This window comes from Aethalodelphis obliquidens, unplaced genomic scaffold (assembly GCF_003676395.1).
Source record: "Aethalodelphis obliquidens isolate GAN/ISIS:26980383/991018 unplaced genomic scaffold, ASM367639v1 scaffold48, whole genome shotgun sequence".
NCBI classification, from domain to species: Eukaryota; Metazoa; Chordata; class Mammalia; order Artiodactyla; family Delphinidae; genus Aethalodelphis; species Aethalodelphis obliquidens.
The window spans coordinates 10,172,723-10,244,811 of record NW_020837992.1 but is presented as its reverse complement, the minus strand read 5'-3'; the positions used below and the strand labels follow the sequence as shown (position 1 = coordinate 10,244,811).

Here is a 72,089-nt window from a genome sequence, read left to right as displayed (position 1 = left end):
GCATCTTATCACATTTTTTTAAAGTAAAATTTCTTCTTTTAAAAATTGTTTTAAAATTATAAAGGCAATTAAGCTTGTAAACATTCAAATAATAAAAAGATTATTTAATGAAAAATTAAAGATACTCAATTTTTCTCTCTAATCCCAAGTATCTCTCTTTTATCTATCATTTATCTATATCTATTGTATCTATCTATCTAATCATCTATCTATGTATCTATCTATCATCTATATCTATCTGTCTGTCTGTCTGTCTATCTATCTATCCACCTATCTATCTATATAATCTGTCTTTCTCTGGTGCAAATTGGTCCAGAACATTCAGAATGAAGCAGTAAGTAAGACATTTTCTTTTATAATGTGCCCCAGCGCCCATGCAGCAGAGCTGGCTGGGCATCTAAACTTGATTACCTGAGGGAACTCTGTCTCCCTTGAGGTTGATCAAAGGCTTATCCAGTAAGATTGAGGATGGGCCTTGGGTCTTCAATCAATTATGTTTCTGTACCCAGTGCTTCCTGCTTATAACGCTAAAGGCTACTAAGGCAAGTGGGTCTGATGGGGCATCTCTGCCACTATGACAAGCTTGGTTGCAGACATCTTTGCTTCTGCCATCGGCACTGTACGCTTAGCACTCTGTTCTCCACAGGCACCTCTGTAGCAATTCCACCCATCCTTTCACTTCAGGGAAGTGACTTTCTCACCTCTTCACCCAAACCCTAATTTCCCATCTCCTCCACGTCACCAGGGCATGGAGTTGGTCTACATCCCTCTCTTCCCCTCGAGGCACAAACACCTCCATCCTTTTTTTCTCAAAGATAGTGCTATCAACCCATAGATCTGTTGGTTAAAGGCACGTAAAGTCCCCTGGAATGAGTGAGCCAAATTCAAGAACATAAAGACCAGATGACGCTTAAAGGGAAAGGAAGAAAATTCTATTCCTCCCTCTTCTCCTCCTCCCACCTCTTCATTTCCGTTAAAGCCGGGTACACAAGAAAGGCATCAATTAAGTTCTCAATTACTCATTCTATTAAATACATAAATAAATATAATTTTAAATATAAGTGGGATCATATGATTTACTGTATTTCATCAAGTCTAAGCTGCATCAATTGTAAAGCATGCCATAATTTTATGTTTTACTAAGAAGAGAAAAATGCCACCTATTACAATTATTAGACACTGTTGATTGCATGATGCCTCACAATGTCAGAAGTGTTGAAATGTGAATGAAATGATTTTTAGAATCAACAGAATATAGTACTACATTATTCTGCGCCTAGACATTTTTAGTTAGTAATTTGTCTTGGATATTTTTCTGTGTTGATATATAAAGATCTACATCATTAAAAAAAAAATCACTCTATAGTATCCCATATAAAGATATAAAATAGGGGCTTCCCTGGTGGCACAGTGGTTAGGAGTCTGCCTGCCGATGCAGGGGACGCGGGTTTGTGCCCCGGTCCGGGAGGATCCGGCATGCCGCGGAGCGGCCGGGCCCGTGAGCCATGGCCGCTGGGCTTGTGCGTCCGGAGCCTGTGCTCCGCGGCGGGAGAGGCCATGGCAGTGAGAGGCCCGCGTACTGCAAAAAAAAAAAAAAAAAAAAAAAGATATAAAATAATTTATTTAAAAAAATTAAAATAATTTATTCAATCATTCATCTACCGAGAGATTTTATTTTTTGCAGTTGAAAACAATGCTTTAATGAAGATTCTTGTACTTTCAATGTATTTTGTGAACATTTCCAGTTCTTAGATGTAGAATTACTAGATCATATTAAATTTTGACAATTACTGTCAATTTGTCCCTTAAAAAGGCTATTTATAATGCTGCAATAATGTCTGAGAGTGCCCATTTCCCCATGCACTTGTCCAAACTGGATGATATCAATATTTTTCATTTTTTCTAATCAAATTGACAAAAATGGTATTATTTTCTAATTTGTATTTCTCTGATTGCTGGAGAAGTTAATCATATTTTCAGATATTCATTAGCCTCTTTCATTTCTTCTCTGGTATTCTGACAATTCGTGTCCTTTGACCATTTTACCATTGAGTGGCACAATTTTTTGATTGATTTATAGATGCTTTTATAGTAAGGCTAATAGTTTATATGTATCTACTATGTATTTTCTCCATGTTTACTTTCTCTTTTTCCATGATTTTTTGGTTATTATTCCTGAGATGTAATTTTTAATTTTTTTTAATTGAATGAAAGAGTCTTTAAATTCTACAATTTTCAAAAGTTTCACATACATGATTTCATATAAACCCATAATAACCCCTTTTTTTAATCCCCTGTCCCTTTATTGCCCCTCCCCCTTCTCTCTCACTGCTGGTAACCACTAGTTTGTTCTCCGTATCTGTGAGTCTGCTTCTTTTTTTGTTATATTCACTAGTTTGTTGTATTTTTTAGATTCTACATATGATATCATACAGTATTTGTCTTTCTCTGTCTGACTTATTTCACTTCACATAATGCCCTCCAAGTCCTTCCATGTTGCTGCAAATGGCAAAATTTTATTCTTTTTTATGGCTGAGTGATATATATATATACATACATACATATATATGTACGTATATATATATGTGCTTTTTATGTAGCCATATCTTTTATTTTACTTCTTTATGGCTTCTGGGTTTTGTGTTGCTTAAAATACCTTCCAAACTGTAAGATGGTAAAATTAGTTTTCCAGGATGTTCATGCATGTGTTATGTGTGTGTGTACATGTGCTTGTGCACATGCCTGTGTGTGTGAATATATATTTTCAAACTTTTGTCTATCAATAATTTATTTTTACATATGTTGTGAGATGGGAATCTAACTTTGTTTTATCCATATCATTAGCAAATTATCCCAATGCTATTTGTTGAATAGTTTATTTTTTCCTCCTGATTGAAAGTAATCTTTACTAGAGACCAAATTCCTATGTTTCCTATATATCTGTTTCAGGATTTTCTAATCTGCTTTCTTAAACCATTGTTTTCAATCCTGGTGTTAATAACATAGTATTTAATTACAGTAACTTTAAATTTTGTTTCTTTATCTATTGGGGCAAGCCATAGAAAAGATAGGTAGAAATATGCATTACTTTTCGAAATATTTTTGACTGTCCTCTATGTCCTTGGCCCTGTGGTAAGTCCTTGAGTGTATCTAACAACCGTACTAAACCTTAATATAATTTTAATAGTTTTTAAAATTGATTTTTTTAAAATTATTTTTCAACACTTTCTTGGCTTTCTGTTTTGCTAGCATTTCCTTTTTTAGGTGAACTTTAAAATTGTTTATCAAGTTCCATTAACAGTCCTCTAAATTTAATTGGGACTGCATTAGCTTATAGAGTAAATTGATTGCATTAATTTATAAAGTTATTGAGCAAATTAGACAAAATAAAAATTTATGAATTTGGATCTTTCTATTCAAAAAGTTACCTTACCTTTATGTGCCCCAGTTTCCTTTTTTTATAAATGAGGATAATAGTATAAATACCTCATAAAATTTCTGAGATTAAAGAAATCATGTAGATAATTCCTGCCACATTATAAGAACATAATAAATGTTAGTTACCGTTATCATCATTATTACTGCTATCATTATTGTCTGACTGAATTTTTTTAGGTCTTCTTTATGTCTTTACAGTACCATTTTTAGCCTTATTCCTAATATTTTATAGGTTTAGTGTTACTTTATTTCCATTTTTTTGTTCTAGCTGTTCATTGTTTAACATATAGAAAAATAAATTGAAATATATGCTAATTGGCCACATATTTATTGAGTGTCCTCTATGGTCTCTTCCCATTCCTTCCTCCAGTCTAGCTCTGGTGATACTGGGAATTACCAAAAGTGGAGAAACAGAAGCCAGATTCAGGGGTTACTGTGTGACTTCCTCTCAAGGCTGATGGGTTATCACTCCAGAATCAAACATAAATACGTTTTCAATGCTCAGTTGTTCGTATCAATCTTCCCTCTGGCCAGATTGTGTACATTGGAGAATTGATTGTATTGCTTATGGAAGTCATTATTGCTGTCAGAACCTTTGAAGACGGGCTTATACAAAATACACATTTGACCATCTACTTTGCATATAGCTATTTATCTAAAGGGTAGGAGGCAAGTTTGCTTTGAGACACCTGGGGGAACTCGGGAGGCCCAAAAAGAGGATATAGTTTGGTGGATTCCAGCCATTCCAAGAATGCTAGGAGAGGAAGTGGCCAAGGGTTACATAATCTACTACAATTTTTACATGTGATAACTTCAAACAAGAGATAGTGTTGGAACTCTAGGTAGAACATAGCAGCTAAGGCTGTATGAGTCTGAAAGAATATTACCTCTCCTTGGAACAAACTATCCAGGAGATTTATCATTTCATTTACTCGGTAACCAAGTTACATCATTAATAATATCAACAGAATACAATGGCCTCTATGGTGTGTAGATTAAAAATCTCCCCAAAGGTCTCCACATGGAGATTTTTTTGTTGGCAGTGTCCAGGTCTAGAAAGCACAACTACAAGTTTACTTATATATTTGCATTCTTTCAAAATGTCAGTGGAACTCACTCAGTTTACACTCAGATCATTTAAAAGTGAACATTGCTGTTCTGAACATTGTTTAACCTTTCCTTTTCTCTATTCATTCTTATCAGGATGGTATCCCCTCAAGTGTCATTGGCCTGATTCCACTATGTCAAATGTATGCAGCAGAGAAAGGGGATACACCAGCAGCTGGAGGAGCTGAGCGGAAGGAAGGAGACTAAAATGTATTAATCCCATTTTAAGCAACAGGCACTGTGTTAAATGCTTTCAGATATAATACCACATTTAATCCTCATGGCTATCTTGCAGGGAGAGCACTGTTACGATTATTTTCACATAGGAAGAAACTGAGGCTCAGAGAAATTAAGATTTGAGCCAGGGTCTATTTAACTCCAAAACCCATGGGTCAGAAGTGCCAGTTCATTCTCAGTTCCAGTTAGAACTACTAGACTTAGGCCACGTCTCCAGGAATTCTTAAGACAAGATTTGTGTAATATTGAAGCCAAAGAGGAGTTTAAATGAGTTGGAGCTTTCCATTTAGCAGTGTGTTTCTTTACTGGCAGAATATTCTATCAAGCTGTCCCCATGGGCAAATCAAAAATTTTCCAACAGAATGAGGACCTAAAGTCATCATGGGAATGCTGCTCTCTTGCTCTTTCAGCTTCAAAATCTACTTCTTAGGGCTTCCCTGGTGGCGCAGTGGTTGAGAGTCTGCCTGCCAATGCAGGGGACACGGGTTCGTGCCCTGGTCCGGGAAGATCCCACATGCCGCGGAGCGGCTGGGCCCGTGAGCCATGGCCACTGAGCCTGCACGTCCGGAGCCTGTGCTCCGCAACGGGAGAGGCCGCAACAGTGAGAGGCCCGCATACCGCAAAAAAAAAAAAAAAAAGTCTACTTCTTGGAACCAGGTCATGGACTTGTAGGACTTTCCATCTACAAGTTTGCTTAGTGTGTTAAGATCAGATGAACAGGGCTGAGGAAGCTGTAGGCAGACAGAATTAGTGATAATTCTTTCCCACAATACTGCACTCCATTCTTCTAACATACCTCAAGTGCATGCCCTCGGCCAAAACAGATCTGGCAAGAGGGAGATTAACAATGATGACAAAAATAGTCTCTGACTTGATAAAACAAATATCAACTGGGGCAGGGGACAAGAACTGTCCATAACCAAACTTGGGATCTGATATGCTCTGCATTAGGACAGGATTGCACCATCTTAAGTATTTCACCTCATGCTAACTCTGAAGTTAGACCTTCTACCACTGCCCTTGAACTTAGTCAATATTTGCAAACTGTGGGGGGAAAAAGAGGATACAGATCAGCAAGAAGGGTGACAGTAAAATACTCTGGAATCACTTTTTTGGTTTTCTGTAAGCTCATAGTTCCCTATTTGTTGATCTTCCAGAACTGAACTTCAGAAATGAGGTTACTAGGGTAGATGTCTTGTGTGATATTGTGTACATTGTGGGGTAAGAGGTGGTGGCGGCAGTGGTGCTGGTGGTGTTAAATTTTCATTGAATAAAATGTGGCTTTGTCTGGGTCTGGGCTCCCTAATTTCTTCTCAAGATAAAGATGAGCTCATTTGAACCTATCCGTCTTTAGATCAGTAAACACTCTGCATGGGTCAGATTCCAGCCCTAGACCCCGGGCTCCTGCACTTCGGGAGCCTATTGATTTTCCCTTTCCTGAGGCTTTAGGGTGAGAGGTCAGGGCAGGTGGGGATGTGGGTGGCCTGTATTTCCTCTGCCTTCCAGCTCTGCCTCCATACACGCTCTGCCCTAGTCTCCATTTCCTGGAAGTGTAAGCGTCACATCTCACTAAGTCCAGAGCAAGTTTTGACGTCTGAATGGGCATTGTTTACCATCCTCTCTGTTGCCCTACCTTACCCTGTACCCAGACTTATAGTATGATTTTGTGCCGTCTGTTTCATAAGTTAATATCTTTTCTTTTTTTTTTTTTTGCGGTACGCGGGCCTCTCACTGTTGTGGCCTCTGCCGTTGCGGAGCATAGGCTCCGGACGCGCAGGCTCAGCGCCCATGGCTCACGGGCCCAGCCGCTCCGCGTTCCCGGACCGGGGCACGAACCCGTATCCCCTGCATCGGCAGGTGGACTCTCAACCACTGCGCCACCAGGGAAGCCCCAGTTAATATCTTTTCTGATCACTCACCCTAAACTCTGGTCTTCCTAAATAAAGTTCCCCTGTCTCTTTCCTTACTTCTTCCTCATACGTGGTAGGGAACTGCAAACCCATTATCACAGGGTTAGCAGTACGTCTTCCTACCTGAATTTCTCCTCCTCCTACTGTTTAGGAGCACCTTCTATACCAGGCACTTCACACAACACGTCCCATTTACTCCTCAGTTTGAGAGGTAGGTGTTATTTTGTGAAAGAAAGAATGGTGATTCAAAAAGACTAAAAGCCTAACAAGTCATGGATTAAGCTTCCGAGGCAGGTCCATCAGGCTCTGTGCTTCCTACTTTCTTCAGGAGTCCGTGACACCTGAGGCCAGCTGGGTAGTGCAGACTGCCCACTGGAGAGCAAGACAAGACAGGGGATGCATCCATCCAGGGCAGGACCTTGATTCCCCTCTGAAGTGAAGGGCGCACTTTCCCTCTTTGCTTTTGTCTTGGTATGTAGGCCCCTTACAAACAAAAGTTGTGCTTGCTCACTAAAAAGAAACTCCAACATTACAGAAATCTATAAAGTAAATGTGACAATTACCCCCTCACCTAAACGCTTCCTTGCCCATTTCTACTCCTCAAAAGTAGCATTTACTATGGTGGTGGTGTGTGTATGTATGTGTGTGCACACACGTGTGTGTGTGTGCCTGTACACAAGCGTGCGTGAACTTTGTAGATATAGATAGATATATCAGCTGAAAAACACCACCAAAGTGGAGTCATGTTATATGACATATTCTTACATTTACTTGTAAAACTCAAGAACGTATTGTGGAAACTTTCCATTTCACTACATAGCTATCGCTCATCCTCAGATTTTTCGTGGCTGCATAATATTCCATAGGCCATGGAATCAAAATACAAATCTTACCACTGAAAGCACAAATAAAGGAGAAGCCAGATACAATTTTTGTGTGGCTGTGATGACATATTAGGGAAATGGTTATTCTTGGGGTCAGTTCTACCCAAGTTAAATTCAGCTGAAAGAGGCATAAAGTAACACAATTCACTTTAACAATTCAGCTTGTGATGGATATTTAGTTTGTCTACCATTTTCTATTATTACATACAATCCTGCAATGCATATTTCTGAACCTGTCACATAAAATTTAGACATATTAACTGAGGTCCTCCCAGCTGCAAACCAGTATCTGTGACTTGTCCTCATTCAGTCACGGGCAAGCACTGCTTCTAGAAGGGACTCATGGAGCAAATGCAGAGAACAAAGAATCAAGGTTTTGACTTTTGAATTTTAAAATAGAGTCTTAAAACTCAGTGTTGAGACAATAGTCTGGACAGTAAAGGCTTTTAATTTGCCAGAGCCTAACTTTTTTGTGATAGAAAAGAGTGCTTTTAGTCTCAAAAATTAAGTCGAAGGAATCAAGGCGTAAAGCCTCATCCTCAACAAAGAACAGAGTGATAACAGATGAGGAGCCAGCCTGGCCCACCTTCACTGGTTGGAAGAAGTTTTCCTAGTCTAGGGGACAAAATGGCTAAGACAAGAGGCACTTAATCAGACCCTTTCCCTACAAAGGGGCCCTGCACCTTCTGTCCTGGGCTGAGCCTGGGGTTTGGGTGGAGGTGACAGAGCAGCCAAGTACGTTTGGAGTAAGAAAGAAGGGATTTGTATCTATGTGCTGCCTGGCACCTAGAATATAGTAGCCACGCAGAAATGCCATGGGCCAACGTAGTGTGGCTCCATAGGGTACCTACAGACTTTATGAGTGCCAGGGGCAGAGAGCATAGACCTCAGAGTGACTTGAGAAAAGAGTCCAACATCCCTGTGTCCAGAGCCCTGACGGAAATATAATGGGGAAGAAAGTGAGCCAGTGAAGGCCTGAAGATGCCTTCGTGGAAAGTGGTAGGAACCCTGCAGGCCGGAAGCTCAATGCAGTAATAGCCATGTTAGCAAACAAAGACTGGTGGCCTGATGACACCTTGGAATCAGAAGTGTCAGGGCTCCTTGCTCAAGGATCAGAGGACCTGGCACTATTAAACAGCAGCCAAGAACCAGAAGCCTCCTTCTCCTTGCTAATACCCAAGAGTTTCGATGCCATCCTAAGGGAAAGCAGCAGAAAGGGATGGAACTTCGTCTGAAAAGGTTGAGCACATCTGAAAGTGACTAGATTATTTGCTACCATCAGACAAAAAAGGAGCTTGAGGAAGAGATTAAGTTGAGTTATAGAAAAAAAGAAAATCACACATTTTAACCTAACTGAATATGTGCTTTTGTGATTCCTGTCTGCTTATGCACTCAGTTATTTCCATAAGGTTGATTGCTAGATGTGGAGCTGATGAGGCAAAAACATGCACGTTTAAAAAAATTAAGTATATTGCCACGTCCCTCTCCAAAGTTCTAAGCAATGGAAACTCTCATAAGCTTCACCAGATGGCCTGGGGTCAGTGTTGGCCAAGTCAATACTTCTTTAGAGCCTGGTATCTTATCCTTTCCTCTCATACTATAAACAAATAGGCTCTAATTTTAGGTCAATATTCCAGAAAATGAAAAAGTCATGATTCCTTTTATGTAGAAGAAATAGCCTATCTTTAATTAGCATTACTTTTCTGGATTTCTTTTCCTTTTTTTATTCTTTTTTAAAAAAATTATTGAGGGAAATCCTTAAAGCTCTACTAGATGAATCTGACTCTTTTAAAGACTCGGAGTTCCAAAAAGACATATTAAAATGAGACACGGCCTCTGAATTAGGCAACCTGGCAAACTGAAGTGGCTGAAAGAGCAAAGGCTACTTGGCCCTAATAAAAGAAAAAATTAGCTGACAGCCCCAATAGATATATTTGTCTCCATTGTCATTAGAAGGTAGAAAAAACAAATCAGCATATCAATAAACTTTTTCCTGCTTTTCACCCAGAAAATCAGTAAATCTGGGTCTGCCTTCATCTCAGTTTCATTACAAGCCCTGCTTGTTTATAGTATAGTATAGTATTTTATTTTTACTCTACTGGTGGATTGGAATTTACTTAGGAGTTTTGCAATTGTATTAATAAGTGTGAATTTCATAAAAAATTGGGAGATATATATATATATATATGTATAGATGTAGGTGTCTGAACTGTTTATCCAGTATTTTTAAATATTGAATAAAATTCACCCATAAACCTATGAGGCCGGGTGCCTTTGGAGGAGAGGAGATTATATTTGTTTTTGTATTGTTTTTTGGACAGCTTTTTCAATTTCTTTTAGGATCTCGGTTCTATTAAAACTTTTTACTTCTAGTGTAAATTTTGATACCTTCATTTTGCTTAGAGATGCATCCATTTCACTGAGATTTTTCACATATCTAACCATAATGTTGATTCTACAAATTCTTGGCTATTGAGTGGGGAAAAGATATTAATAATAGTTGGTAATCTATATATTATTCATAATTTTTTCTAGAATGCAGATACCCATACTCAGAGGCACATGCCCACACCATGCTTGGGCGTGTGACCATTAACCTTCCTCTGTGTCAGACTTCAAGACTCTCTTGCTCACTGTCAGTTGCTGAGCAGTGAACAGGGATTTAGAGAAAATGTTTCTTCTGGTTACCAACAATTTTCATGTTGTGAATAATTGGAAATAGGACTATTGATTTTTGAAATTATTTCCCAACAGGTCAAGGGTAACAACAGTGACAAGAAATCCATAGCTCCGATTTTCATGGTCTAGAGCTGCTCACACCAAGGAATTTCCGATACCAGCAAAGCACAGAGTACTGTTTGCACAAGCACTGGGGAAAACCCAGTGCTTTCTCCACCGGCAGATTTATTTGCAGAGACACAGGCATTTTTTCCAGGGTGGCTGCCAAACTATCTCCTGAGCCTGTCTAGCTAGCACCTGGGCCACCCATCAGGGGGCTTTGCAAATAATACCCTCCCCTTTGCCAGGGTAGAGGCAGCCCTTGTGATTGTTTCAGCTTGTTGTGGCACCTTAATCTTTCTAAGCTGCTCCACTCCTATTCCGGGGCCTACCCAAGCATGGCTGGCTGGAGGTAGGGCTACATACAGCAGCTATTGGCCTGAGGCTGAGGGCAAGGGCCCCAGGAAACAGGAGGCATGGGAAGAAACTTTCAGTTCCTGGAGAACGTCTGTGTTCTTCAAAATTTGAATGTCCTGGGAAGCTGCCATGGGTCTGGGTGTAGTTCTTAGATCACAATTGGAAACAATACGGCAAGATGACAAAAGCCACCGGCTGGGGGAGAAGAAAGGGAACTAATGGCGATTCGGCAAAAAAACCCATGTGTCAGGCAGGCTCTGTGCTGTTTCTATAGTATAAAAGTGATCTCTTTTTTTTTGAAGGTTTGCTAGAACTCATAGAAGGTACTATTTTAATTTTCACATTCATCCTTAAAGATCTCTTACTCTACCCAATGAGTATTGTGGTGTTGTTTAGCAGAGCAGTCCTTTTTTTATTTTGTTTTACCTTTTTAAAAAAATGTTTATTGTTATATTGTAAAATATACATGAAATAAAAGTTATGTTTTTAGCCATTCTTAAGTGTACAATTCAGTGGCAATAAGTACATTCACATGGTTCTGCAACCAGCACCATTATCCATCTCTGGAACTTTTTCATCTTCCCCATTTGAAACCCCACACTCCTTAAACAATAGGTCCCCATTCCCTTCTCTTATCCCCTGGCAACCACCATCCTATTTTCTGACTCTTTGAATTTGACTGCTTTTAGAACCTCATATAAGTGGAATCACACAGCATTTGTCTTTTTGTGACTGGCCTATTGCACTTAGCGTGATGTCCTCAAGATGCTTCCATGTTACAACTTCTGTCAGAATTTTCTTCCTTTTTAAGGCTGAATAATATTCCATTGTATGTATATACCACATTTTTTTTAATCAATTCATCTGTAAGTGGAAAATTGGGTTGATCCCACATTTATTATTTTGGTTTTTTGTTTGTTTTTTCATTGATTGACTTTATCAGTAAGCATATATTTTTTAAATCTTTATTTTATATTGGAGTATAGTTGATTAACAATGTTGTGTTAGTTTCATGTGTACAGCGAAGTGATTCAGTTATACACATACATGTATCTATTCTTTTTCAAATTCTTTTCCCATTTAGGTTACTACAGAATACTGAGCAGTGTTCCCTGTGCTATACAGTAGGTCCTTGTTGGTTATCTATTTTAAATACAGCAGTGTGTACATGTCAATCCCAAATTCCCAATCTATCCCTCCTCCCCACCCTTCCCCTCTGGTAACCATAAGTTCGTGGAACTCCTTTCTTTAAATGAAAGTTTGACAGAACTTACTTATTGAATTTAATACTCACATTCATACTTAGAGATTTGTTCTATTATACCTGGTGAGATCATTGTTATTTTAAACAGGGAACACCCTTTTTTAAAAATGAACATTTTATTGCACCCCAATATAAAAATAAAGCTCCTTTGGTTAAAAGAGGTCCCAATTTGGTGGCCCCTGAGATAATACACATTACCCTAGAGATCTCGGGAACAAAAGTCACTGAGTTATATTCTCTTTAAAATTTCTTCAGCACTAGTTATTTTCCTGTCTAACCAGAAAAATAAACCAATGTCCAGTGGTGGAGAAGGGTCCCTCCTTCTGAATGATTTTGGAGACATTCGGAAGGACTCTATGAAAACGGGCAGGAAACAAATCCTGCAGAGAGAGAGGAAGGGTGCCCAGACAGATGACACTGCATTCAGGCAAGGTGTAGCCATGAGTGATACGGCTCAAAGGGCCTGGGCTTGTGTTTGGTGGGGAAGGCCTCCAGCCCCTAATCACTCAGGCGTCCTTGGCCCTAATATGAAAACATAAAATGCACCATGTATTTTTTAATGCCTATACCACTGGAAGAGGAACACACCAAGTCAGTGATTTCTTCATGTTACCTTCAGTAGATGCCTCAGTCCCCATGAACAGAGGAAGGGCTTGGGCCACACGAGAGCATTAAATGCTTGGCAGGGGGCAGAGGCACTTACTGACGGGAGGATAGATCATGAACAGAGAGAAAAAGATCCAAAGTCACACTTGGCCAACTTCAGAATTTTGCCCTTGTCTCGCCCTGCAACTTAAATTCCCTTTCTTATGAGAAGCGAAAACATTTTGACAAACATTTTTTTTTTTCTTTTGGCGTGTAGAAATCCTTCGGAGAAAGTCAATATGGTGGCTGCACTGATTCTAAGAATCCTTTAGCCTTTTATAATTCTTTTGAGTCTCCTGGACACTCAAGGGTTACGTGTCATGCCCTGGGGTCCCAGGGAGGCCACATAAAGGTTTTTAGAAATGAATTGATTGGAGGAAGGTCTTCTGACACCCAAGGCAGTGCTCTCTTTATTTTCCTTTCGTTAGAAAGGTTACCCCTTAGGTTTTTTCCTCCGCAGTATTGACCCTCCCTCCAAAGGGTTATATTGCTTGTGGGGCGTGGGGGACATGTGTGGCACAATTTATCTCTTTAGTAATCTTTCACCATTTTGCTTAGATATCATATCAGCTGTTTTCTAAAATTGTATGAGCTCTTTTCCTTTATAAATACCTCCCTTGTATTTTATGCCTTCGGGAGTGTTCATAGACCCCAGAAGTTGGTAACACACAGTAAATATTTGATGTTTTCCTATGACTTGTATTCAGGGACATCTATCCCTCACCTTAGCATGTGTGAGTAAATTAATTGTAAAAATGTGATGATCTTTAGCTGTTAGTCTTTAAGAAAAACGTGTAAATCATTTATGATGATAAATGGAGGTACCGATGAATAAAATTAACCTTTTCTTTACTATTAGTTGGTGAAACTTATCCCTTCAAGTATAGCAAGGGTACTGCCAGGCATCAAGACAGACATATGTGGAAAAAGTTTTGTGATCAGAGTTCAGATCAATGTTAAGAAGGATGGTATATATTATTCTGGACTAGTACCGTCAGATAATTAGTCACAAAAGCAATGATTTGAAGCTAACATTTTAAATAAACCTCCTCTCAGAAAACATTACCACCTGCTGTAACTTCTTAGTGATTTAGTCTCTCCCTGGATTATCCAATCTGATTTAAAGCAGATTGGTGTTAAATAAGTATCAGAAGATGGGAGTCATTACATTACCACAAATGCCTTCTCCCTTTCAAGAGCAGGTAGAAGGGAGTTGGGGGGAATTCCCTTTTTTCTCCAATCAGGGAATAAATATTTTGGCCTAGAGGGACACAGGCATGCTCTTTTGCACAATTTAGTTAGGAAGACTGGAATTTAAGTTTGTGCCATTGATAGAAAAGAGCTGAAAGTGGAAAAGTACTGTTAGCACTTAATAGTTTCGAGATTGCATTGGTTCTAAGCACCCTCATGACAACAGGGTCAAAATACCAAGTTTTCATCATTGAGGGGAAAAGCAAATGAAGCCATCTGAGAGATGAAGACTCACTGAACAATAATATGGCAGACGGAAAGGGAGGTGCAGCTGTGAATGACATTTAATAGGGTCAATGATTTCTGCTGATTCTTCATGCTCCTGATTGGAAGATAAAGGAGACATGATTTTAAACCAAAGCAAAAGAGATAAAGAAAAATTTCAAAAGCCATACAACCAATGTTCTTAGTATGAAACACACTGCCAGTCATGTTAAAGGAACACTTTAGAAAGGTTTTGAATTTACATTAGGACTTAGTTCTGAGTTCAACCAAGTAGAAACAATACATGCTCTCACTCCCCATATTTCAAATAATATATTTACCATTCTGTGATTTTGGGGAACATCTTTCCTTGTTCTTCAAATCGTGAGACACTAGCAATCGTTGAACTGAATTTAGCTCACAACATTGTTTTGAACCAAAATGTTTGTTGTTTTTAAATTTTGAGGGCTAAAGTTAAATCTGGGAGAAGAGTTTTCAGACAGAAATCTAGCCATTTACTACAAACGTCTGAAATAAAAAAGATCATTTCTAGGAGTTGCATGCATCGATCCTAGGTTTGTATCAACGTAAGTAAGAATTGCAATAAAAAGAAAACTCCAGGGAATTCCCTGGCGGTTCAGTGGTTAGGACTCTGTGCTTTCACTGCCAAGGGCACGGGTTCAATCCCTGCTTGGGGAACTAAGATCCTGCAAGCTGCGTGGCCAAAAGTAAATAAATAAATAAAATAAAGCGCCAAGTGTGGGGAGAGAAAGGAAAACTCCATCACTGATATTACAGTCACAACGAGCCTGCTGTCCTATAACTGGACACAGGTCCAAAAATTAAATGTCACATGTTTAAAAAAAAATCAAACGGCACTGAGCTTGTAATGTATATTTTATTTTGCACAAGCTTGCATATATACTGCACATACATTCAGTTTAAGAGAAGATGGAAGGCACACAAGGCAATTGGACTACTGTATCCTTTAAGTGGTACAAAGCAAAAGGTAAAAGTTTGGAGAGTATACAAAAGCTTAAACACACAAAGAAAAACCCCCTTCCCACCCTTCCCCCCACAACTATTTTTTTTTTCCTGTTTTAAAATTTAGTAGCTGCCAAACTAAACTTTTTACTTTTACTTTAAAATCAATTGTCTACTGCACCTTTTTATTTACTTTTTAATATGGACAGGGAGTCTCATTGTTTTTTTATCATATCAATTAATATTACAGTACATCCTTGGTAATACAAAATTGTACACCTTCATCAAATAAATTAGGATAAATTAAACCAATAAATTATGCAAAGTCTTCAGAACAATAGACAACAACAAAAATCCACAATTGAAATTGCCTCTAGCTAAAAAAAAAAATCAAAAATTGACTTTATCAGTTCAGTTATTGTACTATATTCAAATCAAAGGGTCTTTATTACAAAAAAAAGAGCTTAATAATGCTATTTACAACATATTGCTAAATAATATAAAGGCAGTGTTTTGTCACGGTTTATACTATATACATATGATAAATGGCTGGGACAATATTGGGGGAAGCCAGGACCTTTGATTTTTCTGGGTATTGCTGAGACCAACCCCAAATACATTTGCTTTTCTAATTCTAATTTTGAAGTGGTAATATACAATTTTGAACTGCTTTTCCCACCTATGGAGAATATCTGAATATTTTAAAAATAAAGAATGAAGCCATTTTCACAAAAGCGGGCCAGTCTGTTTGCCTTTTCTGTTCATGTCTGTGCATTTTCGGGGGTGTCAGGTTTGAGAGAGGGCTCAGTTGAAAAGACTCAAAGTCCAGATGCTTCCAGATTCCGTTATATTCTTAGAAGGATGATTATAAGAAGATGCAAAGGTTAAATACCAGTTTTGATCCCAGCTCTGAATATGAGCATTTTAGCTTTAGTCTTATGGATGGTTTACAACCAACAGATCTACAGAAAACAAAACTGCATTTCCTTCAACATCACATGTAAGTGCAATACAGTAACTGCTTTACTCACAGAAACCAGTTACGTTCTTTTAAGGGGAGCTTTTTGAAAACAATGCTTCTTGTAATTTGCAAACACAGAGTTTGTACCAGAACGAAACATTTGTACTATTCACACCAATGAAGATTCTATAATATACATGGCAAAGAGATTCTGCTCTGTCCTCACATGTACACTGCTTCTTTCAGGGGAGTCTGTAAACCACTTTTTCTTTGATGAATTTATGATTGCTTCTGGGGGACATCTTATTTTTAAAGCCCCCAGATCTTTCGCTTTATGACTTAATATTAACCTGTATGTGTATGCATGTATGTGTGTGGGGGGGGGGAGGGAGGTTACGTACTAAATGTCTTCATGTACGTAGAAAAGAAATTTCATAAATTTACAGAAACTGCATTACCCTTGCCCTTGACATCTGATGAAAGAGACTGTTATCTTTTAAAAGTAGAGAGCGGGATTTTCAAGAATGCTTTCAACTGTCTATACAGTCACTGAAGTGTTCCTAATAAATTCAACAGATGTTGTGAGAATGTAGTTATTTATTAAAATCTCACGTCTTACGTAACAACAGCCATGAGGTTAAATATTTACATTGCTTTATAAAAGTTCCCCTCTTTCTTTAGTGTTTTTGTTTTGCTTTTTTTTGTTGTTTTTAAAATTTTTTAAAATGATATTCACCCACATCCCTAGCACAGCAACAAAGATTCTGCAAACATAAAACACTTTAATGAAATAATACTTGGAGGCACAAAGCAAACTTCAGGAATATGTGGGTGAACATTTCCTTAAATAATTACTACATTCTACCATCTTCCACGTTGTTTTACCATTTAAAGTGAAATGTCCTCATTAAACAGCCAGAGATACAGTAAGAATTAAATGTTTTGTTGTTGCAAATAGAACATTCTTTTCACAAAACATAACAAATGCCTAAAATAGGTCCTTAAATCTAGATAGGAAAAGGTAAGCTTTCCACTTCACACGCATATATATATGTATATTTTTACATGTGTGTATATGTGTGTATGTGTTTTTATGTTCACACATCTGCACACACATATATAGCACATGGTATGAAATATTGCTTCTATACTACTTTTCATTAGGCTAAGAAAACACAAGATTTGCACCACAGTTACAAAAAATTGGCTTCTACAAGAATTTTCAAAACTCGAATGCTGCTCAAACAATTGAGGAAAAAATAATTTGCGGTATCAAACTGTTCTAAAAATTCTCTTCTTCAAAAACGTATTCTCCTGCTTTGTTTTAAAAAGACACAAAATATGCATAGCTATCAACGTTATGTCAAACAGCCAGAAAAAAAATCTAGTGTTTATTGCAGCTGTAGTAATTGGAAATAAAGTCAAAAAGATGAAATCGAAAGCCACAGAAGGCACAAGAACAATTGTACTTGTGGGAAAAAACTGGAATTTTGAAGGATTTTTAAAAATCCCCCCGCTGGTGCATTTAGGTCTAGGCACAGACTATAACCTCACGTGTAGATGCAAAAATAATTTAGGGTTAGCAGAAAATAAGTGGAAATGTGGTATTTCAACATGGACTTTAGACTTTGTTTCCCTATGTAAACTGTCCCTAGTCCTTCACCCTCCCACCAGAGAAAGTGAACTTTCTCCCAAGTCGCCAATTTTTACTTGGTGAGAGTTGAGCTAAGATTGGAAAGATGGTGTTTTAAAGAAAACTTGTTAAATAGGAGTTTTGAGAGATAGGCTTTTGTCATTTTCCAATGCACTGGGAGGCACAAGATTTTATGATGGTGAAAGAGAAAAGAATCACCTAAAAGCAAAACGATTGAGTTCTGTTTCCAGGACAATGAGGTGAGTTTCTCCTCACGCTGCAATTTCTACTCTGAAACAATTTCTATGCCTCAGTGAACATTGAGAGGATATTATTGTAGATAAGTGCATCAGCATTTGGTTGTGAACACACGTTTTTGCTTAATTTGTCTATTTCAATTAGAAAGGCAGGGGAGAATAATACTAAAAATTCAAATACCTCAGGAATCAATACTGAATTTGCCCCAGGTCAGGAAGATACTAGCAATCTATCTTTATAGGTGAAGACATTACGGTTTTGCCTTTTAGCTTGCAAATGGCAACACAATGGTGATGTGAATTACACGGGAACAGCAAAGACCCAGTTCTGTGCTGATGTGAACAATGAATGTCATACTCTTGGGCGTGAAGCAAGGCGAAAGAGTGTGACCACAAGTTGAGATTGCTTCCCTACTTTGTGCTGATTGGATTTTTTTGGGGGGGGGGTTCATTTTATTCCAATGTGATGAGTATCCAAACACTTTTTTTTTTTTTCCCAAACAAGCCGGAACAAGAACAAATTGGCTCTCATGGCTCTGTGTAGGAGCCTGCGAGCTGGGCGATGTGTTTGGCTGTGGGTGCAGAGTGAGGCCCAGGGTGTTCCAGCCCGGGCCACTGCACTCTGTCCACACCGCAAGAGGCCACGTCTCCTGAATGACGCAGGCATCATAGGACCGCGCCGTTTAACTTAAAGTCAGCAGGTTTTAAGGCTTTGTGCTGACAATAATTGCCTTCATACATTCCTGTCCATCAGCAGAATTTATAAATGATGTTAAATTACAGCGATTGGGTCACCTAGTTACATGGGTCAACCTGCAGTCTCCAAAGTCAAATGTAATTTTTATAAAAATCAAGGAAAAAACGATATTTATGTTGTATACGATCTAAATACCAGTTTTTTTTTGTTTTTTTTTTTTTACTTTGTCACTTTAGGAGATGTAGATCAAGTTACCAAAGGGGAGGGAGGGTTCTGGAAAACACTATTAGAATAAAAAAGGAATTCTTACTGCATCTGCACACAAAACCCATCTAAGAAAACAAGTGTGAACGCCACACGGCTTTTTAAAAGCAAGTACGGGACTTTGTACACCTTTGAAAAACTGGAAAAAAAAAAAAGAAAAAGAAAAAAGAGGAGAACCATTGAAGAAAGCATGAAATAGCAGCTAGCTTTCTTATGTGTGCTGAAATTGTGTCTTTTGGGTTAACTCCCAAACTCTCCTATTCTATACACTCTTCACGTTTTGGTCAATTACTAGCTTCTGAATTAGAAGAGACTGTATCAATTTCTTTAAAACGCTGTACCTAAAATGAAGAAACACTTAAAAATTAGACCGTCACCACTTTGAATATCCATCAGGGTAGAGTGGAAATGTATAGGAAAATAGGTCATTCTCATATGTACTCCTCTCAGGAGGGGAAGATCGAGTCAGCTAGCAGCTGTTAACAAACTTCTAGTGTAGGCAGGAATTTTATGGTCAAGTTGGGATGTCCTTTATTCCTTACCATAGAAAGGAATTCAGAAAATAGTGTTTTTTGAAAAAAGAAGTGCTAAATATTAAACAGAAATGATAATTCTTTTAAACCACATAAACAAAGTTGAGCAAAGAATAAATTTGAAACTTATGTGCCTTTTAGTATCTGAAGCAAGATAAATAGAAAATGATAACACGTTATAGGGGTTTTTCTGTATGAAGAACGATAGATACTCACTTATTTCCAAGAAGAACCTATTGCAAAATTTCGAGAGGTGACTAGAAATCACATGAATTTCCAGTCTCATTTTGAAAGAGTCAGTTTTGTACAAAACTGCTTTGCCTCCAAAGAAAATGGTACTAGCTTGTGGCGTTTGCCATTTCTCTTAGGAAAGACTTGACGGTTAGTGATTATGTTTCTTTTTAAAATTTGACCTTTTGGGGTACTTGTGAAAAGTGAGTTGTTCATCTGCCACTGGCATTATTTTTAAATGTGTGATAAAAAGCGACTTACTGAGTTCAAACCAAACAAAATATTTAAGTTTATCAAGTGGTTTCATTGAGTTTTCTGACCTTCTCAGCAGTAAAAACAAGAGACACATCACTGACTACAGAGTAGTGCTGTGTCACGGGTCTCCCTCTGCCAACCGCCATGCGCAATAAACCATCAATCCAGCAGAAGCATCTTTTAAAAATGCCCTTCCTTGCTAATATAGACTTTACACACGTCAACATTCTTTTTCCCTGAAAATTAACCCTATTTTAAGTCTCCAAATGTTAAGGGCCTTGGGCAAAAGTAAACTAAAGGCGGAAGGAAAAGAACCATCCCCTTGCAATGGAAAACAGAAGAAAATGAGAGAAAGATGATGAGGAGGGATTACCAGCTGATTTTGTAACACATCCATGCCTCCCATACACATATATATGAAAATCAAAATCTAGACACGGATAACTTGGACATCCAAAGGGGACTGCTACTATTCATACATTCGAAAAGAGTTGTTGAAATTTCTACTCATGAAGCAGCTCTTGTAGGCAGTTTGGGGATTTGAAAATCTCAGGGACTTCACTATCCAGCTTGCAGATGACCTTGTATATAGCCTTCTTCCAGGAAGGATCAACATCTTTGCCTGCGATAATGGCATTGAAAAACTCCCGTAATGTGATCTGCGCAACTTCCAGGAATCTCTCTGGAACCTGCTGATACAAGGAGACAATGGCATTAATAAAGTTTTCAGTTTCAAGTCTCCAGTTCTTCAAAGGAAATTGAGCTAAGTTCTTTCTTTCAGAAAGGGGCTTACATGGCACCTGCATTTTCTAAAAATGGCCGGCCTCTATTCTCTTATGTAAAGTCGTTATATATAGTAGCATTGTAATGTGGGGTTGACAGCTTTATAGAGTTTTAGAAAAAGACTTGTGCAAAGGATACATGCAGAACTACTGAAAAACTGGGATTCCACTGTGAATATCTGAGTAGAAAAAAGGCGACATACTGTTGGGATTCCTCACTTCATTAAATAGGTGTATTCCAGAAGCAAGTCGCCACCTAATCGTTCAGAATTTGAATCATATTTCCATTATGAAAACAAAATGTGTTCTCAAAAGTAGAATAATAATTGGCCTTTGATATAAACTAAACTAAACCCACACTATAGATGAAGATAGCAAAAATCTTAGTTTCCTGCTTGTATCAGAGGATTGTTGACCCAGATGTTAAACTGTATATTAAAATAATCTGCACTATAAAGTACAGGCATACCTTGCTTTATCGCGCTTTGCTTTACTTTATTGTGCTTCCTACATAGTGCGTTTTTTACAAATTGCAGGTTTGTGGCAGCCCTGTGTGCAGCAAGTCTATTGGCGCCATTTTTCTAACAGTATCTGCTCACTTCATGTCTCTGTGTCACGTTTTGGTAATTCTCGAAATATTTCAAACTTTTTCATTAATATTATATTTGTCATGGTGATCTGTGATCAGTGCTCTTTGATGTTACTATTGCGAAAAGATGCAACTCAAGGCTCAGATAACGGTTAGCATTTTTAGCAATTAAGTTTTTGTTTTTTTTTTTGCGGTACGCGGGCCTCTCACTGTTGTGGCCTCTCCCGTTGCGGAGCACAGGCTCCGGACGCGCAGGCTCAGCGGCCATGGCTCACGGGCCCAGCCGCTCCGCGGCACGTGGGATCTTGCCGGACCGGGGCACGAACCCGTGTCCCCTGCGTCGGCAGGCGGACTCTCAACCACTGCGCCACCAGGGAAGCTCAGCAATTAAGTATTTTTAATTAAGGTATGTACTTTTTAAGACATAATGCTATTGCACACTTGATAGACTACAATATAGCATAAACATAACTTTTATATGCACTGGAAAATCAAAATATTTACGTGACTCGCTATTGCGACATTTGCTTTATTGCGGTAGTCTGGAACGGAACCTGCAATATCTCTGAGGTATGCCTGTCCTCTATGTACAAAAAAAGAGTAAGACAATGATACTAACACTGAATCCAAAATACAAAATTTGAACTGAATCTTAAGATCCTACATTGGAAAATACTTTACCTTGAGATTAGAATTGCTCCATGAGAGAGTGACTTATGCAGCTGATAGCAATAATAAAACCCCACATTTTTGGACTGCTTATTATGTGTCAGGCACTGTGTTATGTACTGAATGTGAATTATGTCATTCAATTCCCCCATCTCTGTGATTATTAACCCCATTTTACAGTGAGAAAATGGAGGCTCAGAGAGATTAAGGGAATCGTTCAAAGTCATTGTACTCTAAGATAAACATTCTTCAAATAGTCTTTTCAGAATCCCTATCTGTTAATCCTTTTCTCCCAGAGCAGTGAGTATATATGTGGGTGTTTTTTGTGTTTGTTTATTAATTATTTATTAATAGTGGTTTATTTAATAGTCTAACCTCTTGTCTAGGGAAAGGAATAGCTATTGATGTACTTATTCAGTATTCTTTGTAAGTTACACGGTAAAGCATGGCCTATCTTTCCCCACAACAAGGAAATGGATTCACAGAATCATTCCATGTACTCCTAATTTTCCAAATACACACTGACACTCTGTAGATTTCTTTTAGTGGGGTACTTATACATTAATAATGTTTTATTTTTACAGTAAGTGCAGACATACGAGGAAGTAAAATGCACTGCAGTTATATGTGTAGACAGATCTGTCTACACGTATACAAGAGGTATATATTTTCATCTTCGTTCACACTTGCCCCTCGCCGAAGTAAAAGGGAGGGATTGTCATTTTGAACACATTTGATCCCTTTCTCCATGTCTTTTCTCAATTTGAGCAGTGGACCTTTTTATAATGATAGTAACTGTTAAAGAAAACGAAAAAGATACCAGACATCCCTGTCTTACATATTTGGAGTTGGACAAAGAAGTTCAGTGCATCCCATGGCAAGTCACTTGTCCTTTGAAGGAAACCTAATAACACCCCAGAAAAAAAGGACCCCCATCTGGGGCTGATCAGAATCTAGAACAAGTGAGAAGTTTGAGAAGCCCCTTCCAAAGATATTGGCTAGTTTCTTAGGACACAGTCCCCACCACTGCCTGGAAAATCATGGAAACATCACCTTGTCCCCCATGGATGTGCAAACCCATCTACCCCAAAGGCCATTCCCTGCTGAGAATTCATCTGTATTTTCAACTGAACTTTGATGATTTTCTCCCCAACCTCCTGCACATACATGAGTATTTGTGGGATGGGAAGGGCCTGGAAGAGCAATCACCCCTCCTAGTCACCTTATACTAAATAAAAAGTCAAAAAATAAATAAATAAAAAGAAATTTAAAAAAAGGGCCTTCCCTGGTGGCGCAGTGGTTGAGAGTCCGCCTGCCGATGCAGGGGACACGGGTTCGTGCCCCGGTCCGGGAGGATCCCACATGCCGCGGAGCGGCTGGGCCCGTGAGCCATGGCCGCTGAGTCTGCGCGTCCGGAGCCTGTGCTCCGCAACGGGAGAGGCCACAACGGTGAGAGGCCCCCGTACCGCAAAAAAAAAAAAAAAAAAAAAGTCATTAAGCAGCCCTTTTGAGTACTCCTCCCTCTTCCCCAAAGATGATCCTTCACATTTTATCAAATGGGCATTACTGAGAGAGGGATTCTGGCTGGAGAACAGTTATGCAGTGCAACTACCCACTCTAACTACTAGGTTTGGGAGCTGTTAGCCAAATGCTACAGAAGCATCATCAGTGGTTTTCCTGCCCATTAGCAACAGATCCACGATGAGGATCTATGTTCCTTGCACACTCGGGGATGCGGCCTGGCCTGGCGGAGAGCTGCAGGGACAGAGGGTATGGCAGCGGCTCCAGATGAAGTCCCACCCACTCCAAGGACCCCCCAAGAGATCTGGGGAGCCAGGGACCAAGGGAGCAGGGCTGATGTTTAAGACAGTCAGAGGAGGGAGGTGCGTCCAGAACGGCATCAGCCCTGGAGGAGGGAAGAAGCGTAGTTCTAGGGTTTGCCTGAGAGCAACTCGAAGTAATTTCTTTGGAGGCGCGTGCAGCCTCCACCCTGTTATTCCTTATCATTCGCCATGCTGGTTACTGGATTTTAGTGGGTCTTATCCTGTTTTAAACATTCATTCCTTTTGGCAGTAATCTTGGGCTGTCCTTTAACATCTTTTGTATTTGTGTCTTGATGTTATTTACCTTTTCACCTACTTATTTCTAGATGTAATGAATGTATCATAAGATGTCTTTAGAGAGGAAGTCCTGGCTTCTATTCTGCGTATCCCTCACAATGCTTCACAGAGTTCTTTCGCATCATCTTTGATAAACGGTTCATAATGAGACCCTGCCTTCTGCTTTGTTCTACCCTGCGCTAGAGTCACACTTACCTTCTCCCTAAATACTGAAACAAAAAAGGAATTTTAAAGTAAGGATAGAAAACAGAATTTAAAGACTTGAAATAGATCTCAGAACTCATTTCATAGATGAAGAAACAGATTCTGTGAGATGAAGAAATTACGAGATGAAGAGACTCACGTGAAACAACTTATCCAGGTGTCTTTCCATTAAACCGTGCTGGCTCTTTTTTAATGCAATGTCCTACTTAGAAGAGGCATCAAAACCTTGACAAGCTGTGGATCTGTGGTTTAGAAAAACCACGGAAGAGCTAGTAACTTCAAAATAAGTGCAAATGACACAAAAGATTCCCAAGAGGAGACTACGGTTATTGGTTTATGTTTGGGAAGGGATGAATTCTTTGCAAATGGTTTGCTAATTTCTTGCTTACTTTGAGGCAATACTCATGCAATGGATTGGGCTAGGTAAAAGAAAGTTATAATGAGATCCTCTAGTACTAGAGCAATTAATCTTTCTTTGGTGGCTCCAGAGAGGTAAACTGATGTGTAGCAACTGAGCTGAGTGCCAAGGAATCCCATCCACAGGTAGAACTATCACCCATGAAAAAGAGACCCTTACCTCTCTGCCAGAAAAGTTTCCCCAACTCCATTTAACAGAGTAAGGGGCGGGGGAGTCCTTTCTGATGTTTTTTGGGGGGGTATCTTCGAATTCAGGGTTATGAGAATGGTGTTGCCCATATTTTTTCAGTACCTCTTCACACCTAATGGATTTCCAATCACTAATAAACATCTGCAGAAAATCCCTTAGTGACAAGTAATCCCTTATCTAGGTTTCTTTTAATAGAACCCAACAATCTGCAGAATGAACCCTAGAGTTATCTCCTCAGCATCAGGTGGCAACAGTCAATCAAGTCCCTGGAATGCAAGACAATGCAGGCCGCTGGGAGGGGGAGGGAAGGCCGTGCCTTTGGACATGCCACAGGGGAAAAACAAAAGGCTTCCAAAGTCTCTGGCTGGGACTCTGAGGCTATTGTGGGAGTGCTGAGTGTTCTTCAGGAGAGGAGAGTGGAAACTTTGCTTTGATAAAAGGCATCCCAATATAGGAACCTCACCCCAAATGGTCTTGCCTCTCCTTGCTCTGATATTTGGAGGAGAATATCACTGCGGGGAGGTACTTGAATGCACTCATATATTTCAAGGGGGTTGGCTATCAGCATCCTCCCATTTCACCACAATTGTTTGCACTTGAGTCTCCTCAGAGCACATGAGGGCCCCGTGGGCTTAGATGAACGGGAGAAATGGGAGGATGTTTTCCAGTCTGTCAGCCCGTGCCCATATGTGCGCGCAAGGCACGCGCACGCACAGGCGCGCGCGCGCGCACGCACCGTGTGTTGGGTGAGTGGTTGTTTTGCTGTTCTTTTTTTTTTTTTTTAATCAGAATGAGTGGCAAAGACACGTTTGCCCCCCGTCTTCCTCCTCCTCTTCCCAGTTGCTTTACCTTCAAGGATGATTTGTTTTATTAAACTGACTGTCCCTAGCCTCTGCAGTACATAATAAAAGCCTGACATAGCAGGCTGCCTGCTTTCTGTGTCCTGCAGACACTCATCATAAGTGTCAGGACATACCAAGGTTAGCGGTCACTGGAAGTGTGCTCACTGGCCCAAACCTTGCCAAACGCTCTTGGCAGATGAATGAATGTCACAGAGAATAGAAGGGGAATTACAAAGGTTAAAAAGAAGACAGCCTCTCCTATTTTCTGGAGATAGAGAAGCTGATTTTTCACACCTCGGAAACATCCGTAGGCTCATCCATCAGCCTCTTGCAGGGAACCTAAACCCTGCCCCTTTCGCAGCTCCCCGTGGATACCTTTCCATCCTCCACCCCCTTTAAAAACTGGTCCACTGGCCGAATTTCATCAGTGGAATGATCTTTGCTGAAATGGACAGAAAACAAACCAGGCATTGACCTCTCTCCCTGGCCCCTCCCCAATAACCAATGGCTCAAATGGCTTATCAAGCGAATCAATCAGTAGATTACGATCTTATCAAGAGAGATCATCTTTTAGGTTCACCTTTTAAACTATTTTTCTTTTTCAGACTTCAGTGGGGAAATGGAAAAGGAGACATATATATGGGCAGAAGTGGCTAACTGATGGGAAAGTAAAATCCTGGCTAGTATTTTGGTGAATTAGTTTGCGTGTGGGTTTTCTTTCTTCATCCTCCTCCATTTAAAAAAAAAAATACTATAAAAGGGCAATAAAATGCTGACTGTAAGAAGACCATGTCAAGGAGAAAAGGGTACTGGTATTTTGGATACTCTTCACTGCTCGCCTTGGAGAGAGAGTTATTCTTGTCACAAACCCTTTTGTCTGCATCTGCTGACTGCTTGCCTGTAGCCAGCAGCATACTTTAACTGTTTTGTCACCTCCTAACATCACATGCATCAGCTGTTGGGCTTTTGTTACGGGTATTGTAGAACTAATCCGCTGTGGCTGGTCTACTGTGCAGTAAATAAAACAGAAACGGGCTTCTCAGACAATTCTGCATGAATATTTCAGATGGCTTTTACAACTCCGATTCACAAAATCAAATAAATAAATAACTCCCACAGTCCCCCGCCCCGGCCTCTACCCACACAGAAACAAAACCCCTCAAACTAGACCCAGGTGCCTCCAAGTCAACTGCATTGAAGGCACTGACTTGAGCCTTCAAGCAATTGTTTGAGTGAAGTTGAAAGAAGAGCGATCTCTAAACTTCAATACTGTGGTGTTTGTATTTATTATTAGAGTTAAACACGTCTGATTCCGAAAACTGGGTAAGAGGCTTTGAAAATCTCGAGAGCTACTTTTCTCCTTGGGCTTTCTAAAAAAAGATGTCATGCCATCAGTAGTATATAGTTAGAGTTGCCCTATCAAATCGCTTTTGTTGTTTCCATCTGCATTTTCTTCCCTTCCACTCATCTGAAAGGGGTCAGAGGAAGATGCTTGTGCATCTAATTCATCCTAAGAGCCTTTCCAAAATGTTTAACCTGTACTGGAGCACAAAAGGAAAAGCAAACTTTGGGCCAGGATTTTTGCAACTGAATTGACGTCGTGAGTTCTCTTAAGGGATGGATAATGTACTAACCATAACCATATACAGTGAGGCATTTTTCTAGACAACTTCTAAGTGTCTTTGGAGAAGTTAAAAAGAAAAAGGGCATCTGTACGCGGCTGCGTGCATGTGCTCACACACAAACATCAAGATCCTAGGAAAGGAGACAAAGTTGAAGTACTTTCCCGAGCATTCATTCACCCTAGTGTGCACGTGATTCCTCTAAACAAACTCTCCCATCCCTGATGTTTGTTAAGTAAATATTGATCAAGGAGAGACATATCTCCTGACGGCAGTGGCACAAACTGGGGACTTAGACTGCAGACAGAGTGGACTTAAATGGATAAACTCAGATGCTTTAGTAACTCCTCATTGAGATTATCAGACAAAAAGGGAAGGACAGATACGTTATTGCTGTTCCCCTCCACTGTCTCACTCTCACTGAATTCTCCTGCCAGAGGTGGAAGAGGGGAATCGCGGAGCTATGAAAGATGGTGACAAGATGCTGCGACTAGCGGGTCTCCCTTAGCAGTCACACACGCATTTATCCTGCGTGTACAGCCGGGGACTAGCTGGCCCTTCAGAAGGGCAGACAGGGTGCAGGGGATGGTGAGATTGTGTTCCAATGCCCTCTCATTATGGGGAAGGATTGGATGGGAAAACAGGCATGAATGGGCTTTGTATCCAAATGTATCCAAATAGTATCCAAATGTAAGGTGGTGGTTAGAACCTTAAGGAGGAGTCCACCCACTTCCTAGGAGCCAGTTCACTGTGATTATTAAGTGTATGCAAAGCAGTGTCTTGAGAGATGCTTTGAGGAGGTTCACGTGGCTGATTTTATTGGCCGAGTGAACACACTGAGAAAAGTTGCTTTGTGTTTCCCAAGTTTTATTTCAGTCATTTCATGAGTGTGACCAGAATCCTGTCAGGGGCTGAACGGCCACATAAGCTTCCCTGGAAAGGCCAGTTTTAAAATCAACTCTAGAGACTAGGTTTTGTGTATTAGGCACTGAACACCACAGTCAAAGAGCAAGGTGTTATATTTAAGAGTTCCTACCAAATGGCTACATGGCGTTTAAAATTTAATAGGATGCTCGCACCTCTGTTTCAAAGGACTGGAATTATTCAGGGAGCGCTGGCTACAAAACTTCTTGCAGACGCTACACCGAATGAGGCCGAGGAAGAATCTGCAGCCACAGCCGGGCTTCAGACTAAAGTCTCTCTGACTCCGATGCTCCAGGTGGCTTCAGCTTTCAGGGACCTTACAGGATTAGGTCAGTGTGATGCCCACACAATTTTAGGCCTATGAGTGGGCTCACCTCCTACTTACATGTTTTGCTACTTAAATATGTGAAGGCTAAATGCTTATAGGAAGTGGCTAGAGTTCAAGGCTATCCTTAAAACAAAACAACGAAAAAAGAACCACCCCCCCCCCCGCCATGTTTCCTCCGTCTAAGCAAAGGAACACATGGCAGTAACAGTCTGTATCAATTTTTTGTAAACCTTCAAAAGAACAATGTTCTGTTGAGCAAAATTCAGTAGCATTCTGTAAACATTAATTTAAGGAAATCAATAGACTCAGTGAACTAAAGCCATATTGCAAGATAAACTGGCCAGAGTGCCACTTTGTCAAATAGATTTTCGTTTTCTCGGCCTGATAAAGACAGTTTCAAAACGGGGCAAACGTGTTGCAACCACGGTTTGAAAAGTATGTGGCCTTCAAACAGTCTGCTCATTCTTCCTACAAAGCTGGATAAACATACTTTAAAAGTGATAAGACGGTTTAGAATTGATCTGGCTTTCAAATTTTACATAGGGTAGATTTCTCGGTTGTCTCATAGGAAAAGAGAAAAAACAAAATAATGCGCACATTCAGAATAGAAAATAAATGTACTTGGGAGAAGGGGTTAAATTGTCTTGAGAAAAAGAGCTCTGGGGGCAGTGTCGGTTGATGCTTGATTTTAAAAAAAGAAAGGAAGAAAGAAATCTTTATTCATGCTGACCTGATGGGCAACAGGCTTTCTTGCCAAACTCCAAAAGCCAAACTCTCTAGTGGGTTTGGGATCAGAGGTTTCAGCTGGTGGAAGCTGCCCCTTTCTGTGAGCACCATGCAGTGTCATATTAATATGCAAGGGAGGAGCTGGGGGCGGGGAGGCCAACCTGGGGAAGGGCCGGGGAAGGACCCTGAGTGGGCGAGATCCACGCAACAGCCTCAAGGTTTCTCTCAGCCAGCCTGCAAGAACTGCAGGGATCATTAGGAAAAGTGGCAAAAGGAAAGCCTGTCTCTTGTCTTGTGGCTACAGCAGGGACCTGCACTGAGCTTGTGGGGATACACTTCCAAGTGAAATTGCCCGCCATCCCCTGATGCCACACCAGCTCTTATGAATGCCGGCAAAGTGGCACCCGGCTAGGACATGGTGCAAACAGTCCGTTGGAGGGAATGTAATAAAAAGAACGAAGGGTCACACGGGAACTGCAAGGAGGGAGGTTAAGGATCTACCTTGACTGGACAGTGGAGCGCCATGGCAAAGGATGCCAGGCAGTGGACTCTGGTCTGCGGTGTGGCCGTATGGGCTTGGCCATCACCCCTCACGTGGACTTCTCTCAACAGCGCGAAGGAAGGGCCAAGGCTGCCCTGAGGAGTTTCTTTGTTTCCTCATCTGAATTTGAATCTTTTACCTTTTAAGAGTGGATATTCACAAAATACAGAATTCACAATAAAATTCCTATACGTTTCAGATGTTGATAACATACACATTGATAAAATGTGCCGGGATTGAGCATTTGGAAAAACTGTGACTTTAGGTAATAAAAAAGACTGTCTTCACATCGATGCTACCTGTTAATAATTTGTGTATACATTTTAAACTGTGTAAACATCCCACTGGCAACTTTGCCTATAGATACCAAGATAAATAACCATGTCTCCCACAGCCCCAGAAAAGGAAGTACTAGCTTGCTGGGAATGGAATGACGAATGTCTTTATAATAAACTCTATGAGGCTGTCAAAATTATTTTGTGCCGCTGAAATCTGGTTCACCAAATATGCCTAAAGTGGCTAGTTTGCTTGCTCATGCTTGGAGGTCTTGGTGTTGTATGTATTAGGAAATACAATAGTTGTCATGTTATTCGTTGTCATGAGTTAAATTTTCCTTCTCTCCCAAACACGTCTCAACACATGACTCCAAGTTTAAATGAGCATCAGTCAAAATAAAACAAAAACAAAATCATAGAAAAGGCATCAAACGCTAAAATCTCATATTTTCTCCCATCCCTCCACCCCCAAGAGACTATAAAGATACTCTCCCATCTTAAAAACAAGGGTGAGCTCTCTGCTGGAAGGACACATCTGGTAGGCTGTTCGGATAAGATGGGACCGAGACTACTGCATCAAAGAAGCGTAGTTTTGGAACTTCAGAACTAGAAAGGATCTCAGAGAGTTCACGTTCTACCAAAGAGAGAAAAAGCCTCTGCCAGGGGTCGGCAAACTTTTTCTACAAAGGGCTGGACAGTAAATACATAGGCTTTGTGGACTACATTTGGTCTCTGCTGCATATTCATCTTTTTCACATTGCTTTACAAATATAAAAACCCTTCTTAACAAGGGTCATAGAAAACAGATTCAGTGCCAGAGCTGGCCTGTAGGCCAGAGTGTGCCAAGCCCTGCTCTCAGCCACACTTAAGAACTAACCACTTTTCTGAAGGCCTAATGCTCTTTCATTCTTCTCTAATCCTGTGTCAGCACACTAGTAGTTCTTGCAAGGGTAGCTGGGATCAACATACCCGAATTCAACCTACATTGTCACGCCACTCCTCAGATGCGTGTAAGGCTGGCCGCGTCTACAGGAATAATTAATGGACCACACAGAGAGATGCGAAGAACCAGGTGGACCTCAGTCTTGCCCTGCTTTGACAGCGAGCTTTTCGTTAGGAGCTTTCCTGCCAGCAAATATTCAAACGAACTACATGGAGGAATCTATCCCTCCTTCGTGACACAGGTAATGAATCAGCTTCGAGGGGAAAATAAGCAGTATACCAGTCACTCTGCAGCCTTAAACTAACTTCCCTTCAAGTCAACCCCATGAATTATGTGCCAACCGCGTCTGAGTTCAAGACAGGCTCATAGTGCTTGAAGTTTAACTTTTGCTACCATTACTGGGTGAGGCAGTAGGATAAATAGGGCCAAGCTTGCTGCCCTTCTTGGATGGGAGATTATTCAAAAACAACATGGCATCAACTCCCCAATATTGCACGAAGGAAGCTGGGGCACAGATAAGCCGCAGTTACTCCTGTTTCATTGGAGAATGCATTCCGTGATTGTTTTCTGCAGAGGTTTACCTTCATAATTCCGCTTTGCCCAGGCTAACATCAGAACTAGCGTGTGCCCTTTATTCATGTGGGTGGAGCAATGTGAGAGAGAAGCCTAGGGAGAGATTGCTAGGAAGTGGGGTTGAGGCAGGACAATGAGAATAGCATTGCTCAGAGTAAGCACCAAAGAAGGCACTGGGAGATACGGATGCTAGATGAACAGAGCTTCGGAGAACGCCGGGTCACGGGAGACACCGCCTCTCTGTTGACAACAGCTGATGCAGCCCCAATAATACCTGGGTTGTTTTGGGAAGGGACTGGGATGAAAGGCAAAAAAGCCAGAAAAATTCTGCTTTGTGTTCTAGGGAACTCTATGGGTTTCTCCTCCAGGCTTACCCTTTGCAAAACTAAGCATGAGCTGTATTTCAAAAGCAACCTAAGAGTTTTGTGAAGGGCTTTGACATTCCTTTTTCAAGAAAGGTAAATAGCTCGTAAAGTCAGAGAAACAGATTCCAGAAGGGCCCCGGGAGCCTTTGGAAGTCCTCTAGAACCCTACCGACACCTCATGGGTCTGGAGGTAATGTTTGCGGCGGGAAGACTTAGGTTGCTGTCGAGACCTGGGACTGGCCCTGCTGAAAGGCAGGGTCAGGAGTCTACATACAAATTATTTTGTACACCTTCAGGTCATTTAAGATGATGAATCTCTGGGAATTCCCTGGCAGTCCAGTGGTTAGGACTCCACGCTTTCGCTGCTGAGGGCACGGGTTCAATCCCTGGTTGGGGAACTAAGATCCCGCAAGCTGTGCAGCACAGCCAAAAAAAAAAAAAAAGATGATAAATCTTGGAAAAATACTCTCTGTATTAAAGGAGGTACAGTGGCCTTGAGAGCACAGCCGACTTCTGCTTCTGATCATGCCTCTTCCTTCACCCCTACTCAAACCCCCATATCTGTTCTCAGGGAATATATTACCTTTTACTACAAGTCATTTTTAGTACCAGATTTTATTTTCCACCGTTAAGGTAGCCCTAAAAAAAAACAACAGAGGTTGGGTACAATTACCGTTAAGAAAGATAGAAAAAAACATATCCAAGTGACCTGTGTGAGGATTGGATACCTCCCAAACACAAAGCTGTACATACAAAATCCCAGTGGAAAAGACATTCCTGATTGACTACTATCATTTGAGACATGCTTAAAGGGAAGGATGATGTTGCTTTTACAAAAACTACCAACCAAACCTAGTAGTGACGGTCGTTATAACATCTAAAACAATTAATTCTGTCTTGAAAGAGGGGAGATGTTGTATATTCTACAGAAGTTAATACGTATTACACAGGCCGATTGTCTGGGCTGAGTTGTGGCCTCGGTGGAACGTGTGTGGGGACAGGTATACAGGCTCTCTGTTAGTTTGTTCAGGTCCATATCGTCTCCTAGAAAACCCACAGGCATGAGGGCTTCTCGGATGAATGACCTCACTGTTTGGCTGCCCTAGCCACCACAACAAAGTGAGCGGCAAATATAATGCCAATAAATTGTCTATGAATTTGAAAAATTCGCCTCTATAATCCCAGCAAGGGAGTTGCCACATCTCCAAGGGCACTGTTAAAAGATCTGCAAAGAGGGCCTTGGGAGAACACTAAACTGGGCACCCTGGAGATTTTTACTAAGATAATTAAGACACAGCAGCACCCCAAGGGTGGAAGTGGCCCCACCTGGTTACCATCTGTATTCCCAGGGCCTCCACAGTCACTGCTTAAAGCTTTGCATCCTGCACGGGACTTATGTAGAGAAGGCATAATGTCTTCTGTTCTAGAATCGCAGAATTTCAGAGCTAGAACAAAGCTCTGTTTTGAATCTTATCACTTTACAGGTGAACGAAGCGGAGCCCACAGAGGCAGGTGCTGCCAGGGGCAGACCCTCCCATCTGGGGCTCCTTCCACGCTGCCCTGTCATCTTGTGGCTGCCCTTCTCATCTGGAACCCACGACTCCAGAAGCCTGGAGCTGTTCCGGGCTGCTGTCATCTTTATAGCCAACCTTGGGGCAGGAGGAATCACTTTCTCTTTTCAAAACCAGTTTTGCACTCACTCTTTGTCCCAATTCTAACGGGAACTCCCTGTTTGCTCTTCTGTTTGTTTGTTTTCCTGTTTAGGGTCAGCAGGAAATGATGCAAGAGTTGGGTTACTGACAGTGGCGACAAGGGAACTTCTCTTTGGCTTGACAAATGAATGAAAGCAAATGCTTATATAGCGCTGACTTTGTGCTAACATATGGACATTCATTTAATTCTCACAACAACTCTGTGAGGTAGGCACTATCATTTCCCCCATTTTACAGATGAGGACACTGAGGCAGGCACAGAGAGGGTAAGACACTTGCCAAGGTTTCACTGCTAGAAAGCGTCAGCGCTGGGATTTGATCCCAGGGACTGGTTCCAGAAACCATGCTCTTAAGTTCTACGCTATTATTAGTCCAGGACCACTGACATTGGAAAGACTCCCCCAAAGGAAGTCCCTTTTAAGATCTCAAGGTGATGTTTTTATATAAAATTATACGTACTTGTAAGTGAACATTTTGTTTCCTGCTTGAGAATAATACAGAGATCAGAGCTTTCTTGCCTTAGTTGTCATTTTTATAGACTCAAGCCCAAGGTTAAGGCTGTGTCTTCATGATGTCAAACACTCCAATACGTTACCTACAAAAACACTGAAAACATCTGCACAGCAGGGTGGATCTGTGCAATTTTTATTTGGCTGGATATGTTCCGTAGAACAATCAGATTTGCAAGAATACTTGCCAAGGGTCTCATAAATTGGTCTCATAGGATCATTTGAACCAGTAAGTGCTACTGAGATGCTAGTCAAGAAATCCAGCCTCTGAGGATGAACTTTGGGGGCGATCAAAAAAGCCGCACTGGAGGTGTATGTGAGGTATAAAACCGTGATGTGGCCGCCCACTGGAATTCTGCCCTGTTGTCCTGTAATTGTAACTGTCCCTCAGGAAAACATGGTCCTGCCGGAAGAGCATTACAGAAGGGCTGCTAAAATGATCAGACGCAACCCACTTACTGTATGAGATTAGACTTTTAAAAAGGATTAGAGCTCCTTAATCTGGAGAAATGAAGATTAAGAGGGAGTAATGATCAAAGTCTCTAAAATCAGAGAGGAAATGGAGAATATGGCCACAGTCCTGTTCACAAATCCCAGGATATTCTAACAAGGGATATCCCTTTGGAGTTCCAGGGAAATCACTTTAACAGCCATACAAAGAAGATACTATTTTCACAGCAGGTAAGACATTTAGAGAATGACTACCTTGAGAAGTGGTGTATTCTGAGAATGGAGTTACATTTTTAAAAAGGTTTTAATAAACCCAGGGGTGATAAAACCATAATGATCTAAAAATGGCAGGTTAGGAATGTTCTGGGGACATCCTGAGTCTTTCGAAAATGATGCAATCAGTGACAGGTACCCGCCTCTCCCGACATGCTCCCTGCCCAGGGCTGCTGGCCTACTGATCTGGCCACCTCTGTCCTCACTCTGTTACCTAGCTTGTTCCTAATATTCAGAACAGGGGTCAATGACTGGTAAGCTCAGAAACCTAGTACAAAACAGCAACTCATTCCTCGGAGGGGGTTTTCTTTAATCCTTGCCAGGGTCTTTGTCCTCGGATTCCGAATTAGAATTCAGGACAGTGATCTGACCATGCTTCCTATAAAAATATGAACTTACTCCTTTCAGTAGACCTTAAAATTAAAATCTACATTTTACTCAAACAGAGAGACGTTGGAAACATCTTATGTTGCAGTGGTGGGGGGACAGAACTGGTTAAACTCTCTATTGGAGAAGCTCCTAACACAGATCAATTAACTCACATTTAAGGGGAAATTAAACATACCGATTATGTAGTACCCATCACAGCCCAAGATATTAAGCTCTAAAATTTCCTGCAGTTAATGTAGAAATCAGCACACCTTAAGAAAAGCTGTGCTGTATGTATTCTAAACATATAGAATAAAACTCGAGAGAAATGTTTTAGCTCGGTTCCAAAACAGCCACGTGTTCGTCACTTTCAATATCTAATAATAGGTCATTGTTGGGGAGCCAAAGGCAGCCAAAAATAAATAAATTAAAAAAAAAAAAGGTTATGACAGCAGGAGGAGGGGGCAGGGGATTTTGGGAGGGGGTAGAGTGCAGACGAAGATGCCATGCAGAGAAAAAGAACCTTCAGATGACTATAACATGCTCAGCGAGGCATGAAGAATATTTTCTGTACTCACATTTTAGACTGCTTGCTGAAGATTGGTAAAACGTGGCAATGTGCAGGAGGAAATAAAAGAGCCGAGGAGAGGGAAGGGGCTGCAGGAGAAAGGCACCCATCTCCAAGCAAATGCCTAATAAGTCCTCATTCTAACCGTAAGTACCACTGTAAGTTGGGAGCAGTCCCGTGGTATCTTTTCAAACTGCAAGTTTGAAAACGTTAGTCCTCGTGTTGGGGAGATATTCAGAATCACTATTCGTCTGGGGAGGAGAAAAGTAGGAAGGTGGGAAGGGGTGAGGATGGGTTAAGGGGTAAAGAGTTGCCTTGTTTCGCGTTGTGCACTTGCAAGGGCTCTGGGCACGAACACTGGGACATCTGGAGTTCAGAAGTCGAGGAAAATGGGGAAGAACCAGGAAGATGAAGACGCGATCATCAGCTGCACAAAAGAACGGAGCAGAAAGAAGCCTGGATTGGGCACTCGCGTCTGGCAAGGAGGCCGCCAGCAGGGCTAATGAAGCATTTGCGGTGCAGGACGATTGCCAGCACAACAAAGAAGATGTGCTTGGGCTCTGCAGATGTGCCAGGGCCCCCAGAGCAAAATAATGACATAATCACCATCAGTGTCACAGACCAGACTGTACACAAGGTGACAGGGGAGCAGGGGGGCTGTAATACACACACGGGGAGGACTCGCCGGGGCCCATGGCGGCTGCGCCCTGAGGCCTGGGACGCAGGCAGGACTACCTGCCTACCTCTCTCTAGCTGTATCTCACATCCTAAGGTGAGGCTTGTCCCCACCACTGGTGGCTGTGTTTTATCCAATCCCAGCTACTCCTGAAGAGGCCACAGAAATCTGAAAAGCTTACGAGAGATTCAGACTGGTTGGAAAAGGCTGGAAAAAGAGGAGGAAGGGGAGAAACGGAAGGAAAGAGTTTTGAGTAAAACTCCTTGTGATTCTGCTAAGTTCTGTGCTCCACCTTCCACGAACCTGATCCTAGCCATTCAACCCAACCCGAGGGACAAACATTAGCATGAGTGTCAAGGTTTCCTGCTGCAAAGAAAATGCAAGAAATATTTGGGGGCGCCTGGAGGGAGGATCACACAGTAGCAATAAATGGTCCACCTCAAAGCAGAGCACGAAAACAACAGGAAGGCAGGAGGGAGCTGCCCCTGCCCATTTTAAACAAGGTCTCTCAGCTGGCCTCGGCACCTGCCCTGGCTCCAGCTTCGTAAGGTGGGTGTGTTAGTACAGCTGTCTGGCTTTTAAGTGACTTTTGTCAGTTTGAAAGTGAAAAGTCTGTTTGAGGAGCTGAAAGAACAATAGCCCAGAGGCCGGAAGAAGGGCTGGCAACACAAAGGACTTAGACTACACTACTGTCCCTTTTCATTACTTCTAATGAAAGATTCATAAGAATAACTTTAATTTTTTATGATCCCCTTTTTGGTATGACTCTAGTAGTTGTGTCAACTTCCAGATCCAGGTTCTCTTTCAATAGCAAAGGATCTGTTGTGAGAGTGTCTTCAAAGAACAACAGGGACAGAATAGATGCTGGCCATCCTGTAGGCCCCTTTCTCCAGAAGACACTGCTCTCAGGGACACAGAAATGCTCTTTAAATACGGTTTCCTTCTGCCTTGAGGTCTCTGTGAACACTACAGGGAAGCGATCTTAAACCTCTCGAACGTGCTAGTTCAACTGCTCCTAGGAAGAACGATTCTATTTGTTTTCTTGGCTTCACTCTATTTAACAGGAACAGTAGTATAATCATCATTAATCGCTCTCTTTTCCCTTTACTTTGCAAATAGCTGTCTCCATAGTGCATCTTTATTTGGTGTCTCAGCCAAAAGGGCAGGGGTGGGGGGGGGCGGGGAACAGGTTGTATTTGTTTTACGTCCTGTTACCAAATGCACTGAAGACTGGCTTGAGGCAATCGTTGAAGGTGAAACAATATTTTAAAACGAGGATAATCCACTTTCAAGAACCAAAGTCCTACGCTTCGTCAGGAGAATGTTTGCAAAAACATTCATGCTGGCAAGTGTACACTGAAGTGGTTAAGAGAAGTGACTGAACGATCATTTCATTTTCTGCCCTATGGCTGAAAAAGAACCCAACAGTTAAAAGTGCAATAAAATCCTGGGGGCGGGGCAGGGGTGGGATGGGGTGAGGAAATGTGATTTAAAATGTTATCTGCCACGTGAAAAGGGATCACCAACTTTTGAACAAGCCTGGGGTTCGCTAAATGAGTTTGTTTAATCTAGGCGAAATAAACAGGCTGCTTTTCAAGAGGTGGTTAGACCTGCAGACATTTAATCCAGGATGGGCCGAACACAATGATACCGACCCACTGAAAGCTCCAACCACCACCGGCGGCTCTCAGCAGAGAACGGGCTCCCTTTCTCCTATTGATAACCCTTTGTGGGGCACAGAGAAAGAGGCGAGGCGAGGAGAACTGAACGTCAGACAATGGCCATCATGCCACACACTGTCTCTGAACTTTCCTCATCTCTGAAGGACAATTAATTATGAAGGCCTTAGGGGTAGGTCGAAGCAAGGGAAAAACCCAATGCTGTCCCAGCAGTGGACGCGGCTGCCACCTCTGTGTTTGCTAAATGGCTTTGCCTGTTGGGGTACAGCCACCAAGAGAGCCAATAGATCACTGGGCGGGGGGAGGTGTGGGAGGAAAGCAAAAGATTTTTTTGTGTGTGCGCCTGCCCTTGTATAATTCTATTCTCACTGTGAACTCATCCATACACAAAACACAAGGACAATTTTTTTTTTTTTAAAGAGAGAAAAGCCACAGGGTAGGTTGCAGCAGAAACGGCCTCTCAGTGGTGTGTTAAAAAGGATGGTCTTTTCACCAAATCATTTCACAGAGGCAAAACAGACAAACACAAAGAGTTGAGACTTTTTCTCTGACATTAAATGGAGTAACTGATAAGGTCAGACATATGATACCTAAAGACATGAATCTGTGAACTCTTGAAGTCAAAGGGCCTCTCTGTGCCGAGGAACAATCTTTCAAAGGAAATAGATCATAGAACTCCACTGAATCTGCTTTAAACTTTATGAAGCAGGAGGAGAAAAAGCTCTAAGTAGGGAAGCTTGACAGAAGAGCCTTGAACTATTTTCTGAAGGAAAGATGAGACCCTCCCTAGGCTGCCACAAAACATCTTTTTTTTTTTTTTTCTAAAGGCTCCTCTGAACTTTGATACCAAGACACTGCCATTGAAAGTTGTATAATTATGTGCTATAGCCACTGTAGAAAATGCTTTGTTCCCCCCAACAAAGGACAATAAGCAAAGTAAAGCGACATTACACTGTATCTTTTTCTTTAAGAATGTTGAGAAAGGTCATGGAATGCTATAACTAATAAAGCTGTTGAGTAAGGAGGTTTGAACGTTGATCTTACTGTGCTTGAATGTAACCCAATGACAAAAAAGACACAGGGCGCTAAAAATGCAACGACATTACCAAATAGATGATAAATCAATGGGCCTGCTTCATTATACTGATCAACACCTTGAATCCCAGATGGACAGCGGTGCAAAAATGAAGCTTCGGGCACGCAGTTCTCCCTGTGCCCTCCCCTACCCCTGCCACCGCCCCCCCCTTCCCCACCCAGCCTGGCGTCTTTACTGCTCCCTCCTTCAAATTTCAGGCAATCATTCTGTACGAGGAATATGTTTCCAGATAGCCATGTGTGTACATATATTTAGAGAACATTCATTTAGTCTCTTAAAAGATCAATTTGGCTTGTCAATGGGGGGACTGGCAGGGAAGGAAACGGCAAAGGTTTCTTTTCCTCCTGCCACCCACCAAGAGTGCGTTGTGTGATCGTTTAAACGACACCTCGGCTTTGAGGCCAAAAGACTGCAAGAGCAGTAAAAGGGTTTCCCTCCTGTGCCAGTTTTCCAAATGATCACTCATATTTAAGTATCTATTTGGAGCAGAGGGAAGAGCTTCCTAAATCCACCTGTCCTCATTTTTCTTTAAAGAGGGGACAGGGCGAATGAAGGACTTCCAAATATATTAAATCTTCTTAAACGTGCGTCGTGTGGAAAGCGGGAGTGGGCTGGGAATGGGGGTGAGCCTGGTGGAGGGAGTGGATGCTCTCTATGTGTTTAAGTGTCGTGCGTTTGGGTGGGTGTGTGCGTGGGGGGATGTGAGGAGTGCTGCCTTTTCATTTTCTCTTTCTAAGAGGAGAGTGAGAAGACACAGAGAGAGGCCTGCAGAAGTACCCTTCTTGCCTGTCATGTGACACCTAGAAATAAGTCAAACCACTGGCTCCACGATGGAGCGTCTGCCCCGTGAGTTATTAGTATCTTAGGAAATGACAGTTACAAGCCCACTAATCAATGAATCAAGTTCTCTTTTCTATTTGTTTCTAAGCCTTCCATCCAAAGCCCTGGGTCTTTATTGAGGGCAAGGGAAGTTAGTCACTCCTCCTGCGAGTTTGGACCCTGCCCGCAGTTAATTGGCTAGCCACTAATGGCCCACGGGGGACACCTGGCTGACCACCGCGGGGGAAGAGCTAGCTCATGGGAATGGAGAAAAGGAGAAGGAGTGCTCAGGGAAGTCTTGGAAATTGATTGCAAGCCTTGCCTTCTTTCCTGCCCCAGTTGTGAGGGAAACAGAAAAGCAATACAGTCCAAAGCACATGCCCCTGCGGTCAGAAGGGTCAGCCCAGAAGAAGGGGTCTGCGACATTCTCTTCCCAACCTCCATGCAGGCCATCCCAGACCCCAAGCTCTGGGTCATCCTGCCTTTCCCAGCGGCCAGCCTACCTCAGTCAACCTAGGGTGGCTGTCTTCCGGCTCCCTGAGCAGTGCGTTTAACCTTTGTGACTTACACAGATCGGTTGCCTTAGTTGAGTTCTCTGCAAAAACGTGTCAACCTGCCTTGGAAACTGACAGCGCTCATTGCCTTCTTTCCCTGCCACAGTTGTGAGGGAAACAGAAGTAATAAAATTCAACTCCTATGCCCCTGAAGTCAGAAGTATCAGTGTGATTTAAAAACTGGGAAGGAATCCCAAACCTCATTTCCCTCCCTATAAAAATCAATTTTGGAAGCTCTTCAAAATGAAGTGAGAATGAAGCATGGCAATATATACCATAACACCTGGAACGACGAACGTATTGTTACCCATCTCATTTAACGTGAAAAGCGGGAGTTAAAAATGAGGCCTGGACTTCCCTGGTGGCGCAGTGGTTGAGAGTCTGCCTGCCGATGCAGGGGACACGGGTTCGTGCCCCGGTCCGGGAAGATCCCACATGCCGCGGAGTGGCTGGGCCCGTGAGCCATGGCCGCTGAGCCTGCGCGTCCGGAGCCTGTGCTCCGCAACGGGAGAGGCCACAGCAGTGAGAGGCCCACGTACCGCAAAAAAAAAAAAAAAAAAAAAAATGCGGCCTGTCACTGAACGTGCCTGTCTGAACACCTTCACGGACTCGTGTTGGGAGGGAGATGCCCGACCCCTGTCCTGTAGCCAACTTTCTTCCCTTGAGCACAAGCTGAAAGCGTGGTTCATCCCCCCCTACCCTCCCCCTTCAGTGTCTTCTTCCACATCCCCTGGGACTTCTCAAGCTCTCACCACCCCAAGTCTGAATGCCGTGCCAAGAATCTTGGCAATTGTGTAAACTGATACAAAAGGCAGAACAGGCTCTCCTGTCACTTAGAAGGTTCTGACTCATACAAGACAGGAAATGCGCAGGGTCTAGAAGAGCAGGGAGATGCGAGCCACTCCCTCTGCACTAGTGATAAACCTTCCCCATCTGCTTTATTTTCCCGCAGGCCAGGGGTCAGCAGCCACTCCAGCCTTGAGAGCCATCAGCAGCAGGGGCTGGAGGGGGGTGGCGCTTAGCAGTGACAGAGGTGCCGCCAGCAAGCTTATGACAGAGGCAGAGATGGAGCAGAAAGCTGAGAAAAGGCAAGGGGAGGAGGAGGAGGGAAAGGAGGAAGGAGAAGGTAGCAAAGGACAGAAAAGCGTTAGCCTCACCCCCGCTCTCTCTCCCTGGCTCCCCTGTTCCCACCCACTTAGAACTGCTTTAGAAACAGTATAAAGCTTTAGGCAAGCTGAAGTATTTCTGGTATTAATATCCATATCATTAGGACTCACATTAAATTAATTAATATGGGTAGACCACTTAGAAGAGTGCCCAGAACATACTAAACAGTCAATAAATGTGAGCTATTTTATCATTGCTACAAACCACTGATTAACTGATTGAGAAATTTTAAAATGCAATCAAGAAGACGTTTTATTATTTGGCCAGCTAATGGTTGGTTTAATATATTCCTTTAAATTGATTGGATCTTTGGGCATCATGCAGGCATAACTTCTGTCTCTCTACTAGGCCCCATATCTGGTTAAAAATTTAAGAATAAACCAGGTGTACAGTTCTCTACTTTGCCATCTTCTTCACTTGCTCATTTTAGACTGCAGATGCACTTGACTTGCTCTTCAGGGGAGAAACTTAGATTCAAAAGTCAAGCAGTGCATGCAATAGCAGCTAAGGTATCAGATAGAGGTGCTGGGTCTACTTCTGGCTCACAGCCACGGTCCACACTGGAAGAGCAACAATGATAAGACCAGTGGCTTTTTTTTTTTTTTTTTTTACAAATTTATTTATTTATTTTTGGCTGCGTTGGGTCTTCGTTGCTACGCGCAGGCTTTTTTTAGCCACAACTACTGAGCCCGCGAGCCACAACTACTGAAGTCCCCGCGCCTACAGCCCCTGCTCCGCAACAACAGAAACCACCGCTATGAGAAGCCCGCGCACTGCAACGAAGAGTAGCCCCTGCTCACCGCAATTGGACCAGCGGCTTTTTAAGCATCTCACTTAAGCACTGACCTCCATGCACAAAGGCACAGAAAAGAAGGATCATGTTATCTGAAGATTTTATTAGTAAGTGCCCCAAACTGAGAGGCTAAATTAAAAACTACTTCATGATATTAGGATCATATGTGGTGGTAGGGGTGTGTATGTGCATATGTGTGGGTAAGTGGAGGGGGCAGGGCAGAATCCAGCTCCTGCTTTGTTCTTAGCACATTTCCGGAAAGAGCCTAGTTTTTACCGAAGGAGGAATAAGGCCCAGAATAGTCCAATAACTTGTCTGAAGTCACATGAGAAGTGACAAAATTGCTCCCTGGGCCCCATACTCTTTGCACTGAAGCAGTCTTAAAATAGACACTGCAGATAAAGGAGAGGTGGCCTGGCTGGAAGTGGATATGATTCACAAAGAGAGGAATATCAGATGGTAATCATATTAAAGGAGGATTTAGATGATGCTAAACGGAGCAGCTTGTTGGGTATCTCTTGATTCCAGCCATCCCGTTTGTGTCATTTTGGCCCTTGCGCTGAGTAGGGGATTAAAACCAACCAGGTAAGGTTTACACGACCCTAAAAAATCCTAATGGGCACTGTCAGGATTTGTTCTCTTGAGTATGTCACTCAGCAAAAATGCACAAACCATCCCGTGGATCTCGGGCAATTCTTTTATGAAGCTTGACGCACACCGCCAAACGAATGTTTATCATAATAAACTGCAATTAGTTCACTAGCACACCGCTGAATTCTCTTAGCTCAAAGTTGACAGCAAAAGACTTATCAGAAAGGGGGTGGGGAGAAGTGAAGCTTTTAATAAGATTTCTTTAAAATGTTTAGCCATCGTCATCATGCAGGAGAAACGGGTTCGATCCCTGGTCAGGGAACTAAGATCCTACATGCCACAAAGTGTGGCCAAAAAAAAAAAAAAAAAAAAAAAGTTTAGCCATTGTCACAATCTTCAGCTTTAGAAGAAATCTGCTAGAGTGTTCTGTCGAAACAGTAAACCAGTGCTCTGTTCCAACAGAGACTTTAAAATACTGAAGCAGTAAGTACAAGAAGGAGCCTCACTTTTAATGTGTTTGGCCAAGGAAAAACTTTGCTTATAACCCATTTGGCAAGAAAAATACATTGGTATTGGATAGCAAAGAGAAATTGGTGGCTTGCAGTATAAACACTCCAACTTTCAAGGAAAAACCATGACTTTCCCGCTGCTAAACTTCCCCATTCAGTTCTTCATAAGCCACAAAAACTGATCTGCTAAGGAGAAGGGTCCCCAGAGGAATGGGCAAGCAGCGGGGGACAGTGGGGTTCAGGTCGGTATTGACAAGGCCAGACCGAGGTGCCCCTTTCTCCTTTTTTTTTTTTTTGCGGTACGTGGGCCTCTCACTGTTGTGGCCTCTCCCGTTGCGGAGCACAGGCTCCGGATGCGCAGGCTCAGCGGCCATGGCTCACGGGCCCAGCCGCTCCGCGGCACGTGGGATCCTCCCGGACCGGGGCACGAACCCGTGTCCCCTGCATCGGCAGGCGGACTCTCAACCACTGCGCCACCAGGGAAGCCCGCCCCTTTCTCCTTTGACACTGAGAACTTTGCGGGCATTTGGGGGTACCTATCTGCGTAAGGAAAGCAAGAACATTAACATAAGGTCCGCGCACGAGCAGATGTGGGGGAAAAATTCTCCTCCTCAAGGTACTACAAGAGAAGGACCACCTTTGTCAAGCCACAGCCTGTCCATTCTCATCATCAGAGGTTCAGCCTGCAGAACCCTTCCCACATTCCCACTTCCAGCCATCATTGCCCCAGTCAGCAGGGCTCAGCGAAATGCTTTTGTGGGTACTGGGAGATTCGCTGGTGTTGTCTCATGGAAAGTCATCCCGTTCAATGAAAAACGCTGAGGCACCACATCAGCCAGTAAAGAAATGCCTTACTCATAGCCACACATCTCTTATAGTTGCATAGATACGGCTTTCTGGGAACCATCTGCACTGCTTCATATGTGCCTGGAATATGCAGGTTGCAAACACATGCAAGTATGTATAAGACCGTATGAAGGAAGGGCAGCAAGCCCGTGAAGCTGCACGTGTGCAAAGTGAACACACAAGGGTGTCCTCCCAGAAGAACAAAACCAGAAGCAAACAAGCGAACAGAGACGTCCATGGGTCTCTCATCATAGGTACTTGGGAAATTCTCACACCGTTTCTTCCAGAAAGGAAATGAATGCTCATGAAAGTTTGAAACCGTGGAATCACTTCCCCATCAATCTTTCTAGACATTTTAAGAAAACAACTTTTGAAGCTACCACTGAACGCAGCATATGTCAACTCAATCCACACGCCAGAATCTAAATGTGAAAAAGGCCTATTGGGGGAGGGACCTCTTCTCTGGAAAGGGAATCACTCTGTGTGTGTTCCTTGCTGCCGTTTCTTTGGATTCGCCAGTTCCCTCTTGTGTGGCCACATGGGTCTTCCAAGCAAGCAGCAGAGGCGGGGGATGGGAAAGGAAACGGAAGTGGGTCAGCTCCCAGGACTCTGACGGGACCCACGGGGGGGGCTCTTCATTGCCACTCGACCTCTTACCCTACTGGGGGATGCTTGTGTGAGATACCAAAGCAAAAAAAAAAAAGACAGATTTGGGGCATTTCTAAAGAAAATAATTTTTTTTTTAAAAAAGGGAGATGACCGAAAAACAAAGATGAGTTCCTACCTCAAAGTCATTTGCTTTATTGTAGTGCATGTTCAGAGCCCTGTACAGCTCACAGTCTCTGGTTATAGACAGCTCTTCGGTACTGGTGACCCCATCGTTGATGGCTTGACGCGCGTACTTCTCCATCTGAATGTAGTAAAACTCACGGAAATTGCTAAACCACTTGATGAGCTGAGAGGTAATGCATCTGTTGAACTGTTAAATTTAAATGTTGAAAAGGATAAGAACATTGCCATTTTTCTTCATTCATTCTTTAAGCATTTGAAGAATTTTTAAAGTTCCCCTCCCTTCCTTACTTGGAAAGGTATGTGTTTAATTCCACCAAAATGGTGGCAAGAGCAATGATATACTTACGGGATATTATAAAACCAACTAACGATGGAAACTGCGTCACGACCCTCCACATCTCAAATGGAAACCTCATGTTCTAAATCTGATTTTCCTTAAGCTGAATGTCTTATTTGAAACGTTGTCCTTCATCTTTCGGTAGAACAAACTGCATTTGTATACTTCTTGTGGACATTCGTTCAAGCCACAGAATCCTGGGAAGTCGTCATATTCAAGTACCAGAGATGGTGAGTCACGTGACTTCACCACGAGCGTGATTTATTTTTTAAAGAGAATTTGTGTCACCACATGACAATCTCATTCAATGCTGGCAAATGGCTTTCACACAAAAGGGGAGGAATCTGGCACTCGCTTAGTTTTGGGTAATGGGTGATCCCCGTGGCTGTCGGCTATGATTCCACTTAATGTCTGCACCCGGTACCCACGGCTGGTGCTGTCTGGTCAAACCTCCGTACCTGTTCATACACTTCCTACAGCCAGCACTGGAGAGGACCCATGCCCCCTTCCCACTGGAGTCTATGCAGTTTGGGAGGTGTGCTTAAGACACAGTCCACAGACAGCATAGACAGAATCTTATTACAGTGTTTTAAATGCCAAGTTACAACAACATGATCAGGCTTTACAACTTTGTTTACCAAGGTTTCCCAATGACCTTTTAAATGAAGATGTCTTCCTGGATTCATGCAAGTGATACCATTCTTATTGACAGTCCTCTGTGCACGTAAAGGACAGATGCATCTCAACTTGCCAAGTCAAAACCAATAAATCCATAGCTTTATATCAGGCAGGCTGACAGACAACCCCCTGCCTTTTGTCATCACAGACATTCCCTTCCCTGGGCCCCCAGAAAAAGATGGACATTCATCAAAAATCAACAAAGACCACTTATCAAACACTGGCCATGAGAACATCCAGACTCCAGCAAGATGACAGCTAAAGTGTGTATCGGGGCTGTAATTACTACACAGAAAGTTGTTTCTATACCAGCAAAGATAATAAATGAATGAAAATTTATGGCAGAGAATGGAAGTAACAAGGAAACAGAAGCAGGGAGACTGGTGTTTCTCCCAAAAGGCCAACTTGCATCATAATTGCCATGGAGTTGCAAGGGCCCTTACAGATAATTGACCAGAAAATGATTAAGTCATCAGCAAATCGCTTCTGCTTGCTAGAGTTCAAACATGTACTTAACCTATCCAAGAATTATATTTTCACTCTGTGTGTCTGCTCTGTCTCTATTCAGCCTTGCGGGGAACCCGATTAAAAAGACAACTGAAGGACCCCCGTTATCTGATCTTCTGGTTGCCGATTTCAATAGAACTTAAACCCATTACGATTTGCTGAACTTGGAGTTCTTTCCATTTTATCTCAGCAGTAAAATACACTGTCCAAATTTCCAGACACTGAGATAAGGACTACAGGCCCCCGTGACGGCTTACTGTTCCTTTTTAATTCTTTTAGAATAAGAAACAAAACATTACAAAATGATAGCAGGCTGTGCACTGGGGAATGAAAATTGCTTTGACATGGAGATTAGGCTTCTGTATTGTTACAAGACATTGTCTCATATGGACAAGAGTACTGTAGAGGAAAAAAATAGAAGGGTATTTTTTTTCTAGAATGGTCATGAATGACCTAATGGGGAAGGACAAAAAAGTAAGTGCACTCGCCATTATTTAGGAATGGGACATAAAGGGAGATTTAAAGCTTATTGTTAGAGAATGGAAATACCAGAGAGGAAGAATGGGCAAAAACAACAGACTCCCCAAACATGAGACAAGGAAAATGACCAGCACAACAGCTTGAAGAGCAGGGTTTGCTCCACGGGGAGGTAACTGAAATTTACTGAAATTCGTTCGGTTTGGGCTGCTGGCCACACCAGCAGAGGCCGGCCCCCTCTTTTCCAGAGAGTCACCTTGGGGGAGAAAAAGTGTGCAACTTGAAAGAGTTAATGTCCCCCATTCTGTAGTGGCTTCCCAGAAAAGGATCAATTGTTCTATCAAGGCAAGCTCTGTCGTGTTAATGTGTTACTGCAAAAACTGATCGCTACAATAAAGAGGCTGTGTTTCCACAGTGTACGAGTCTCTGTGACTTTGATTAATGCTTCCCACGGGACATCTCAGCCTCAATATGGGCTGGAGAAACTTCCTAAATATTCAATGAGCATGGTCAAAAGATGTATAAAACAAATCAATCTGACACCTTAATCTGGCCGGACAGCAGTTGACTCAAGGGGTGGAGGGAATGAGATACATCATTTAACACCGCCGGCTTGAAAAGCCGTGAGCGTCTGTTCTTCAAAGCTAAAATGGCACTGAATCTGTTGTACTTAGTGGTCTAAGAGTTATTAGTTTGTACATTAAAATCAGCACCCAGGAGCGCCCGGGAAGACGGTGGAGGCCCATGGATCCTCGGCCTCCGTCTCCCACATGCCCCCTTGCCCTTCTCAAAGGAGCTGAAGGCCCATGAGCTGAGCTTTTTGTCCGGCTGAATGTTGGGATGAGGGAATTAAGCTGGACTCTCTGTGAGAACACGGAACTTTGTTTAGATTCTTACTCTGGGAGTTCAACTAAGACGGCCCTGGTTTCGTCCTTCATGTATATCATCACCATAGAAGAATTTTTCTCACCAAGCCAACGTCTCTGAATTGTATAGGATTTCCTCCTACCTCTTTTTTTTTTTCCAAGGTAATTTAAAAACCTTCACTTCCTTCCCAGAGTGGAGAGTGAAGCACTGTCTCCCTTCCTAAGGAAAAATACAAGGGAGGGAGGATCGCTCTGGTGGGGCTCACCTACCAGGAGCTGGTTGGAGATTAACTCAGTCTAGCGCTACCTCCCAACTGTGTCTTGGATGGACACCTAGGCTACACCTTATTCATGAAACAAAATATTTTCCACTCGTGTGAGTCTCTTGGTTTTTTTACTTGCAAAACGAACTTCTGATCACTATTTGAAATGAAGTGACTCTGTGATTCAGAAAGCGACATTTTGCTAGAATTAGGAATTTTCTCTTCGTGTATGTGGCCACAAACAAGTATACGCTTGTATCATTGCGACAAGTATTACTTGGTCCAGAGTCACAAGAATATGTCCTTTTCAAGATATATGACGCAGGGTTTCATTTCTGATAAAACCCTAAGGTCTCTTCTCCAATTTCTAGGGATTTCTCAATTCTGTGGTTTCTTGAATCTGGACTGAAATAAAATTTTGGATCGTATATCTATATAGTTATTTCAGCCTTGCAAATAAGTATTCACATTTATATATCTAGATAGAGATATGTGTGTGTATATATATATATATATATATACACATACAAACACACTACATATATATATATATATAACACATACATATGCATGAGTATATGCACTGTCAATATTCAAATGCTGGATTTTCCTTAATATTAAAGAAATCCAAGAACGCTCTGCCATTGCTTCCTAGAAAGTTTCTGGAACACCTTGTCTGGACTATCCTTCCCTTTCTATGCATGACTTCCCACTATCATTCGTGTAAGCTCAGGGAATATAAATTCATTTATTACTAGCCAAAGAAAAAACACAATTAGGAAAGTTAAAAATGTATAATTCATTCCAAAAATAAAAGAGGAATGACCTTCAGTGACTTTCTGCTTTGCCTTATATGCCCTACTGTTTCCCCTCCATTAGAGTGGATAATTGGGAGTTAACCAGACTCACGTACATTCTAACTAACAGCCTTCTTTCCCAGTATGGATAGAATATGGATGGAATCTATAATCTGAATATTAATGCTTTTTTAAATGAAATGGTCACCCAGGTATTTAATTGTTATTTACATAAAGTGAGTGATTATTTGCAAAGCTGAATTACTAGATGTGTTCTAAAGGAATGGGAACAATTTCTCGGTGGTTTACAGTGCCCGGTATTTCTAAAGCTACAAATCCACTATCTCCCCCACCCTTGCCCTTCCCCCCGCCACACGTGTGCAAAAACATGAATGCTTCTAATATTTACATCTACTGTTGGATAGTGTTGCTGGCTCAGAATGGCTTCTACTTTCCACCCTCTAGGTGTCTGCATGTCAGCGGTAGATGAGTGATCCCTATGTATGCAGTTTGTAAAGCTCTTTGGCCTTCTGAATGAAAGGATATTGTATTATAGATAATATAAGGTGTTGTTATCATTATATCACAACACTGCAGATCACAGCACCAAGAGCAGTGAAGGAGGTAACATGGACATCTAAACACACACACACACACACACACACACACACACAATAACAATTTTCTCCCTCTCCTCAATGTCCCCCTCCTAGAACTAAAGGGTTGGGAGGATGCCCTGGAAGAAGAACTAGGCTCTAGAAGCTGGTTGGTCCTCAACCAATCGACAAATGCCCTTCAGTTTGTCAGTTTCAGATGGTCCCCCACGAGGTCCCAACCCTCCCCTGGTCTACTGTGGCACTCGACCTTTCTTGGGCTTAATGATTCTTATCCAGCTGTTTCAGTAACTGCCTCTCTCTGCCTTCCCATCCTGCCCAGTTTGCTGGCACTGAAGGAGGAGGAAACATGCCTTCCTTAAGGAGCTCAGCCAGGGAAGGAGAGAGATAAAAGGCTGAAGTTGCTACACGATTGAAAAGCAAACAGGAGGGAAAACAGAACTTTTCTTACAAGGCCAAGTAAAACACCAGTGAAGGCAAGACTGAAATGGGTCGGCCTGCGAAAGGGGCCAATGAAACGACTCAGACATCGGGCACAAAACCCACTGCAGAGAGAGGGGAGTCGCGGAGGAAGGGGCACATTTTGGCAGCTTGTGGGTTCTCCGTGGCAGAAATAAGAACTTGTACACACGGGGGTGGGCAGGAGAGGGTGGGGGGAAGAGCACCCAGCCTTAATAAACTAATCTCGGCTAATGTAATGTTTATCGAGTTCGTTGGATAATGATACCATGTGTGTCATTATCATCATCAAAACCCAATCTATGTTTTAAAAAGTTACAGATGATTAACACAACATCAAGTTGTTGCAAACAATTACTTAAAACCCACACATAGACACAGACGCATACACACACACACACACACACACACACACAGAACCAGGAGGTCCCCATATTCTGTAGAATGAGGGAGGCTGCAGCTGTAGGCCGACAGCTTTCATATCCTCATTTGAATAATGTGTCCTGAATCTGTCACTTTATTCATTCTCCTTATGCTCAGTGTACTCTACATCAACAACAAATTAAGTTGTAAATAAGAGACAATCATCACTTTTGTTTTTAAGCAGCTACTGCAGAGAGAATTTCAATGTACGCTCCTTTCGACAGGGGGAAAAAGAGGTGCTAGTGTTTGCTTTCCTAAGCACAAATATGGGGAAACTAACAGAAACAAAAACAGAAACAGTTTACTGTGGCTGAGGGGAGGAAAATAAAATTCTCTAAAGCACATCCCTCCAGGACCAACTGAAATTTCTTCCCAGGAGTTAAGACACATAAAGACGGAGGTTAAGTTTCCCGGACTAGAATGAAAACCTGTGCGCCCAGTCCTTTCTCTTAACACACAAGGAGCCTCCTCTTTGCTTGGCAAAGCCTTAGACCAAAGGACAAATGCATTAAATCAATTACAACGTAGGTGTATTCACCAACCAACTCCACACTCATCTCCATTAACTTCCAAGAGTTCAAATCACTACCTCATGCACAGAAATTGAAAACATTAATAATGAAATATGTCCTTACCTTTACATCAGAGAAGTAGGTTTTCAGCATGTTGGAGCTGGGATAACGGGTGTAAAAGAACATGAGCTTTGCTTTTTTCAAGTGATTGGGTGACAATCCTTCCTGCATGTAGGATGCAATTGGTTAAGGAAACAATTTCTTGAAACACAAGCACCTACCATCCCTCCCTTCCCCCCCCCCCCCCCCCCCCCCCCCCCCCCGCCAGGAATCTGGAGGGCCACCACCCAGCAGCCATAGGCATTCTGGAAGATAAATGGCGCTGGCCATGGAATCCACCACTAACTTGCTGCTGCCTGCTCACAATGACCACTGCCGGTCAGAATTTGCCAAATATAATGGCGAAGATGCACAATTTAGTTGCGGAATCCTGGAGACTTCGTGGTGAGGATGGCAAAACATTCCCCCTATTTGAAGTCCTTACGCTATCTATACGTTCACTTGTTGCTAAGGAGACAAATGCACCCAACAGGTACTGCACAACTCTTTATCATGAGAGTTTTTTCCTTCTTCACAATTACAGTTCTGTTTGTTCTCTCCGCTCTCTGCAGATGACATCCAATTATTACACTAATGTACACGAAAATATAAAATGCATTATTCTGAACACTGTCAGGCAAGCTTCACATTTCACCTTTCAGCGCTAATATAACGGAGCATCTTGACTCACTTTCTTCCTGTCTTATTTTTATATCCTTTTAATTGTTTCCTTTTCAATAACAGCTAAAACTGGGGAGGGGTAGTTTGGGCACCGAGAGAACGGGGAGGGGGGGTTGCTTTTGTCAGAGCAACGATCCAAAACCAAATACGATTTGCCTCTCCTGGATCTATAGTTAACTCCTTTGAGAGTGGCACAGTGGTTGGAGCTAACGAATCAATAAATGTGGGTTAGCAGATCAATAAATGGCCACTTACCCAAAATAAGAAGGTCTATTTATCTGGAAACATCATTACCTTTTAGATCTGTAAACAGCAGCAACTAAAACAGTTCCCAAGAGAATGTGAGGCTAAGCATAACCATCCAGGCTTCCTGATTCTCCCCCAGATTCTTGGCACTCTTCAGCAGACTCGGAGCTGGGATGGCTCTGGTCACATCTGTGCCGCAGCCTGGCCCTGCCATTTCCTCAGCAAATTAATGGCTTTATAATTTATCAGAAATGAAGATGCACGTGGAGAAAATCAATGTGGTCCCCCACAAGGTCAATTAAGGGTCCTTCCTAGAAGCTTCTCTAAGGATTTTCTCTTAAAAGAGAGTCTGGGAAAAAATAAGGGGAAAAAAAAGAAAAGAAAATATGTACGTGTGGGTGTGCGCACACACACACACGCACACATAAGCAAACACACACAGTTGGCTGACAAACCCAACAAAAATTTCACACCGTATGAAGCAAGGTCAAATAAACCCAGATATTTAGGAAAGGTGAAAGTTTCTAAATTACCATCATCAAGTACGGCATGACCAAGCTTAGGAACACAGGGAAACCAGAAAGTTCCTAGAGAAGCATAATCGAATTAATACTGATAAGTTCTGACTACTTATAACAGGGGGTTTGACCAAATATTCTGCTGAGAATTTGATCAATTCGCATTCCCGTTAATATCACGCAATTTGAAAAAGATCACCTTAGTTTGTAAATTGAAAGGTTAAATATTGAGCCTTTTGTTTTCACTGTAAATAAACACTGAAGAAAGAAATTTTGATGTTTTATCTGTAAGCCAAAGCAGTTTAACTGAACTTGTGTTTTTGTTTGAGATCCTTAATGATTACAAAGACGATAATTTATGACTGACATACTTCTTGTGCCAAGGAGAGGGCTGAAAGGCCCTCCAGTAACCTCCATTAGACTGAGAGAGGGGACTAAAGGAGCCCGGCACACTTCAGGACCATCTGTCCAAATGGATAAGTGAAATAATAGTTGCAAGCTGTCTCCTATTGCCTCATGATAAGAGTTTTAGGCAAGTCCAAACTTTGACAAACATCCTCAGATCTGGGTTCTAATCTGTTCTTTCAGAAGGCTACGTCCAAACAACCTAGTACAATTAATTATTAGCAGGGAAAAGTTCCAAACCTTTTCAAATTTGGTCTCATACAAAACGAATTGTTTTGCTGTGGTTCTCAGATAGTTATTGAGTCACCAAAACTTCCTGAAGCTTTCAGTGTCTTTAAATTATGCTAAGATGTTTTCGTCTTTTTTTATCTAAAAAGACAGAGCAAAGTATCCATCGTATTTTGGTTGGGATTTAAAGGCTTTTTATTTCATGAAAAAAATCATCCTAATTTGAATTTCTCAAGTACGTTTTTTTGCTTTAAAATGCTTCCTGTTGGAAATACTTGGAATCAATCAGTGGAAATGAAACACAGAATACATCTTTATTTCTTGCTCATCGTGTAATTAAGATAAAATTCCCATAAAATATATGTTTCTAATAAACTATTAAAAATAGCTAATGAAAGATTTAAAAGCCAACAGTTAGATAATCCTTTTTTTTTCTCTTCAAAATAAATCTGAACTGACCAATTGGTTAATTTCCCTTTTAAGTGCTTGTGCTGAAAAGCAACTGTTCTTCCAAGAAAGCACTAGCTGTTTCCAGGATACTTACACACGCACAATGACTCATGATGGAATAGATTCAGTAAACATACAGCTGTACTGAACACGAGCTAAGCTCCATTCAAGGCCAGGAAAGAAAATGAGCACAAATAAATATTAAGGAGGTAAAGGGGGGGGGGGGGTGAGGGGGGATGGAACGCAAACAAGATCTGTCCCGGCAGCTCATGTGGCTTTGCCTCAATTCTCTTAGCCATAGCTTTGTGAAGACAGATGACATTCAATTCTATGTATAATGCAAAATAGACAATAACTGCTGAAACTTGAGACAGCTGCCAGGTGTAAAAAAAAAAAAAAAAGAAAAGAAAAAGAAAGGAAAAGAAAAGAAAAAGAAAAAAAAAGATGATAAATCCATAAATTAATGAAAGACATCTGCTCGGGAATATAAAAGATAAGAGAAGTAGGGTACTGCAGCTGAACCTAAAATGGTGTGCAAACAACCTGAGAATTTAAGTGGTGTCTGTTTACCAAGCACAATATAACTTCACCTAAACAGCAGCCGCGGGAGAAGCAGCAGAGGCAGCAAAAAGGCAAATGGGAGAATAATAGGTTGTGAAGGCTGCAGGAAGAAAACTCTTTTTTTTCCAACTGAACCCTGAATTGTGACTAGAGGTTTTACATGCTGCAGTTCCAACCAAATGGATCGGGACCACTTGCTTACAATTTCTAAAGCGCTTTGAAACCCGGAGAATTTTAGCTTGCTCCTTAGGCTCTGATTTGCTATGTTTCTAGTTTTCCTCCCTTAGAATCCTTAAAAGGGGAGAAAAGATCTAAACCCTAACATTTAATTAAAGGGATAGAGCAAGTTGTTGCTCCACAAAGGAGTTTAACATAATCGGTGGGATGTGTAGTTTATGGATATATATATTTTTAATTTACTTAGTCCATAATTGGGGGGAGGGGGAAGGGGAATCCAGAGTCTTCCAATCTTTAATATACATGTTTCGCTACAGCTAATACACCTAACAGAATTCCTATGGCCCCGCACCACTTCCAAAGATGTAAAACATCAACTTCTATGGATTAATTCCCATTTTAGAAATTCATTTTTAACTCAGGTTTTCTAGATGGATTTTAGTTTCAAATTATTAAATCATTTTCCTTTTTGAACTTCACGTGTTTTTTAACCTTCTCCCTAAAAGTCGAACAGGGAAAGCTGACTGTCACGGAGAAGAGGTTCAGTTTCTTCCCTTGCATGTCTTAAGTGCTTAGAACACCACTCTTGTGCTCTAATTGGGTGCATGCAAATGTTTGAGGCCCGAACAAGGCTATTTTTCTTGGGATGCAAAGAGGATGAATGACAAGGAACATCAGGAGGAAAAACAACTGGCTGGCTGTTTCTTTTGAAATTTGAATAAAATTCAATATTTGATTAAATAGATTCATTTGCAAAGATACTGAACACAGTTTTTATATCCAAGATGTGACCTTCTGGTGCAGGTTCACTGACATTCAGTTTACCATGCACACACATTCACTAGTTCCTTTCTATTAGAAGGGGTAACAAGGTAGTGTGCTCTATTACGTACAACATATATGCCTAATGTGCTGAACTCAGAATGGATTTATCCGATAAGCTGGTGTTCTTAATAGTTCTTATCTTGGCTACTTTGTTCAGGGAAACAGATGATGTCTTTTGCGGTGGGAAAGAATTGTTCCTTAAGAATTCAATTATTCATTACAGTTTGGAAAGCCATGGACTAAAAATAAAAACAATAATGACAGTCATGAAGGTACCATTTCATCCCATTTCTCCTCATTTCTATTGATCTTTTCTAAGAGTAACTGCAGAACAGGTTCACATATGGCCTTGTCTACCTAAACTGAAGTAAGATGACTTGCTGTTATCTTACTTCAGTAAGATAACCAGAATCTCTGGTTCCCAGAGGTTTCTTTAAACTAAAAGCTTGAGAATTTTGCCTAGACACCATCAGGTAAGTCAAGGGGAGAACTCATCGCCATACAAGGATGGAGACAGGAGAAAAGCAGACCCAACCTCTCAGCAAACACTCAGATCCTCACTGGCTTCAGAACTGTGTGAACTCTAGAAAAGGATGCTTGCCTATCTTCTTCCTGAGAAATAATACAGCAAAGAGATAAACGGCTAAAAGGGCGAGATCATAGAAGGGAAAAGAGAAAGAAACAGAGGCTGGAAGGCCGGCATATGGGAAATGTAATCATTCATTGCAGCAAGAGGCCAAAATTATTTAGCTACACAAAATAAACAACTCCAGGTGTAAGCAACTAACATTTCATATGAATACAGGTGTTTCCAAACCGTTGCTGTTGAGCAGAATCTTCTATGGTAAGACAGAGGTGAAGTTATTCCTCTGAAGAAGAAGCAACTAAATTCTCTTTAAAGTCTTTGATATGTATAGAAAGAAAAGGAAGTTCTTTCTATTCAAATCCTCAAAATTCCTCAGGGGATTTAGAGAGGGTGAGACAGTGAGCATAGTCAACACTTAGAGCGATCTAAAGATTTTTTTCTTAGAAGACCCAACTTATTAAAAAAAAAAAAGCACAGGCATAATTATCTGGATACGGTGACAAGTCTAAAAAAAAAAAACAAAACAAAACCAGAAACTGGAATCTTGAGTTAAAGAGTTTAGTATGGCCTTATAAGACTTTGAAACCTGGCTTCAAATATTCATCCAAATGGGCACGTCCCTTTCCTGTGTGTGTGCGCACACACGCGCACAAGTGAGAGAGAGAGAAACAACCCACCATCACTACCACTGGCTTCAAAATGAAGTAAGGGATCTCTGAGGAGCAATGGGGTCTAGCCCTGGACATGAGCCTGGTATGAACCCCAGAAGGTGCTCTCCTGCAGAGGGTAAAAAAAAAAACATTCAAGGTCTGTGTCTATGTACTTTGCCTTTCTCATCACCAACAGCTATAGTCCAATTGGACCAATGTTTATTGCCTGCTTATGATGTGTAAGGCATGGTGCCTGGCGCAGCTTTGATTCATGACTGGTGGATTAAACTTTAGAGCTCTGAAAGTCAGAAGTTAAATCAGCAACCAAACCAACACTCGATTTCTATTTACATCTTAAGTCCTCAAATCTTTCTCTCAAGACGTCATTCTCCTCTTCCTCTCTATGGAAAGAGACAATGTGCTTAACTACCCAAGTGTGTCTCATACTTGTGGCTCCCATTCACCTTATCAGAAATCTTCACTGTTATCCTGAGCTGGCTGGAAGGAGATGAACTTCATATCAAGGAAAACACATTTCCACCATAGCTGGGACTTTGCACTTACACGGCAGCCTCTGGAGTAGGGTTAGATATGAAAATGTCAATCTCTAGTCATCAAGACGATTGCTCAAAACCCTTAATTTAGCAGCAGCCAACTTAATTGCTAAATTTCATATCCATCTGGCAATTTATAGAAAAGAAATGTCTCTAGTTGCCCCCCCCAATGCTACTATTCTACTCCCCCAAAACATCAACCACCACAAGATTTTAAAAAATTTACTGAAAGGACCAATTTACAGAGAAAAAAATCGTGAGTTAAAAATAGCTAGAGTTCAGGACAGGTCTAATCAAAAAATATAACTGGCATCTCTACATAAAAGTCAGGTTCAAAATATAAAAGAGACATAAAAGAGGCATTTTAAAGTCGAATACGGCTGAGTTTTATATTTAATTGTGCTCTCTCGCTTTCCAAAATAATTTGCTTTGTGTATGTTAGGACAAAAGATTTCTGTGTATGGCTGAACAGAGGTTAATCATGCATAGAGGCAGCTGCACCAGACCCAAAGAACAGACCTTGGGTGAACGGGAGAGAGATGGATACCGTCTGAATAAATCAGTACCTGTGTATTTCCTTTAAAACAAACAAACAAAAGAACACACCTCACTTAAAGAATAAGGAGAGACTCTAACTCCCTATCCACAACCATCTTTCTCCCACTGCAGCCTCCCATCAGTAGACTGTTCCTGGTAAGATTTAATCAGGCCTTCTTTAAACAGACCAGGAGCCTTATAGATTAACTAAAGGGAGAATTCTTCTTATGGAGTCTTAGGGATCTGAAAACTGATTTTTCTCTCTTTATTCTGCTATGAAACTTACATTAAAATAAAACCTGATAGAATTCAATATTACAATGAGATTTTTTTTTTTCCACCTCTAAATCTACTCTTGGGGGAAAAAAAAAAAAAGGATTAGAAGATAATACCAGAAGAAACAGCAGAAAAAACCCTGCTGCAAAAGCACAAATTAAATACTACCACTTTAGGGCAATTAACAACTTGTGAAAGTTACAAAAATGTTGGTTTCCTGTGAAGCTTTTGTGCAACCAGAAGTGCCTCACGCCTGCTGATAAAAGCCTATTACTCGGAAGAAGAGGAAAGACTGCATTCTTAAGAAGATAGTCATCTACATCATTCTAAATAATGTGTAAACCTGACCTTCTGGGAAACCTTTTTGGTTTGGGCTTGTCTTCCTTGGGGGGCAAATGAAAGGATATTGCACTTCCCGAATAAGGTGAGATTTCGGACATGTCTTGAAGATCGCCACACTCGGATTTGATGAGAGACAAGGAGAGCCCTTCTGCGGTGCTGGGTGGATGTGCTGGTGAACAAGGATGGTGGCTCAGGTGGTGGGATGACATCTTGGTCCTCAGACTCGTGGTCTCCCTAGTTAAGTCTAAGGATTCAGGAGAGGCTCTGTCTTTTCCCGAGAAGGAGCCGGAGGGAGCACCTAATGGACTCTGAAACGGGTAGGCCATCAGGGGGAGGGGAAAGGGGTGGCGGAAGGTGGACGTGGTAAAGCCTGCGGTGGCCGACAGAGGCGACTGGTGCAGGGGCTGGTGGTGACCGCCGGCAGGGGGGCCGGAGGCAGACTGGTCAGATGAGTTTTTGCGGACCACCAGGGGCAGTGCTTCTGTCTGGTCTGTGGAACTGGGCATCTGCACATTGCCAAAGGTGTCCAGGGGGTTCGGAATGATGACATCGCCAAAGCACTGCAGGCGCTGGTTGGCGGTGTGGAAATTGTGGTTCTCCCCGTTGACTGCAAATCTGGCCTGGGGGATCTGGAGCGGCGGAAAGACCTGAGGAACCTGGCGAGAGGGTTTGGCGGAGAAGACTTTGACCACAGTGTCCACAACTTGCGACATGGCAGTGTTCAGTTCTTGTTTCAAGGTCTCGGCCAAATGTTTGCCTTCGGGTTGTAAGGAGTTTGGCCCGTGGTCTCTTTCTTTGTTGTTGCCTTCTCGCTTCGGCTTGTTTTCGGCCATTTCCTGCTCCCGGATCAGGGCCCGGGCTCGGTCGATGAACTGCCCCGGGTCCAGCTCGCACATCTCATTGTCTGACCTCCCCACGGAGTCCTGGGCCCTGGCATCCAGGATCTCCGAGCGCATGCTGTCTTCAGACAGGTTACCATCTTCATCATTTTCAGAATCAGTGCTGTCATAGATCTGGTAGAACTTTTCCTGCAGCTGGCGCAGCTGTTTCTGCATGTCCTCCAGCTGCTGTTTCAGCTGTCGGCGCTCCTCTCGCTTCTGTTCTTTGCGGGCTGAAACCAGCTGCTGGAAACTCTGTTGCTGCTGCTGGGGCAGCTTCTGCTTGCGTTTGTTTTCTCGGTAACTTTCTCGGGGACTCACAGACTGCGGGGCCATATCTCTTTCATTTTCATTGCCCCGTAATGCCACACTGGGGGAATGGCTCATACCCCGGATTATATTCTCAACCCGGGCGCGCTTTGCTCTCAGGTGCTCGTCACATAAGCGATCCATATCAAACTGGCTCATAGTAGGCCTGCCAAAAGGGGAAAGACACTCTGGGGGGCTGTCTCTTGAAGAGTTGCTGCATATATCCTCCTGATGTACTTCGGAGCCTGTACTAGAGAGACCGCTGGCTTGGAAACTGGGCTCCGTGCCACCATTTTTGTTCATGTTATTTTTCAACAGCTGGGAAATTATGGTTGCTCCTGGAAAAGGCATCATGGCATCTTCATATGAGTTCGCCCTCTTCAGCAGCTTGCGGAGTACATTTGACTTTTCCCCATCTGCATGCTGCACCACTGAATACTCAACATCCTGCTCGGAACCTTGGGGATTCATGGCACTAAAAAACGTCGCTCTTGCCTTAGCAAAAAATGCAGATGCTGTCCCTACCGTCCTTTTCACTCCAATGTCAACTCTTCTCCTCTTGGTTTGCCGGCTTAAGAGGGCTGTGCTGTCATGGTCAGGCATCACTGGACAGTTATTGTGCCATCTTGAAAAGCTCGTCAGCTGGGCACAGCTCAAGAATCCTGGGACCCTGGCCAACAGAACAAAAGGACTGATGAATCATTTTCTTTAAATTTCTCCAAATTTCCTGACCTCAATCCTGAATCAAATGCAAAATGCATAGGCTCTGGGATTTATGGCACATTACAATTATTGCAATTTATTATGCACTCTGCTTGAAATGAAACATTTTTAAATATTTCTGCTCCACTGGTTTAAGATGGATTAAGATTAAAAAAAAAAAAAAAAAGCAAAAACTGCTTAAGCACCAGTAATATGATTCTCTTTCACAAATGCCTAAAATGATACTGTTTATCTTCAGAAGAAACAGTAGATTATAAGAACACAGCCTCTGACAACCAATTGATTAAATTTTGGGCACTGAGATTCATATTACAAAAGAAGATAAAAGTGGTCTATACTTAAGAAATAAGGTTACATTTTGAGGATGCGTGAAATTTGGATGAAAAATTCCATTTCTGCGATAAAATTATTGTGGCTTTAATGCGATTAAGGGGAAAAAATGACTCTAAAAATGCAAATATTTCACACACACCCTTTATTACTGAATTTTAAAACATTTTTGTCATATGTGAAATGGGGAGGAGAACACTCCCACCAGCATCTTTCCAACATAAATGGCCAATTTAGCATGGAAATAAGTGCACAAATACTCATTCTACAAGTCTGCTTATTTAGCACAGATATGTGCTTTTTATTACTAAAATCACATTTGAAGACGGTATCTGTTGCTGGATTTTAATGTAAGTATGAGAATATTTATAAATTTTCAAGATGTCATTTTTGATGACTTCAATTATTATAAAGTTGGACTCAGTGCAGAAGAAGGACATTGTCACATTTTAGAAATCAATCTGTGGAACAATAAATTGAGTTAGGCAAGGATAAATACATCTTCAGTGCTAGTTTTTTTTTCTATAATCTGCCAAAATAATACTTCAAACGCCTAAAGAAGCTCTTTAACATACACCATTTGTTAATCTTATTTCTTGTGCCAAATTAAAGGATGAGAAAAACACAGGCGGAAGAAAAAGACTGAAGGAAGATATATAAAGAAGAAAGAAAATAACATCAATTAAATATGTGAGAAAGGGAAATACCATCTCTGTATATGAACTTCCATTGTTTCTTGGGAACACAATATAAAAAGGCACTAGCATGACATTTTTTGTGACGTTAACCAGCGATGCTAACCCCAAATTTTGTATAAATGTTAAGATGTCGCATCTTTTTGCTTACAATGAACGTTTTATGAAGAAAATGAAAAATTTTTTTCACACAGGGTTTATCTAATATTAAACTTCACGTTTGCTTAACAGAGCACATCTTCACAATAACAGGGTCTATTGCCAAAGGCAGCGTGCAGAGTGTTTGGAACAGCTCCCATCTCTTTCGGTTCACCTGTAAAAACATCTACGTGCTCCCTAGGACTGCATCTGTGGCTAGTTTTAAAGAATGACTATCCATGCAAATAGGCATAATTTCAGCATGAAATAACCTGTAAAAATCAAGAAAATGCTCAATGCTTAGATGGCAATGTGTATTTTTTTAAGCGACAAAGATTTCATCATGTAGCCCTTGTTCTCAGTTTTTATATGAAGATAATACATTTAAATAAAGGCTGTATCAGAGTGTCAAGAAAGCAACATGATGCTTTTTTGTATGTTTTTTTGGATGCTTGAGGGTAAAATACTTTTTTGTGTGCCTCAGGATAAAATTTCCTGAACTTGGAATGGAAACAGATCTTGATAACTTCAATGTATAGGGTTCAAAACTGAATTCAAGATGATTGTGACCCCTCACACATTAATAAATGAAATTGGTTTCAGGAATACAAAAATGCAATGGCAAATATTTCACTAACATGTTAGATCTGATAAATCAGGTGCAGCTGTCAGGTGAGAGAAAGAAAAAAGGGGAGACGGAGACAAACAAGAGAAAAGATGAATTATTTTAAAGCTCAGAAAGACTTGCATATTGAAGTGGGATGTCTTTGCGAGGAGGACTTTGTGTGTGTAGATCAGCTTTTCAAAAATAGAGTTTATTGCCATTCTTTAAAAATTTTACCTCTTGTCTTTTTGGGTGCAAATCATTTTCTCTTTAATATCACCTGAAAAGCACATAGATCACCAATCAAAATGTTGAACAAACTTTCTGCAGTATTTTCTTCCCCTGTTCCTCTTAACATCCAATCTGGGTTTTCCCCCTACCCATCCTTGCTACAGGAAGAGCATCTCCGCAACAGAGGCTCAGAAACAACACGCTGGTGTAAGAGATGAGCACAAGGTCATCCCCAGCCATCCTTCCCTTCCCAGCGGCCATTTACCTCTGCGTCAACTGCACTTCCTCTCATCTAGCCTAGGTATCAACAGCTGCATCCCTACCTCATGCCTGAGCCAAGGGGAAGGCTGTGCTCTTCCTAAGGTGGAAAGAAATCACATTCTCATCTTCAGTGGAGAATACATGTTAATTAAACGTGCTTGTTGTGTCTTTTAAGAAGAAAATATCCTGTAACTTCCTTCAAATTCACCGAACGAAACTGATTTTTGCAATTTTCTCTCAACTGGTCAGCATTCTTGGATTAAATAATGATTTGTTTCTGTTTGGGGCTAAGAACATTTAAATATTTTGGGGTCTTATTGTAAAATGTACAGCTGAGACATAACAATCAGGACAAAACAAATGAGAAAACTAGGAACAATTATATAATCCAGCAAGACAAGGCATTATATTAGTAGGCGTGAATAAATAGATCTCTATGTATAGCTTTGACCTAAACTCAGAAATAAAGGTATAGTAGTCATACACATTGGGATTATAACCCACGAAGGCTATAGGCAAGATTAAATAATTATAACTGGCGGACTGTAGTACTTTATTAGCATCATGTTTCACAAACAAGATATATATATATATATATATATATATATATATATATATGAATATTTTACCACATAAGAAAATGCATTGTTAAATGACTATAATGTAAATTAAATCACTTGAAAACACTTTCAAAGGTGCTTCCATGATTTCCCAATTCAGAATTTAGAGACTGCTATGCAATTAATTTATCACTGATATCATCCTGTCCATTAAGATTTTTAAAAATTCCTTTATTTCTCAATATATGTACTAAGCCATATGTTTCAACTACAATTATTACTGATTCTTATTATGTTTTAATTTTTATATTAATTTTTAGTTTAACCCAGCGATATGAACCTTTTGATCAGCACTGGTGAACATCAGTATCAGCAAGTATGCAGAAAAATACTGACGTAGCATTTGAACCCAAATGTATTATCGATTGGATACACATATTCTATTCCTGTAAACTCCTCTGTAATTAATATGAAAATCTACATAGAATATTTTTATTATTAAATATTGTGTCGTACCACTTGGCATCTAACTACATAAACACTTTAATAATTCCTATATGAAGGGTATCTTAACATTAGCAGATTTCCTCCCAGAAAAAGGTAAGAACGTTCAACTATGATCAAGTCAGATTTTAACTACTCCAAAAGATTCTTCATTAAAATCTGAATTATCTGGAGAATGTCAGATAATTTAACATGGAGAATCCTAAGGAAGCTGATGACAACGTTAGTAGAAAAGAATTTTCAGGGAAGCATTTCAAAGGAACACTGCAGTGTGAAGTAGAAAGTGCTGAAGTGTTCTGCTTTAATAAAGAAGTTATTTGGGGAAGGGGATGCAACTTTTATGCCTCGATCTGGAGTCCAGATTCTAGACAAAGAAGTGATCACTATGATTATTACTCAGATAGTTCAGTCAAATCTTTCATGAGAAGGGGAAGGGTAAGGTTGGCATGGTTTCCTGCTTGGATGATTTAGACTATCTGTCTTTGTTGATAAAATGCTTTGAAGAAATTGCTCAAGCCTACACTTTACTTCTTTTAGAAAACAACCTTTGAGTGGGCCTCTGATCTACTTGGGTCAAGCGGCTTATGAAACTGCAAGTGGAAGAACACTAACAAAGAACCTTGTAAATCCATCTGGAAATCAGTAATTCAAGGGGGGCAATCAGATGATTTGATTTAGGTACTCCCCCACCCCTGCCCTTTACCAAGCTGTCCCCTTCACTGTATTTAAGAGTTCATTTCTGCTAATTAGCAACTTTTCCTTTGGAGATGTTTCTGCTCACTATCAGGCTAAGAAAGTCTTTGATGTTTATTGTGAGGAACCCACTTGACATTAGTTAATACTTAAATTAACTAACATTGTATTGTCAAAATCTTATATCAGGTTTAAATTTTCCTATGATAATAGAGATCTCAAATCAGAACCATTTTATCTTAAATTCCTCCATTCTATCAAAAATTTCATACATTTTTCACCTGCAAGATGAACACAGAGTATTTTCTGAGACATGCCTAAAATATTAAAAAGTAATAAGTCACCAAATTTGTAAATAAAAGAGAGTGAGAAATAACTTCAAGAGGAAACACTTACATTTATTTTTTTTCTGAAGAGAACTGAAATACTCTAAATGTTCTTTGAAGCTTTCGAATACACCAGGCAATAAGGTTTTAGAAATTCCTTATGTATATGTCCTTTCCAGTTTATACAGATACTTAATTAGAACCCAGTAATAATATATCATGCACAATCCATCTTCATATTATAAAATCAGTAACATTTTATAATCTTTTGTTAATCTTGAACCTAAATATTCCTTATATTTACAGTTGCAAATGCAAAACAATGCCTCTAAGAAATTCATGAAAAAAGGCCTATTTCATTTTGAACAAATAAAGAGTACGCCTGGCAGCTAGGTTATGTTTTAAGATTGTAAGTGCTACTTATAGAGGAAAGATGCGAGGGAATGAATAAAGTGAGAACAAAGATGCATGTTAGGTATGCATGACTTTTTCCCCACAAGGTCTTGGTGATTAACCTAAATAGAATTCTGCACAATGGACATATAAAAATATCAATAAGTGCCAAGCACAGATAACCCTTAATAAAAATAAAGCAAATGACATATCTGTAGATGACATTTGAGTTATGAAAGAACTTCAAAAGCATCCAAAGAAAGTATTAGGAGGAACTTGGATGTTTAAGTCAAAAGAATAAAATGACACATACTATCTCATTTTCATGAAACAAGGATGATCACCCAAGCCACCAAACCAACCAACAAAAACCATTCACCATCTGATCTATTTCTATGCAACTCAAGAAGCAGCCTGTTTAAAGAAAAAAAATTAAAAGGTCCGATATTGAGAATCCATATACTGTGCTTACCCTGAATTCTCAATCGCTTCCCTCACACATGAAGCCACAGTCCTTACTTTCATCTATTTTACTATTGCAGAAACAGGTCCATGTTGTAGCACATGGACAGGTTAACCAAATTACTCCCCTTTTTCTTCTTCACCACCCACAGCCCATTTCATTTTGATAATGCTCAGAAGTTCTTGCAAGAAACTTCAGAGGACTGACTGCCTACATCTTGCATCAAATAGAAAAGCACAGTTACCTCTCACATACTTGAGATTTTCCTTCTCCATCAAAGTAATAACTAGGACATCTGGCACATGTCTGGTACAATGACAGGCTCATTCTACTTTATGAGAGTATTTAACATACGACCTGCAAGAGTTTATGCACATACCTATTCCTTCTGGGCAGGGAGAAAGCGCGCTAAAGAACATAAGCTTTAAAAACAGTAACACTTTCAAACTGACTTTGGTATTCTTGGCAGGTACACACACCATCCATGGATGTCCAAAGCGCGCACACACACACACACACACACACACACACACACACAAGACGCTCTCACTACTCCCCCTCCCCCGAATGCCCCCAAAGACCTGGGAAATAGGCGTAAACCAGAGGGAAGCGAAGGGAAAGTCAATCTCCCTCCACCTGCTGCCTGAAGTGGGGGTACTTTCAGCTGCCTGGCAGACAGGAGCCCGAGACACAGCCTCAGCAGCAGCCTGCCAACATCCTTAAGAAAAATAAACAAACACATACCAACTTGTCCTCCACCCCCAACCAAAGAATTCACATGGCAGGGCTCAAAACGTAACAACAGCGCAGTTCCCATGAGCCCGGACAATCCTATTAACCAAGGCAACCATAAACCCATAAACCTCCGCAACCCTGGAGCACACCCTGAGGTCTGGAACTGTACAGACACACACAGACACAGAGGAAATTTGCACCTGTCTTTCTTGACATAACACACCTGTCAGGCCCTGCCCATGGCGCAGCTCTCGGCTAACAGACCTTTGTCTACCTAATCCAGGAAAGGACATTATTATAATTTTTTTTTTTTTTTTGTAAAGGAGGTTATAGATGGGAGAGAAGGGGTGGGGGGGAGAACAAGAGAAGAGACTTGTAGCCTTGACTTTGAGAGCAGGCCACCCTGTGCTTGCACTGTTATTATAAGCTCAAGGAGACAACATAGACCTTCTGGGAAAAATAAAAACAAGCAGGTGAGTTCCCAGCCTTCCCCCAGGCGGAGTGGGTTCTGGATTGCCAAGAACAGAAGTTTCACACTCCAGCCTGCCTCCTTGGGCTATTTAAGACTGTCGCTCAACCCCTCCTCCCAGGTCTTCTGTCGGCCAGCCTGGAGGACTCTCAACTTCCGAAAAAAAGCTGAGAAGTGGCGGGAGACCTGTGAGTCTCTCTCCAAAGCTACTCCCCCTTTGCCTCCCTCCCGCCCCCCGCCCCCCTCACCTCGCCCCTCCAATCCATACCCTCCACCTACGTTCAGTTTTAGCAGGAGGAGTAAGTGGCTGGCACAGCAGAAGAACCAACAATTTGCTAACCTGGGCTTTGGGTAATGTCTCCCCCCAGCTTGCCCCCGTCGTCCCCCTCCTTGCCGGTTCAGGCAAGATAGCAGCTCTTCTCGCCCCCTCACTATTCTTCCCAGTAACAATCACTCTCACCTCTTCACTCCTCCCTCTCCAGCCCTCCGGAGTGGGGCAAAATTGCAGGTACCACCCAGACGAACCAAGATCAGATCGAAGCAGCCCAACCACGTCGACTGCCAGCGGTGACTGCGAGCACATCCGCTGCCCGAGAACATCCTCTACCCCCACCCGGACCTCGATCCTTCCATCCTCCCGCCGCGCTTGAGCCCCAGTCCTCCCACCACAGGACCCCTGAGGCTCCCGGTGCCACCTTACCCTACTCAACTTGACCTAGCCCTGGGTCCTGGGAGCACAGGGGAGGGGCGCCGTGCTCGTTTCCCAGGACCATCTCTCCATTGCTCCAACCCTGATTTCAACATTTCGGCTTCGACAGCGTTTTGAGAGGAAAGTAACAGAGCGCCCCCCCCACACACACCTCCCTCTCCCTTCCTCCCTACTCCCTGGCCCTCTGCTGGGGTTAAAAAGGAGAAGTGAAAGGTATGCAAATGACAAGCAAATTGGAAGCTCCTGGAAGAAAGGCAGCTATAATAAACAAGACAAAGAGCAAGGACGTGGGGACTAGCCCAGGAGTTTTCACCGGGGGAGATGGGAAGGATGAGGCTGGGAGGAGAGCGGGGATCCAGACGAACAAAAAGCGACCCGGTCCCCCTCGCGGTCCTCTCTCCTGGGAAGAGAGGGCAAGAGAAAGAAGGAAAGGAAGGAAAAGCCTCCTCCCCCTCCAGAAACAGTACACAAAAGGTGACAAGATCAGCGACAAGTCCAGCACTATCAGCCTCCCCCCTCTCGCCAACACCACCCCCCAGCCACCAGCAGGAAAGAGAAAGAAAGAAAAGCCAAGCGGATCACTTACTCGTAGGAACTGGGAGAGGCGGAGCGCTGAGTTCCACTGAGGCTTCTGCTTAGAAACTGTTTAGACACTATTTTATTATGATTCATTTAAAGAACACCATTTTCTCCTGGGGAGGGTGGAAAGATGTTTACACGAGTATGAGTAATGGGAGTCTCTTTTCTTTTCTTCTCATTCAAGAACAAGCCGGTACAAGTGATTCTGGAAAAGGGGAGGGGACTCGCGAGGGGGAGAAGATACTTACTCGGTGCAGAGAGCAGTGGGACCGAGCCTTTTTTGCAGGCGGAGAGAGGAAAACACGCGCGCGCACACGCACGGTGAGATCTTGCGGGTGATGAATATGATAATTGGACAAGGGACGGTGAGTCCGTGCGGGAGCGCGCGAGCGGGCCGACGGGGAGAATGAGGGGAGAGAGAGGAGAGGGTGGGCAGGGAGAGGAGAGGAGGGAAGACAAGAAGAGAGGAGAGAGAGGAAGAGAAGACGCGAGAGGAGGAGAGAGGAGAATAGGAGAAGAGAGAAGAGAAGAGAAGAGAGTAGAAGAGGGGAGAGAGGAGAGGAGAGAAGAGGAGCGAAGCGGAGAGGGAGCAGGCGGACCCGGCGAGAGCTCTTTTGCGCCGCTCTGCTTTCCCCGGCTGCAATGGTGTATTATTTCAGAGCGCTCCCTCAGCTGAGGGCTCCGCTCCACAACAAGATTTACTTTAAGACACAGCTGAAGGAAACAGGAAGACTGCACGTCACAGTCTGACTGACGTACCCGGCCCCAGCACCCAATCGCGAGGCGCCTTCGGATTCAAGGGGGGATAGCGAGGCAAGAGAACTTGGGAGGAAAAAAAATATAAAAGGGGTGGGGGTGAGGGGCTGGGAGGAGAGGAGGGGAGAGGGGCCCCGCGCTCCCCTCCCCCGCCTCCATCCCCGCCCCCACCCCCCCTCACCCGCGCGCAGCCACTGCTTGGGGGCGACCGGATCGCCGCGCCCGGGCCGGAGCGAGCCATCTGCGGGCGCTGTGCAAAGCCGGCGACCGCGCGAGCGCCGCTCAGCTCACACTCGCTCTTCCAGGACGCAGGTCTTTTTTTTTTTTTTTTTTTTTTCCCCTTCATTTCCCAGATACAGCTGATCGAGTTCGCTGAGCGACAGAGCGAGTGAGCGCTCCTCGGACAGGGGTGGAGGAAGGCACAGAAAAGTATACTGGAGAAAAAGTGGAGGTTTTAGGGGTGGGGTGGTCTAAGAGGAGGGAGTGAGGATCCTCAAAACATTCCACTTTTTAAATGATCATAGCTAGTATCAGGAATACATGTCACCCTTGCTTCCTTTTAAAGGAGAGGCGGACAATAAAATACAGGTAGGTTTGGGATTAAAATAGTAGGTGTAAGAGGTTTCACACCGGCTCCGCTGCATCTGATATAAGAAGACTAGTATTGGCTGAATCCCAGTCAATCTCCCGTCAAAATTGTTAGGAAGAATATTTGTCCTTGGTTACCTCTAACAACTTTATTTGGATGGTAGGTACAGCAACCTTTACGGGAAAAAAAAATGTTACAAACAGTACCACGCGATTACGCTCAGTAACTCACTCACCCCAGAATGATTAAAGAGAGAGGTTTCAAATAGGATTTACACAGTTTTGACCCCTGGGTAACAAACTTTAAAGTATACTCGGCAAGAAATTTCAAACGCTTAAATTTCGGGCTTCTAAGTCAAGCCATAGAAAATTCACTTTGGTTTGACATTTCTTGGACGAAAAATAACCAGCAAGACTTCTTTAGATAACGTGGCTCTTAAAGGGCTTCTTGGGATTTGAAAGTTGCTAATGCTAAAGCGCAAGTGCCCAGCCGCAGCTAGAATGTCTCTTTCACCGGGCACAGTAAACGGCTTTTAATAAAGCAAATGCGCTTATGACTTAAAGATCCTATAAAAGCTAGGACTTGCAAGGGCTGCGAAGCAGAAACATTCATACCGAGTCGATAAGACACTCATTTTTTGGTAGGATGGGGACAAGTATTTTTCGTGTGTCCCTCGAATTTAATCAGAGCAAAGGTTGAATCGTGTTGCGTCGTGACAACAGAGTGTTTCTGAAGTGTGTTACAAGTGTACTGGCCGATCATTACCACCATCTGCAACACACGCACGCACACACTTTTCCTAGGACACTTACAATCTCAGCCTCAAATTCATCAAACTGTGAAGTCAAATCTTTGAATAAGAATAGTGATGGTACTATGTTCGAGTCCATACCCTGCAGGAAACTTTTGGCACGGGACTCAAACATTGCAAAGAAGAAGAAAAAAAAAAATCAGGCCGGCCCGGTTAGGTGTTGGGAATAAGAAAAAAAGACTTGCTTGAGCATCTCCAGCCTTCATTTCTCCCCTTTTGCCGCCTCCTGACACTCCCCCCCCCCCCCCCCATTCCGGAAACAACACAGACCCTCACAAACACACTACTCACACTTCCAATGATCGGCTACTGTATTAAGCGTTCTAACTGAGAAGGGACAATTTAGGCTGGGGACAGAATCTATCAACGTGCCCATTACATACAGGACGGAATAATGCTTCTGTTGGTTGGGTCCTTTCGAGGGAAGCGGGTGTACTGAGCGGGGAAATGTGGGTTCTGTGAATGAATCAAGGCTACTTCCTTTCTTCTTTTTCGCCCTATTATTTTCCTTAAGTATCCCAGTATGTACATGTGAGCGCCAGCCCACAAATAAACTGGCAGGAGTAAAGGATACATGCCCTCCACACCTTAAAACCATCTGCTCAGTTTGACATTTAAAAGGGAGGAGGGCAGGGAAGGAGGAGGGGGAGAAGGGGGAAGAAAGGAAGCTGGGAGGGAGAAAAGGTTCAGACCCTGGAAGGAAACGGCTTGAACTTTAGCCCACAAGTTTATGTCACTTGCACCTAGCGCTCGGGTGCAGTTTAGCACATACTACGCCCGGGAAGTGGCGGCGGGAAAAGTTCCCTGCGAGCCCCAGTAAGTCCTTTATCACTCCCGGGGGAAGGCAGGCCCCAGTCTTAGTCGGGGTAACCCTCTTGGCAAACAGGAAAGCTCCCCCACCCCCAGCCTCGGCGACGGAGGCTCGCGGCTTGCCAGCTCTGCCGCGGAGGTTCGCAGCCCGCATTTGGGCACAAGAGCGGCTTTTTGAAATAGCGCGCGCGACGCTGGACGCGCGAGCTCGGTCCACAGCCCAGCTCCGCGAGCTGCGTACGCGGAGCCCGGTCCTGTCCCCTAATGTCTAGGCGACGTACAGGCCAGGCTCCTGGCAACTTCTCTTGCCAGAGCTGCGGCGCTCTCCCGGGTCTCGCACCGCCCTGGAGCAAGGCGTGAGGCCCGAGCCCTCTATCTCGGGCTACTCCCGGTTTGTTTTCTGATAGGCGAGAAGCGATCAGTCAGCCCCGGAGACAAGAAGTCGCCTAGATATTAGCTCCATCTCTGAAACCAGCGGCCAAGCCTAGGGTCAGTCCCTTTCTCCGCCCCAATGCCAACACAACCCCAATAACTTAAAAGTTAACACAAGTTCTGACTGGTCTTCCAACAAACCCTATCCCTGCAAGCTACGTTTACTTATTTATCTGAAGGGTGATCTGTGCGTTCTTAGTCAAACTCTTGCACCTATCACTTATGCCTCTGGTTCTGGGTTAAACACACTTCGCCTTGACGTTTTCTCGGTGTATTTTACCCCTCCGGTTCTTTCTTAAAGCCAGTAGGTGGGGGTAGGAGAGAAGACTGCATATAAGTAATTTAAAACCTTACAAACAACCGTCAGCAGATCTTAAACAAACCAATTCTGGGAATTTCAACTAGACCAGTTGAGAGACAAACGTGGATGTTTATTTCAGGAGAAGGATGCTGGAGATCCAGCCTGGACACACACACAACACCATTCACCACTCACCACCACCACCACCCTGAAAAGAGGAAGAGAAAGAAATAAAAAACAGCTCTAGGGTGCAGGCCGGCCTTCTTCAGGCCGTCTAGAGGCAGACTGACTGCCTGCCTGCCGTATTCTCCCTCTCTCT

The 72,089-nt window shown here is 42.2% G+C and overlaps 1 protein-coding gene across 1 annotated transcript; it reads right to left on the bottom strand.

The window, feature by feature from the left end:
- Window positions 1-19,809: 19,809 nt before the first annotated feature.
- Window positions 19,810-68,529, bottom strand: PROX1 (prospero homeobox 1). Its single transcript, XM_027082969.1, has 5 exons — window positions 68,320-68,529; window positions 58,537-60,328; window positions 51,460-51,567; window positions 45,396-45,590; window positions 19,810-20,579 (listed from the first exon to the last, which is right to left on the bottom strand). Exons 2-5 carry the CDS (start codon window positions 60,259-60,261, stop codon window positions 20,394-20,396), a joined length of 2,214 nt encoding a protein of 737 aa, XP_026938770.1. The 5' UTR covers window positions 60,262-60,328; window positions 68,320-68,529; the 3' UTR covers window positions 19,810-20,393.
- Window positions 68,530-72,089: the final 3,560 nt, after the last annotated feature.

Coding starts and splice junctions, on each gene's coding strand:
- PROX1 (XM_027082969.1), bottom strand. CDS start 60,261: ATGCCTGACCATGACAGCACAGCCCTCTTAAGCCGGCAAACCAAGAGG. Junction 51,568..58,536: donor CACCTTATTCGGGAAGTGCA/ATATCCTTTCAT, acceptor ATTGCATCCTAC/ATGCAGGAAGGATTGTCACC. Junction 20,580..45,395: donor ATAAAGCAAATGACTTTGAG/GTAGGAACTCAT, acceptor TTGTATCAGCAG/GTTCCAGAGAGATTCCTGGA.